Source organism: Bos javanicus, chromosome 14, assembly GCF_032452875.1.
Source record: "Bos javanicus breed banteng chromosome 14, ARS-OSU_banteng_1.0, whole genome shotgun sequence".
In the NCBI taxonomy this organism is placed as follows: Eukaryota; Metazoa; Chordata; class Mammalia; order Artiodactyla; family Bovidae; genus Bos; species Bos javanicus.
In genome coordinates, this window is record NC_083881.1 from 46,930,971 (window position 1) to 47,003,059 (window position 72,089).

The 72,089-nt window shown below is 40.1% G+C and overlaps 1 protein-coding gene across 2 annotated transcripts; it reads right to left on the minus strand.

Moving 5' to 3' along the window:
- Positions 1-21,481: 21,481 nt before the first annotated feature.
- On the minus strand, positions 21,482-40,567 carry MED30 (mediator complex subunit 30). Of its 2 annotated transcripts, XM_061439092.1 has the most exons (5): positions 40,219-40,567; positions 34,470-34,628; positions 32,419-32,520; positions 30,554-30,669; positions 21,482-21,882 (listed from the first exon to the last, which is right to left on the minus strand). In XM_061439092.1, the coding sequence occupies exons 1-5, from the start codon at positions 40,393-40,395 to the stop codon at positions 21,855-21,857; spliced, it is 582 nt and encodes a 193-aa protein (XP_061295076.1). In that variant the 5' UTR covers positions 40,396-40,567; the 3' UTR covers positions 21,482-21,854. The 2 variants fall into 2 exon arrangements, with proteins under 2 accessions (XP_061295076.1, XP_061295077.1); XM_061439093.1 differs by lacking the exon at positions 30,554-30,669 and having other exon boundaries at positions 40,219-40,559.
- Between the last annotated feature and the right edge of the window lie 31,522 nt (positions 40,568-72,089).

Consider the following 72,089-nt stretch of genomic DNA (forward strand, 5'->3'; position numbering starts at 1 on the left):
AGAAACACTGACCCACTATTTAAAGATAGTGGAATGAGCTCCCTGGCTGGGAGAGGGGTCGAGAGATGGACCACCAGGTTGGTACTCGGACTTGTGTTATCCCACTAAGCTCCAGCATGCTTCATCAGCCTCCGGACAAGACTGTGCACTTTCTCCTCACTCGCTTATAGCCTGGCCCTGTGACCTGACCCCTGGGAGAAGGAGAGTTTGGGTTCTGGCCCATCTCACCCTGGAACTTAGGAAAACTGTTTACCCCTTCAACAACTCAGCTTCGTCGTCTGCAAAACGGGTGATGGAAGAATCCCTTCATATCAGGTTGGTGTTTTTAAATTATTTATTGTTGACTACGCTGGGTCTTCGTTGCTGCTCAGACTTTTTCTCTAGTTGCGGTGAGTGAGGGCTACTCTATTGCGGTGCGTGGCTTCTCATTGTGGTAGCTTCTCTCGTTGCAGAGCTCGGGCTCTAGGGCTCGCTGGCTTCAATAGTTGCGGCTCCCGGGCTCTAGAGCATAGGCTCAATAGTTGTGGCACATGGACTTCGTTGCTTTGGGGCTGTGGGATCCTCTCCCATTAGGGACTCAACCTGGGTCTCCTGCATTGGCTGGCAGGCTCTTTACCACTGAGCCACCAGGGAAGCCCAGGTTAGTGTTAAAAAAATGGTGTCCTCTGGAAACCCGTCAAGGACAACTGTCTGAGGGGATGGCCAGAGTGGGAATAGGTTGTGTTTCAGTTTTCCTTACATCCCGCCCGCTGCCACCAGCCCCACCACCGTTGAGAGCAGCTTTTTCTTCTGTGAACTACATGTTTGCACTGCAGGGCAATATTCGGTCCGCAAATGGCATTTCAAGGCTAAGACTGAAAACCCGCCAGTGTCGGCCATCTCTAGCATTGCTTCTGCCTCTTACTTTCTCTTTCTGTTTCTTACGAGGTGACATGAGAGTATGCTGTGCTGAAGACATGGTGGGAAGAGGGCCCGGATAGAAATAAATTGGAAAAATGAGTAAGTGGGGGGTACAGTGGCTTTGGCTGAGGGAACCTGCGGCACGTGCTTGGGAGGAGGCGAGGAAAGGTCTGTCTTGCTGAGGGGTTTGTTCTCCCCCCACCTCCTTCCCAGTGGGGTCTCTCAAATGCAGAATTAATCCCTCCTGCTTCCAATTATGGGCAGAATCCAGTTTGGAGCACCTATTTCTTACTAAGAGTCTGCTATGTAGTCTGTACAAGGACAATGATAAAAATAGGTGCTGTTAATTGCCCTTTTGGGATACACGTTACAGGATTGAGTCACTGCAGGGCTGGTTGCTGTAAATGTCCAGCTCTCTCTCTCTCTTTTTAAATTACATATTTATTTATGTTTGGTTGCACTAGGTCTTCAGTGCTTCACATGGGCTTTCTCTTGTTGCAACCAGTGGGGGCTACGTAGCCTTCGTTGGGGTGCACGGACTTCTCAGTGTGGGGGCTTCTCATGTTGCAGAGCACAGGCTCTAGGGACTGTGGGCTCAGTTAGATGTGCCCAGTGGCGCCCAGGCTTAGTTGCTCCAAGGCATGTGGACTCTTCCCGGACCAGGAATCGAACCCACTTCCTCTGCATTGGCAGGCAAATTCTTACGCACTGTACCACTAGAGAAGTCCTACTGAGCTTTCTTTCTCTCCAGTTGATGGCAGAGGTTCAGATAGTAGCATATTTTTGTTGATCTAATGGGTTTACATTGATGAAATTACTGGCATTCAAAATATGTGGATTCTAGAAGTCTCATAAATATTGTGGAAACCCCTCTTGTATTTGCATAGAGCATAGCAATCCAGGGAACTCAGCAGTCTGAACTCTTCACAGAGGGGCCCGCAGCTTGATTCTGAAACTGTCCTTCGTCTGGCAATTGTTTCTGCGATTGCTTGATTCATCCTCTAAAATTAACAGAATCTCTGCTTCCAGAACACTGCAGCTTTGGTTTATGCAATGGCATGGTCAGAATAAAAGGGCAAAGTTCTGGGAGTTCATCCAGGTTATAGAGCAGGTTGTATACCTCTTTTGTCCCTTTGTCAGCTTTGGTTTAAGGTCTGTTTCTAATAGAACCTGGGAGCAAACTTTTAGGAGCAGAAACATACACGTTTCTGTAAGCAATTTACACATTGCTACTCAAACTGTGATGGATGCAATCAGCAGCATAGTTTTTCCCTGGGAGTTTGTTAAAACTATAGAATCAGATCTACCCCAGACCTACTGAATCAAAATCAGTATTTTAATGAGATCCTGGGCATTCATGCATGTTCTGTTACAGACTTCACCTACCTTGGAGTTTTAGTTGTTGATACCAAAACAGTCCATTAATTGTGAAGCGTGAGATTGGCTTAGGCCAGTTTGGTTTAAGAAAGCAAGGAGAATTCCCAAGGATTTTATGCTGGGATCTTTCTGCAAGGAGCTAGAAAAGAAGAGGGGAAGAGAAGCAGGGATAGAAATAAAGCTTAGCTGAGGTTGCAAACTCACAGGCTTCCATAGACAAGGTCAGTAAGGGAAAGGGAAAGTAAGGGGTCACGGGGGACCACTGAGAACCAGAGAATGCGTGCCTCTTTCAAACACAGCTGCCACTGCTCCGATCTGGATGGTTGCTGCCCTGAAATGTGGGCTCAGTGTTGTCAGACCTTCTGACTTTTTCAAGAGCCTGGAATATACATTTTAATGGAGAATTCCCTGATTTTTATTCAGTGAGGTCCAGTAGACTAAATATAATTCTATCAGCTAATAACAACTGAGTGTACTCAGTTACTCCTTAAAAGGGCTGTGGCAAGTCATTTCTTCTCTCTGTATTTCTATGGGTGCATTCCTTCCATGGGTTATTATTAGAGAACATGTAATTTTCCACATGCATTAGGATAATAACCACATGCTTGGGGGAGAGACCTGAGCCAAAGGCTCTGAGAATATATCCCTGGTTTCAGTTGGAGGTGATACCCCTTGGAAAGCCCATTACCTGCAGTTTTCTAATGGGGTCTCAATTTTCTGATGGTGAATCCAAGGGTTTCACATTACTTAACCATCCAATGCTATGTGAACCGGTTACTAAGCTTTGCAATTTGAGGGCATATACCTGAGTTCAGAGTTGAGGTGTTTGATAGAGTTTTATTTCTCTAGAGACATAGCAGGCATGGGGGGAACAGTGGGAAAGGGTGGGAGGGCTCAGAACCACCAGCTGAATGTAGTGAGCAGCTGCCCTGGGGATGTGCCTCATAAGGGAATCATTTTCAAGATGTTGTCTAAAAGATCCCCTGTATTAAAATAACCTGGAGTGCATTTTTGAAATGCAGACTCCTAGGTCTATAGGAGTAGATAGATGCAGACTCCTGCAACTACAAATCTGCTAAATAAAAATCCAGGGAATGAAGCCATGGAAAATAATCTCACAGATACTCCAGATTATGTGTATGTATATTAAAATTTTAGAGCAATAGCATTTCAGTGAGATAATGCTAAGTGGTGTCTGATTGTTCTTTGTTTCTACTGAGCATAGAGTAAAAAGAGAAGCACTTATCTACTGCGAAAAGAATGAAGGTGTGTTGGAAAGGACAATGGAATTGAAATGCTTGAGTGATAGTATCGTGCCATCGAGAGAGCACCCTGACTTAGATGTACCCGTGTTGCGCAGTAAGCCAGTTCTCCAGGGGGAATAATGCTCTGATTTGTAGTGTCTCCCTAGTTTTGTTGTATAGATACTCCCACCATGGCCAGTGTCTTGCCACCAACATGTCGTCACTGAATGAGAAGTTGGGAGGGAACATGAAGAGCTTGCTTTCATGAGCCTGTGCCAGCTGGCTCTGGCTGACCACAGACAGCTCCTCACAGAGCAGCCCTAGAGGGAAATGGAAGTGCAGGGAACAAATATAAGGCTTCATAAAGGAAAAAAAAATATATATATATATATATATACACACCATATTCCATATTCATGTAGATATAGCACATATATATACACACACATCATATATGTATATTCACATACCATATATATGTATACACACACACACACACCATTTTAAATGGTACATATGGGCTTCCCTGGTGACTTAGACAGTAAAGAATCTGCCTGCGATGCAGGAGACCTGGGTTCAATCCCTGGGTTGGGAAGATCCTCTTCTTATATATGGTATATATATATACATACACCATATAGTAAAACCACATAAAAATTTGCACGAAATCCCAGTGTAGTGCTTCAGATAGCTAGGTTGGACTAGGTGGAAGGCTCCTTTACCTTAACGAAGTTGATATACACACCTGGGCTAGGCTTCCCAAAACGTCCATGTGAGTCACCGGTGGATCTGGCTAAAGAGCAGATTCTGGTCTAGTCGGCTCTGGAACGTGGCCAGAGAGAGTTTGTGTTTCTAACAGGCTCCCAGGTGAGACGGCTGATGCCGGTCCATGGACTGCTTTGAGAATGTCACCTGAGAGTCAAAGCAGGTTAAGTCGTTTTGCTCCTTTTCCTTGAACACTAACCAAAGCCTCAAAGCTTATACTCCAAAAGGGTTGAAAGGCCATACCCTAGTTAGCACCAGAGGAAATGGAGATAAAGAACTCCAAACGTGAGAAAAATTGTCCTGGTATTTGGTCAGCCAGTTCCACAGTGTTCTTCCTCAGGAAGAGAGTAATTGGAATGGGAAGAAAGATTTCTTTTGCCTAGAGACCAAAATCAAAGGGCAGTTCCCTGCTTGTGTGGGTGACTGAAAATGGAGATCAAGAACAAAAGCTGGCTCTGAAATCTGCTTTGCAAGAGATGGCTGCAAACATGATAAATCGATTGCCCACCACAGGCATAATGAATCAGTTGCCTATAGAGGTCATATTAGATTTGGGAGGACCCGGGGCAGCCACTGTGGTTAGGGGTTCTGCCTGATGTCGCTTTTTTATATGTACCACTTTAGTGTTCCTAAGGCATCTTTGAAAGATTAGCACTGGTTTTTGGAGCCAAGAAAACCATTCTTGCTAGTAAAACAATAGGTCTCTCTCTTTTGACGTCCGGACAATAATGGAGTGAGTGTATTTGAGTTTTTCTGGGTATTAAGCATTGTGGTAGTTCACTTAATTTTTTTTCAAATCTCTCACCAATTATGTGGGAAAGAATTACTGTCCATATAGTCAAAGCTATGGTTTTTCCAGTAGTCAGGTATGGATGTGAGAGTTGGACCATAAAGAAGGCTGAGCACCAAAGAGCTGATGCTTTTGAACTGTGGTATTGGAGAAGACTCTTGAGAGTCCCTTGGACAGCAAGGAAATCAAACTAGTCAATCTTAAAGGAAATCAACCCTGAATATTCCCCTGAATATTCATTGGAAGGACTGATGCTGAAGTTCCATCCTTTGGCTGCCTGATGCGAAGAAAGACCTTGATGCTGGGAAAGATTGAAGGCAAAAGGAGAAGCGGGTGACGGAGGATTAGATGTCTGGATGGCATCACCAACTCAATGGATATGAGTTTGAGCAAATTCTGGGGGATAGTGAAGGACAGGGAAGCCTGGCATGCTGCAGTCCATGGAGTCACAAAGAGTCAGACATGACTGAGTGACTGAACAACAACAGATTACTGCCTTAATTCTCGAGTGAGAAATTGAGGCACAGTGAGATCACGCAGTGTGCCTGCTGTCAAGGAACAAGTTTCAGAGCCAGAATTTAAACCCAAGTCTGTTTCTGCATTTTCTGTGTACGTTTGTCCTTTTTGCTTCTTAATTGTAAACTTCTGAGAATAAGGATTATGCCTTCTCTCTTTATTTCATCATGGAATACCCAGATAGGATCGTGTCTGTGTGTGTATCTGTTGTTTATATACACAAAATATCTATACACAATACTGTGTTTCTTGGAGCTCTTGGGGACTGAGAACTGTGCAAATAAAAATCCACATTATTTATCTACTTATATGTTCATATAAATCAATATGTTACAAATAATTCCAAGCTATTTTATGATTATTGCATATAATTTTCAGTATGTCACTGGTAGAATTCACTAATAACGTACAAGAAAATACATGCAGTATGGTATGAGCACATATCTGGACCACTCAGGGAGAAGCCAACAAGCCCAACAGCAGAATAGAGTTGGAAAAGCTCTATGTATCCCAGTGGGTATAAGACTGGAAGACACTTAAAAGCTTAGCATGATCAGATCAAGATGATAGAATGGGAGAACCTGTACTCACTTCCTCCTGCAGACATACCAAAACTAAAACTGTTAATGCATATAGAGTAACTATTTCTGAGAACAACCTGAAGATGAGCAGAACCGATTTTCTATAACGAAGGATAAAAACAAACTGTTGTGGATCACAACAAAATGGAAAATTCTTAAAGAGATGGGAATACCAGACCACCTTACCTTCCTCCTGAGAAATCTGTGTATGCAGGTCAAGAAGCAACAGTTAGAACCAGACATGGAACAATGGACTGGTTCCAAATAGTCAAGGCTGTGTATTGTCACCCTGCTTATTTAACATATATGCAGAGTACATCATGTGAAATGCTGGGCTGGATGAAGCACAAGCTGGAATCAATATTGTTGGGAGAAATGTCAATAACCTTAGATATGCAGATGACACCACCTTTATGGCAGAAAGCAAAGAGGAACTATAAAGCCTCTTGATGAAAGTGAAAGAGAAGAGTGAAAAAACTGGCTTAAAACTCAACATTCAGAAAACAAAGATCATGGCATCTGGTCCCATCACTTCTTGGCAAGTAGATGGGGAAACAGTGGAAGCAGTGACAGACTTTATTTTCTTGGGCTCCAAAATCATTGCAGATGGTGACTGCAGCCACAAAATCAAAAGATGCTTGCTCCTTGGAAGAAAAGCCATGACCAACATAGACAGTATATTAAAAAGCAGAGACATTACTTTGCTGACAAAGGTCTGTCTCGTCAAAGCTATGGTTTTTCCAGTAGTCATGTATGGATGTGAGAGTTGGACCATAAAGAAAGCTGGTCAATGTGGCTTCATATAAACCTCAAACTCAAGTGACACTCGGGAGAGGGAGTTGAATAACCCACGCTCCAGAGGGAGAATCCGAGGTCCACAGCATTACTGGTCTTCTTGACCACCTTTCATTTGTTCAAGAGCAGAGCACTAATGCTTGAAGTTGTGGACTGCTCCCATCTGGGAAAGGGCTTTCCTTCCTTGTGTTTCTGCTTGCCATGGGTTAAGGGGTCTGTGCTTCTTGAAATGAGAGCCAGATCTGTCAAACTCTAAGCTTTGGAAATGTGCAGACACTGTGGATGTTGGTCCAGTTACTATTTTCTGCTTCCTTCCTGGCAAAGCCAGCCTCTGATGACAATGGCTAAAATGTTAGATACCCACTTGCCCAGTATCTCTATGGCTCCAGGTGGTCATGCCCTTCATTCCTGCCAAATAGATTTAAAGAGAAGTATATTAGGAAGTGGGGCTTCCCTGGTGGTTCAATGATAAAGAACCTGCCTGCCAGTGCAGGAGTTGGGGGTTTGATCCTTGGGTCAGGAAGATTCCCTGGAGAAGGAAATGGCATCTGGCTCTAGTATTTTTGCCTGAAAAATTCCATAGACAGAGAAGGCTGGCAGGCTACAGTCCATGGGGTAGCAAAGAGTCATACATGTCTGAATGACTGAGCACACACAAACACACACATACGTGTTAGGGAATTCAGGATAAAATTTTCCTCCCTGATGAAAAATTGTGCTGTGACCAAGGAAGTCCTAAATTCCCTCTGTCTTGCCTGTGGTCTGGCGGTGTAAACGTGTAGTGTCTGGAACTATAGCAGCCATCACAACACCACTGTGAGGCAAGGAGCCTAAAGACTGTGAGCGAACATGTCAGGGGTGGAAGGGAGGAAGGATGAATACAGCCAGGGTCCTTGATGTCATTGTTCATTTGCTGACCCAACCCTGGGACCCAGACTCCTTGTTCTGGAGGGTAACTAAAAGTGTTTTTGTTTAAGCCATTGTTAGATGTTCTGTTGCTTGTTATTCAAAGCATCCTAAGTGACACACAACTTACGTACTCTCTCTGAACCTAAAATTTCTCATCTAAAAAGTGAGGTCAGCACCACCTAGGAGAATTGGGAGTAACTAAATAATTTGGTACATAAGTCATCTGACAAAATGCCACCTCAGAATAGATACTCAGCACATTTTAGCAAATGCAAAGAAAAACTGGGAGTGTGCTGCACTGTATTTGGCCAAATGTGAATGTTGCCACAGCTATTTGATGAACCTTCTCATGTATGGAGTGAACATACAATGATTTTTTTTTTCTTTTGCTTTACATTGGTTTATGTTATTACTCTAGAGAAGAAAATAACAGCCCATTCCAATATTCTTGCCTAGAGAACCCCATGGACAGAGGAGCCTGGCAGGCTATGGTCCATGGGGTCCCAGGAGCCAGACACGACTTAGCAATTAAAGAGAGAGGTAAATATGCATACCCACATTTGCGGTTTTTTCTCCAGCTGTCATTTTCACTGCTTAGTTGGGGAGCAGGCTATTTCTCCTTTGTCTGGGAAGGAAGGGAGATTATCACAGTTGCGTTTAAAGGCTCAGAAAACAGTCTGGATATATACAATAGCTACCCATTTAAGAACTCTTTCTACAGCTGTCTAGGCTGGTTTAAGCCTCATCATATCAGGTTTTCCTGGTAACATTTTCCGAGTTTGTATAAGCTTCCACAGACCAGACTTTACCAGAACCTTGGACAAGATGCTCATTGACCTACTATGCAAACACTGTGAAACCCAGTTTTCCTCCCAGATGGAGCAAATACATTCCCTGGTGAAGCTTCCTCTCTTTTGTTACCCAGCTCTTTGTCCTTTCAGAAGTAGCTGCTCTCACAGACTCCTGGGTGGTTGCTGAAATTGGCTTTATTTTTTGCTTCTTAGAAAGCGATCAACTTTCTATGAAAATCATCTTCCATTGTCAGGCCAACAATGGCTCTTGCAGCCTCTTCTGTGTCTTCAAGTGGAATTCAAAAGGCATCGGTCTCTTCGAATTCTGAAGGGCCAGAAAGCGGCCGAGACTCAGCTCCTGGAGTACCTGATGAAAGTACTCCTGTGTCTTTCTTCCTTCTCAAGGAAGTATACAAAATGGCCCTTTCTCACTGGAAATTTTCAAGAGGGGTGGAGTACACCACTTCTTGTATGTTCCTCTTACCCACTTTTTTTGCAGCACAGTACACTTCAAGATGCAGAGACCCACATCTTTGGTAACAGTGGCTGTGGGCTGGTCTGGCATAGGCTGGTGCTGAATCGGACCAGCTTCCAAGGGAGGCAGCCCTGGGCCCCATACCCATATTTTCCTTGCAGATTGAGGTCATATGGTTGTGTGTGTGTTAGTTGCTCAGTCATGTCCTACTCATTGTGACCCCATGGACTATAGCCTGCTGTCCATGGCATTCACCAGGGAAGACTACTGGAGTGGGTTGTCATACCCTTCTACAAGGGATCTTCCCCACCCAGGGATCAAACCCAGGTTTCCCGCATTGCAGGTAGATTCTTTACCATCTGAGCCGTGAGGGAAGCCCCATATGGTTGTTCTCACCAAATTCAGAACCAGAACATGGCTCAAAACGCATCTTTCATAACTAGTGTGAACTCCTGGAGGCAGATGCTCAGTATAGACGGTTCAAGTCTTACGACTTCTCAATTTCATGATGGAACATGATACACATTCAGTAGAAGCTGTACTTTGACTTCTGATCTCTTCCCTGGCCTAGGGATGTGCAGGGTGATACTCCCTGTGATGCGGGGCCCCTACAGCAAGCCCCAGACCCTAGTCAACCACATGGTCACAAGGGTAGACGGCTGATCCACTGCTGTACCCACTGATCCACTGCTGTACCCACTGCACCGTTCTGTTTGTCACTTTCGGTACAAGTGCTGCTGAAGGCAGTCCACCCTCTACCAGGAGGTAAAACCTCTTCTCACTCAGCTTTTTGTTTTTTTAATTCTGTGGCCAGTCATGGCTTAGAAGAGCATATCAAACACCACCCAGAGTCCTTAGAGCACAGGTCTTACTGATTTCTAGCTAACAGACCTTGCAGAGTGAAGTGCTGTGCTCTGCCAAAGAATTGCGCTCATTTGCTAGATGCATTTGGATTCTCCTTACAGTGAAATGCCTTGAGTATGCCTGGTGGCTTCTGAGCAAGGATGTCGCTGGAGACAGGAAAAGACGGGAAAACAGGAGGAAGAAAGTGCAAAGGATACCTGGGGGCAGGACATAAAAAGGGAAATGTTGTTACTTCTACTTTTTGATAAGGCTTTCTTTTACCTTACCATGACCTACCTGTTCAAATAGTCCTTTTCACTACAGAAGGAGAAAATAAGATATAGAGTAATACATCTCCTTCTGTGAAAGCAAGCCAGATTCCATTCTCATGTTCTAGCGAGTCAGTTCTTAATGCTGGTCCTTCCACTGCAGCTAAGGGAAGATAATGGCCACAGCAGGAATGCTTGACATTTACTAAGCACTTGTGTGAACCAGGCCTGTGCCAAGTGCTGGACAGATATCATCACACCGAGTGTTTATGTGTCTGTCTGTCTGTAAGGGTTCAACCGATTGCTAAGGTCGAGGTCTTCCAGAGGCATTCAGATTATAATACTGCACACCTCAGTCTATGTTTTACTTGTTTTTGCATCTTTTGTCTCATATACTGGTTAAGAATGAGGACCTCAGAGGCAGACTGAGATTTGAATCCAGTTCAAGTACTTTCTAGCTGCATGGCCTAAGGCAAGTGTTTTAATGTCCCTGGGCTTCCATTTCTTGGTTTATAAAGTAGGAGAATTAATAGTTCCTATTTCATGAAGTTGTGTAGATTAAATGAGTTACTACACGGGCCTGGCACACAAAATCTGTTGTTTTCATTGATTCATCCTCCAAGGAAAATAGAGTCATTGCTTTCAGTACTCACCTCCTTTCTAGTATGTGCTTATGGCCCTTGATCTATAAAAAGGGAATAGAGTGTGTCTCACGCGCATGTATGCTCAGTTGCTCAGTTGTGTCTGATTGCAGCCCCATGGACTGTGGTCCTCTAGGCTTCTCTGTCCTTGGGATTCTCGAGGCAAGAATACTGGAGCAGGTTGCCATTTCCTTGACTATGCCAAAGCCTTTGACTGTGTGGATCACAACAAACTGTGGAAAATTCTTAAAGAGCTAGGAATACCAGACCACCTGACCTGCCTCCTGAGAAATCTGTATGCAGGTCAGGAAGAAACAGTTGGAACTGGATACAGAAAAACAGACTGGTTCCAAATTGGGAAAGGAGTATGTCAAGGTTGTATATTGTCACTCTGCTTATATGCAGAGTACATCAAGCAAAACGCTGGGCTGGATGAAGCACAAACTGGAATCAAGATTTCTGGGAGAAATATCAATAACCTCAGATATGCAGATGATACCACCCTTATGGCAGAAATTGAAGAAGAACTAAAGGGCTTCTTGATGAAAGAGGAGAGTGAAAAAGTTGGCTTAAAACTCAACATTCAGAAAACTAATATCATGGCATCTGGTCCCATAACTTCATGGCAAATAGATGGGGAAACAGTGACAGATTTTGTTTTATTGGGCTCCAAAATCACTGCACATGGTGACTGCAGCCATGAAATTAAAAGATGCATGTTCCTTGGAAGAAAAACTTTGACCAACTTAGACAGCATATGAAAAAGCAAAGACATTACTTTGCCAACAAAGTTCCATCTAATCAAGGCTATAGTTTTTCCAGTGGTCATGTATGGATATGAGAAATGGACTATAAAGAAAGCTGAGGCTGAAGAATTGATGCCTTTGAACTGTGATGTTGGAGAAGACTCTTGAGAGTCCCTTGGACTGCAAGGAGATCCAGTCTGTCAATCCTAAAGGAAATCAGTCCTGAATATTCACTGGAAGGACTGATGCTGAAGCTGAAGCTCCAGTACTTTGGCCACCTGATTCGAAGAACTGACTCACTGGAAAAGACCCTGATGCTAGGAAAGATTGAAGGCAGGAGAAGAAGGGGATGACAGAGCATGAGATGGCTGAATGGCATCACTGACTCGATGGACATGAGTTTGAGTAAACTCCAGGAATTGGTGATGGACAGGGAGGCCTGGCATGCTGCAGTCCATGGGGTCGTAAAGAGTCAGACACAATCGAGTGACTGAACTGAACTGAATGACTTAGGGACTTAATATATGTAAAGTATTACCCTCTATATGAAGTATGTAAAGTATTACACTTATATGTTCACAGACTGCCTTCCATAAATGAGTTTGATCTTCTCTTGATGTCATAGTATGGAAACTTACTCTAAGATTTTTGTTTTATCTTTAATTTTATGGGTGCCAATCAATAATACTGGAGTGGGTTGCCATTTCCTTCTCCAGGGGATCTTCCCAACACAGGGATCGAACCCAGGTCTCCCACATTGCAGGCAGACACTTTAACCACTGAGCCACCAGGGAAGCCAATAATGCATTCATTAATGTGTAAATGTACTCATTAATATGTGAATTACTTTGACTTCAAAAGTATTGTTTCTTGCATCAAGTATAATGAAAAAAGAGAAATAACTTTTTAAGGCAATATGTAAAGTTGAAAGGTCATTTCCTAATCAGTAAAAACTTATGAACCAAAATGAACTTTGATTCAGACAAAAGTGAAAGTGTTAGTTGCTCAGTTATGTCTGACCCCATGGACTGTAGCCTACCAGACTCTTCTGTCCATGAGATTTTCCAGGCAAGAATACTGGAAGTGGGTAGCCATTCTCTTCTCCAGAGGATCTTCCCAATCCAGGAATCAAACCCCCAGACTTGACCACTACTAATTGAACATCTGTGATGGTCATAGTACTCTGTTGGATAGAGAAAGAGGGAAAATTAATCCAAACCCCAGAGAGCTTTCCATCTCTCCAGGCAGACAAAGCACACACATGAAGCCGCAACATAAGAGCAGAAGGTAGGGCATGATTGACCTAGAAGTCCACTGAGTTCAGAGATGGTGGAAATCAGTGTGAACGCTGTTAGGGCCAGCAGTGGGTTCCGAGGAGCCTTGAAGAATTATTAAGGATTTAACCAGACAGAAGAAGAGTGTGCAGGGCATCCAGGTTGAGGAAGAGGATAAGCCAATGCTGGATTCACCAGCATGTGACATAGAAAGGCTGGAAGTAGAGCCTTCTGAAAGGGAGCTGTCAGCTGTCTGGGTCTGTCCCAGGAAGGTTAGTGTTTAGAATAAAACAGCCAGGGATTGGAGACTGACGGGACAGAAGTGATAGACAGAAACAGATGGAATCGAAAAAGCTCAGGGTAAGGGGAGGGTTGGGCTTCCCAGGTGGCGCTAGTGGTAAAGAACCTGCCTGCCAATGTAGGAGACCTAAGAGGGACCCAGGGTTCGATCCCTGGGTCAGGAAGATCCCCTGGAGGAGGGCATGGCCATCCACTCCAGTATTCTTGCCTGGAGAATCCCCATGGACAGAGGAGCCTGGAGGACTACAGTCTGTAGGATTGCACGGAGTCAGACACAACTGAAGTGACTTAGCATGCACCAGGGGAAGAGTTAGGGATTTGCTGACAGAGAAAATGACATTGGCAATGCATCTACTTGAGCTTTGCAATTTCCTCAGTGTGAGGAAACTTGAGTGCTGCTTTGTCGGAGGCAGTTGGAGGAAGAACTGGCTGCAGAGAGGGGGAAATAAATGATGATGAATTGCAACCTTTATTCTGAACTGAACTCCACATAGAGATAAGGATATCTGACATCTAGGTATTCCTTTCCCTTCTCTGTGGAGACACAAGACTACACCCTTATTTCATCTTATCCTTGTAAATGGCCAAGTGGATTGTTAAGCGAAGCAGTGGTAGATTTAAAGTATTTAGCTTTTGTAAATATAAACTTTCCAGTTTTTAAAAAACGAAGATCATGGCATCTGGTCCCATCACATCATGGCAAATAGATGGGGAAACAATGGAAACAGTGACTCTAAAATCACTGCAGATGGTGACTGCAGCCATGAAATTAAAAGATGCTTGCTCCTTGGATGAAAAGCTATGACCAACCTAGATAGCATATTAAAAAGTAGAGACATTACCTTGCCGACAGAGGTCCAACTGGTCAAAGCTATGGTTTTTCCAGTAGTCACGTATGGATATGAGAGTTGGACCATAAAGAAAGCTGAGCACTGAAGAGCTGATGCTTTTGAACTGTGGTATTGGAGAAGACTCTTGAGAGTCCCTTGGACTGCAAAGAGATCAAAGCAGTCAGTCCTAAAGGAAATCAGTCCTAAATATTCATTGGAAGGACTGACGCTGAAGCTGAAGCTCCAATACTTTGGCCACGTGATGTGAAAAACTGACTCATTGGAAAAGACCCTGATGATAGGAAAGATTAAATGCAAGAGGAGAAGGGGACGGCAGAAAATGAGATGGTTGGATGGCATTACTGACTCGATGGACATGAGTTTGAGCAAGCTTTGGGAGCTGGTGATGAACAGGGAAGCCTGGCGTGCTGCAGTCCACGGTTTCGCAGAGTTGGACATGACTGAATGACTGAACTGAACTGAAATATAAACTTTTCAGTTTTCCCATCTGTTAAAAATAAGATCCATATAACATACTATTTGTCCCTTGTACAGAGAAGAAAACCAAGTCACAATTAAGCTGAAAAATTTGCCCAAAGGAACAGCTGTGCATGATCAGTCACTCAGTTGCATCTGACTCTTTTGAGACCCTTTGGACGATAGCCCGCCAGGATCCTTCGTCCATGGAATTTTCCAGGCAAGAATACTGGAGTGGGTTGCCATTTTCCTCCTCCAGGGGATCTTCCCAACCCAGGTATTGAACCCATGTCTCCTGAGTCTCCTGCATGGCACGCAGATTCCTCACTTGCTGAGCCATCGGGGAAGCCCAAAGGAACAGCAGGTAAGCAGCAAAGCTGGAATATAGGGAGTTTGTCTTTAAGACTCACTCCCTTGCCAACTCTTCAGCACTCAGTCTCCTAGGGTGAGAATTCTCTAAAAGCTGAGATATTACTCTCATGATCTAGAAGCATGAGACTCTTCACTATCTTCTCCTATCCTCTTCTCCACAAATACAGTGTCTTGTAAACAAGTAAGTAACCCAGAGCTTGTGCAAAAATCCTTCAGAGTTTCAGGGAAAAAAATACATGCTCAAAACAGAAGCTAACAGGTCCAGGAAATGCCTCAAACTTTCTGACCTCACAAGGCCAACAGACTGTATTTCTCCAACCTTGCGTGGATTGACAAGAGCAAGCAACATTTAGGAATCCATCAAAATGAGCAAGGTAATAAACATGCTACAACTCTGTTTTATGCTTTGGTTATTTCTCACCTGGACTACTGTTAGCACCTTGGCAGGTCCTTTTCTTTCATCCATCTTGCTTTTACTGTCTATTCAAAACATAGAAGCGCATTTATTTTTTTTCTCCCCCACCAACTGTAATTCTCAAACCACCCTTTGTGCAGGCAATTACACCAGTTTTCTATTTCATCAGAGAATTCAATTTAAAATTTTAGTGCCAGTGGTTCAAATACTTACTTCATACATAGCTTCAGGTTTGTATGCGGTTAATTACATTTATGTTTCCGTTCACACCTTGCATTCTTTAATTGATTTATTTGTTAGTGATACCATCTGCAGATTTTAAGTACTGAGCTTTCACAAATGACTTTTCTTCCCCTTCCCAAAGCTGTTTGGAAAACTATTTCCCTCACCTTATTGCAATTAAAGCTGAGCTACATTCTTGTTTTCAGAGTGGAACATTTTAAAGGCATTGCCTTCTTGTGTCTTTAAGTTGTTACAAGTCTGGGCATAGATAGTAATTTTTTAACCACAGAGATACTCTTTTCCTGTGGAACCCCTGGGAAGGAGACCTCTAGCTTGAGCTCTGTTATCTGCTCTATAGGCACCAAGAAAATCTAACTCCCTGTACTGTAAAACCAGGCCATTGATTCTTTGGATTGGTTGCTGGGCCTCTAATTTGTAAAGAAGAAATCATCTGAGAAGCCTGGAGTTTGTGTATATGGACAGCTCTCTTCTAGCTTGTATTCTGTAACATTTGAGAAAGGGTCCTTTCTCTCTTGGTATATCCACTTCCTAATCTGGGGCCCAGAGTCTGTAGGTGATCTACAAATGGCTGTTAAATGAATAAATTATAAATCCAGGTTAGTTATTTTATCAGTCTTAAGACATGGCCATGTTCAGCATGAAACGAGGGACAAGAAGTGTTATCTTCCTTTTGTTTTCACTCAGCCTCTCTAATGTCTTGAAATGATTATGACCTGTAAGGATAGAAGATCATGCATCAGCCTGCTTTTCCTTTGCCTCTAAAAGTTGTTGACTTTCTTTCTTCAGTTTTTCCCGTCAGTTTGATTGTGACTGAGTAGAGTGAGGGCTCTTTGCTCCTGACATATGAGAGTGTACAGTCAAAAATACCTTGGTTTCCAACCTAGAACCTATTACACAGAATGAAATAAGTCAAAAAGAGAAAGATAAATACCATATTCTAATGCATACATAATCTAGAAAAATGGTACTGAAGAATTTACTTACAGGGCAGCAATGGAGAAACAGACATAGCAAATAGACGTGTATACTTGGGGAGAGGGGAGGAGAGGGTGAGATGTATAGAAAGTGTAACATGGAAACTTACATTACCATGTGTAACATAGATAGCCAAGGGTAATTTGCTGTATGGCTAAGGAAACTCAAACAGGGGCTGTGTATCAACGTAGAGGAGTGGGATGGGGAGGGAGATGGGAGAGTTCAAAAGGGAGAGGATATATGTATACCTATGGCTGATTCATGTTGAGGTTTGACAGAAAACAACACAATTCTGTAATGCAATTATGCTTCTATAAAAAATAAATTTAAAAAATACCTTGGTATATAGGTGAGTTTTAGGATTTTGTCCTCTTTAAGATCTTTGCTCCAAATATGTAACTGTTACTGGAAAAATCAATCCTTCCAGATTATTTCCATGCTCATAAGTCTACATACAGCAATGCCTCTTACCTTGGCTGAAGGTTGGAATCACTCGGGAGCTTTAAAATACATTGCTGCCTGGATCCCACTCAAGCCATCCTGATTGAATTGGCCTGGGACATGGCTTCTGCACAGGAGTTTTAACATTTTTCCAGTTGATTCTAACGTTCAAGCCAAGGTTGAGAACTACTCATGTAGAGCATTATTTTTAAATACTTGAAAGGCTAGAACTCTAAATATGGCGTGAAACATTTTATATCAATACTGCTATTTTTAAGAATTTTTTTATGTTAAAATACTCATGACTATCACTGAACTGCATAGAAAAAAATGTTTTTCCAATGCACTTGGATATCTTGTCATTAAATATGCATATATTTAGACCCTACCTTAGAGATTCTGATTCAGTAAACTTGTGCTAAGTCCAAAATCAGCATTTTTAAGTGCACCCCGCTTGATTCCTGTGTTCGCTGAGCTTGACGAGGTACTGCTTCAAAAAGGCATAAGTTAAAACAAGGTAGTTCTGGACAACCTTAGGCTCATGCCACTTGGTGATCTTGTGATCCTGTGTCATAGAAGAGTAAGATCTCAAAGTACAGAGAAAATATAGGTTTACTTTTTCCCTTTAAGTTTTGAACTGTTTGGGGAATGCAAATTACATATTGACAACAGTAAGAATTTTCCCCCAAAAATACATGTATGAATGAATCATCAGTACATTCATACATTTAGTGATATAAATGCATTAGTGTACAATTCAACCCTATGTAAAAAGATAAAGATATTAACTTAAATATATTAACTCTACTTCAAATTTTAAAAAAAGATATGAAAAAATTTAAGACTGCTTCCATGTTAAAAATATATATATACATCTGGAATACCTTTCAATTTAGTCTTAAAAAAAACAGTCCTTGGACCACAAATGTTTTAAAGGAATAGGAAAAATTTTAAGGCATCCAGTTATGTTGCACAAATTTAAGAATACTCAGGATAACAAAGTCTTTGAGCTTTAGGACAAAGTACACATTTTAGTTTAAGGCTGAAAGACTCCTCTATCTAGCTTAAACTTCCTTGGGAATTCAAGGAAAAGAAAATGAAGTACTCAAACTGGAACTACATCAAAATGTCAAGTTAACACATTTTGGCTTGTAATGGTGCCAAAGGATCTAATGCCTGAGTGATGAGGGCCTTAGGTTTCCAAATCATTTTAAAGATAATTTCATTACCAGAATGCTGGAGCTTTCATTTTATGTTTTTCTTAGCTCTTTTCTATTTCTATTTTAACCCATGCAAGGCTAGCCAAGACCTGATAAGATCACATTGCAATTTATTGAAAAACTTGCAAAACCAAACAAAAGACTGCAAAGAAAAATATCAACACAGAAAACTACAAATCGAGAAAGAAAATTAACAATTTTCTCACAATAATCAGTGATGCATTTAGTTTTCTCTAAACGTTTGTTAGGTTTTTGAGAGTTGAATACGTTATGTTGTCTGTATTAGAAGTATTAGAACCAAGGAAGAACAGCAGTGGACTGTGGTTGCCATCGTTAGGTTTTTCTTACAAATTTTTCTGATTGGTTCTTTTCCCCCTAGTATGTGTTCCGTGCTCAGTAACTTTTCCATGATTTTCACACCCAATTCTGAGAGAGATGGGCTTATAACCTGGGTGATCTAATCATAGTATCCATGTACATAACAGTTGGTCCAAAGGTTGGCTACATGACCCAGGCTGTGCTCATCAAGGTCCACTGTAGTTCTTAACATAGAGTGGGAGAAGGGGCCCAGACTCTGGGGTCAGGGCATGGAAAAGATGTAATAAGCCAGTGGGAGGCCGTCTTTCCCAACATATGGAGAAAGCTTGTCTACAATAGGAGAGGATGAAGCAGAGAGAGAGTGGAAATTAGGGGTAAGCAAAGAGAATCCTAGGGCATTGATTCTGGGTTCTATTTCTTGAAGCCTTGGTTTCTGCAGCTTTTCTATGCTGCTATGAGTACTTCTCAAGCATCATTTCTTGCTACATGAACTAGTAAGTTCCCTTTTTGGCTTAAGCCATTTTGAATTGGGTTTCGAACATTTGCAACTAAAATCCTAACATAGAATATAATATCTGTATAATTAATATAACTAATCCCACTTATCATTGTACAGACAGGAAAACTGAGATTTACTTGTGCAAGGCCACACATCATGACTGAATTGGCTTTCTGGCTCTTCAGTCTCTGGCATGCTCTCCCTCAAGAAAAAGCTGAAATTTTGTTAGGGGAGTCTGTGTTTTTAATAACCCTCGACACATAAGCAGGGCTTCCCAGGTGGCACTAGTGGTAAAGAACCTGCCTGCCAATGTAGGAGACATAAGAGACATAGGTTTTATTCCTGGCTCAGGAAGATCCCCTGGAGAAGGGCATGGCAACCCACTGCGGCATGCTTGACCAGAGAATCCCATGGACAGAGGAGCCTGGTGGGCTACAGTCCATGGGGTCGCAGAATTGGACATGACTGAAACAACTTAGCACAACACATAACCAGTCTCAAGCAGACTAGTGAGTGACTAGTTTTGAGGACTTTGAGAGCAGAGAATTCAAGGTTCTCAGAATTTGGGGCTCCTGCTCTGTAGCTGAGTAGCTGCATTGATTCTTGGCTCCACAGAGAGGCTAGCTATAGAATCAAGCCCCCAAAGATGCAATTTCCACATTCCCTTCAAGAGCTAAGTTTGTGACACCTTGAATGATCTAAGGAGTTGAGTATGATTTAAAAACAAACAAACAGAAAGCCCCACTTGATTAAAACATTTTTTACAACTGTTTTATAAGTTGTCAGTATCAAAACATTAAATTCCCAGTAGTAATCTGCAATCTACTATGCAAAGAACATACAGTGAAAACCTGTAAGAAAAACCCTTACATGTCCACCTGATGATAGGCTAAATAAACTGTAAAACCCTTAGATACTGCAGACTACTGGGGCAGATTGAATAACTGTCTTCTTGTCATAACCTCATATACCTTTGGGCTTCCCGGGTGGCTCTAGTGGTAAAGAATCCACCTGCCATTGTGGGAGACACAGGTTCAATTCCTGGGTCAGAAAGATCCCCCAGAGGAGAAAATGGCAACCGCCTCCAGCATTCTTGCCTGGAAAATTCCATGGACAGAGGAGCCTGGTGGGCTACAGTCTATGGGGCTGCAGAGAGTCAGACGTGACTGAGCGACTAAGCACGCGCAGCACGCCTATACTTTTACCTTCTGCTTTATAACTGCTGTGCTTTGCACTGTGGGCGGAGTCAGCTCCCCGTGACTAACACCGTGTTTGCTCAGGTGAACTTGTTCTGACGAATGTACAGTTAGGTCTAAAGATGTCTCCATGCTTTGGCTTGTCTTGTGCTTCCGCCACTTGTTAAAGGTGGGCATTTGCATAACTTAACATGAATAGGCAGTATTTGCAAATGCTGAAAAATGCCACAGGTACCTAAGGGTATACACTAAAAAGTAAGCATCTTTACCCTCATCCTCAACCACCCAGGTCCCTCCCCAGAGGAATTTGGTACCCTCAAGAGATTCCAAATATTACCAAGTCAAATAGCGGTATTTATTGAGTCAGAACCAAGGCCAGGGGGTAGGAGCTACTGGATCAGACTGGAAAAAGTCCTTCCTGAGGAAAATCTGACTCTCTTATTTGAGGATGCACTATTTATAATCTGAGAGTCCAGCTGCTTGTAGGCAGACCTATAAAGGACTTATTACTGTAGAACCAACTACAAAAGAAATTTGTCATTTAAACTCTTAAGAATTCACTGTTTCCAAAATTTGCTTAAGGTTACTTTAGGGTATACTTGAAAAATCAGATAGGGGATTGCTTCGTGGCCTAAAGCAGGTAGCAAATAAACACACAGTTGGCGTTTCAACAAAATTTTCTCTCCTTTTAGAGACAGAGCATGCCAAGTAAGAACCACAATAAAAGAAATCTTAATTTTCATCTACTTACAGCAATAGATAAGCTAACTGTTCTTCCATTCTAACTTTCAGTTCAGTCACTCAGTCATGTCCGACTCTTTGCGACCCCATGAATCGCAGCACACCAGGCCTCCCTTTCCATCACCAACTCCCAGAGTTTACTCAAACTCATGTCTATTGAGTCGGTGATGCCATCCAGCCATCTTATACTCTGTCATCCCCTTCTCCTCCTGCCTTCAATCTTTCCCAGCATCAGGGTCTTTTCAAATGCAACAGCTCTTCGCATCAGGTGGCCAAAGTATTAGAGTTTCAGCTTCAACGTCAGTCCTTCCAATGAATATTCAGGACTGATTTCCTTTAGGATTGATTGGTTGGATCTCCTTGCAGTCCAAGGGACTTTACTGGGACTCAAACTAAAATTTTTAAATTGAGCTCAAATGGTAACTTTTATGTTTAATTTGTACCACAGATGGACTGAACTTGATATTTTCATCTGCAAGAATGTTTAAACCTTTAATTTTCTCCTAAACAGGTAATGAAATGAACAAAACAATCAGTGTCAAATTTAGAAATTTATTTACAAAAGTTAATTATTTTTGCTTTTAAAAAACAATTATTCAATTCATGAAGAGTAACCAAAAACAAATCTCATCAAAATGTATTACAACAGTCTTTCACAGAATCAATAGCTTCTTAAAAAACCATCAGTGAATACTTTAATATAAAACCACAGTGTAAAAAATAGAAATTTTAATTCTAGCGACTAGACTGAAAGCCGATAAATAATCTTCTTCAAAGGGAAAAAATACTTGAGGGGAAAAAAAACAGTGTAACATGTGTAAAGCCGCAAATTTAAATATCAGTTTAGTTCCTCATTGCTAACATGGCATTTATATCCCAGATGAGATTTCGTAATTGATCCATAATTTGCTTCAGCTGTTGATTCTTCTGTTTGAGTTTCTGCAGAAACAAAAGAATTTATCAAAAAATGTTTCATGAAGTACAGACCATGAAGATATAAGATTAAAATGTCATTAAGTCAGAACTCTAATGAACCAGACAGAAATTAAGCTAAACACTTCCTTAAGGCAAAGTAGGAATAGGAAATGGCACCCACTCCAGTATTCTTGCCTGGAAAATTCCATGGACAGAGGAGCCTGGTGGGCTACAGTCCATGGGGTCCCAAAGAGTCAGACATGACTGAGGGACTAAGCACGCACTTCCTTAAGGTCTCAATACTTTTCTGGCCGCAAACATCCACTGAAAGGCGTAATAAATTCTAATTCGGCCTACAGAGCCTATGGCTCCAGCCCCCTACCTCCTTTTCCTCCTCCACTCGAACCACCAAAGAAAATAAGCTAAATATTCAATTATAAGACCTAAGCATATAGGTTTCCACAAGGCAGTGTAGCTTAATGGTTAAGAACACAAGCCCTAAAGCCTGGGTTCTCTGGATTTACGCTCAGCTCCTTCACTAGGTAAATATTACTTAATCTCTCTGTGCGTCAGCTTCCACAACACAAAAATGGGGATAATAACTGAACCTATTTCATAAGGGTTGTTATAAAGAGTAAAAGACCTGATTCACATCAAGTGTTAGCAGTGCACCTAGCATACAAGTAAGTGAAAGTGAATGAAAAGTCAAAGTGTTAGTTGCTCAGTCGTGTCGGACTCTTTGAGACCCCATAGACAACAGCCTGCCAGGCTCCTCTGTCCATGTGACTCTCCACCAAGAATACTGGAGTGGGTAGACATAAGCATTCAACAAATGTTATGGTAGGCACAGAGCATAGACTGTCAATAGAGAATGTAAAGTATAATAGAAATGCAATTTATCCTTCAAACATGTGGCAGAAGTCACTGATTTCTCTAAGCACGAAGTGCAATCTACTTCTAATTCTGAAAAGTGAAGACAGGATGCCACAGCCCCGATAGAATCTTCTTCATAACTGAGATTTGCTGGATGCCCTGAATGCACATAGAATGTGTCTGTTATCTCCAGATCTGGCTCTCTAACAGGCCACAGTTTATCAACTTCTTATTAAGCATCTTTTCTTCAAATCGTATGTAGTAAATGTCTGTGTAGATAAAACAAGATCAAAACAGAGAATTTCAAAGTGTTCACTAGTTATTATGATAATCATTACTGTTAAGTGACCTCTTGGAAATATTACGTTTGGAAGTAATATAGTTAGTTAGATAATTTTAAAGACACTACATTAAAATACCTCTAGATTAAGTCATACATGTTCATTATAAGGAGACCTAGAAATCTTAATTTTGATTTATTAAAGAGCAAACTGAGATTAAATAAATTGTTCATATTCTATCTAGAGTCAGGGAACAGGAGGAAAGAAGCCAAAAGGGAGGAGGAAGAAATTCCTATTGGTATTCAACTTCTTGAAAGGCCAAGTTTGGTGAAAGAAGCTTAGTGATCACATTTTCAGTATTCATTAAGAAGTAACTGGAACTAATAAAATTATATTAATGAGTGGTTAAAAAGAGACTTTCAAATCAGTATCAAAACAGAGGTTACAGATGGCTCCCACAATGGTTTCATCAATGGAATAAATGCTACTTTAAAGAACACTCACTTGGAAGTATAAATTCTGATATTAAAAAATTTAGCTTCATTAACTCAAAAAATAAAGATAACTAAAAAACGGTAGGATATTTTCAAGGTAATACTCAACTTTGGGGAACAGTAAAAATTTTTTATTTAAAGAATGCCATATTATAAGGCATTAGGATAGTTTGTCTCAAAGAGACCACTAAGTTTTAAATTAAAAAAAATTAGCATACAACTAAAAAATACCTGGGGCCAAAACACATCATGAAAATATCAACACCAAAGCTGACAGCTATGCTTATTAGTGGTTAAACTGTAAATACATTTTCATGACATGATACAGGATTTAATATATACAATCTTGCCACTGATTGGTTTTAACAGAGGTTGACAGCTGCTATTATCAAAATCCATCAGCTGTGCCTAATTTGTTACATTAACAGGTGAATGTGTAAGTAGAGTACTTAAAAAATGTTTATGCTAAGTAATACTATGTAATTTAATATTCACCCAAAAGCTGTGACAATTGATCAAAGCAGACTGTCCTCTGTATCCATGGTTCTGCATCTTTAGACGCAGTCAGCTGCAGAATGTGCAGTATCGTAGTATTTTATTGAAAAAAATCTGCATGTAAGCGGACCTGCACTATCCAGACCTGTGTTGGTCAAGGTACAACTGTGGTTGAAAAATCAAACCAATTAATTTCGACTTTTAATAGCATCTGTGTAATTATGTAATTAAATTGTTGTTTAGTCGCTCAGTCATGTCTGACTCTCTTGTGACCCCATGGACTACAGCCTGTCCATGGGACTCCCTAGGCAAGAATACTAGAGTGGGTTGCCATTTCCTTCTCCAGGGGATCTTCTCAACCCAGGGACTGAACCCACATCTCCTACATTGGCAGGCAGATTCTTTACCACTAAGCTACCAGGGAAGCCTGTAATTAGATTAGACCAACATTTTGCCATCTGAAGGTGGTTATTTCAAATAAACATTTTTCACAAAAACACTCAGGTATGTGTGCCATTAAGGCAGAAAAATATATCCATGATCATGAGTTTACTCAGTATTTTATAATTTTTCAACTATATTTTAATCTTATATTCCAGAAGGGAGGTACAAAATTTGAATAAGTAGAGGAAAGGAAAAAATAATTAGTGGCACTAATTATACATAAGATAACTTGGTTAATAGGATATGAATTATGTTTAATTCACATTTATGATGCTTTATTTAAGGAATGAGTTAAAAACCTCTTTGGGTCAAAAAATCCACTTTGGTTTTTAGCTGTTAACTTTATTCTCTTTTGCTTTTTTAAGGGGAATTTCAATTTGAGTTAACCAAAACTTAGGCCTCTCCCCTTTAAAAAAAAAAAATATATATATATATATATATTTTTTTTTTCAAACTTTAAACTTTTTAGGATGGACCTACAGAGTGTCATTCAGAGTGAAGTAAGCCTCTCCCTTTTTTTTTTTTTTATTGGTCTGTTTATCACTTAGTTCTTCAGTCTTTCCTCAAATTAGACTAACAGTTTCCAGGAAATAAGAGAGAGCCATGAGGCCAATCAAATGAATACTTCTCCTGCCTCTCAAGAGAAGATACATTCTCTCTAAATTCTCTTTAAAATTTTTTCCAGTGGAAATATAGGGCTAAGCTTTAAATCTGTTTAATTTAAAACATTTAATGGATTCTTTCCTTTTTGTAATAATCTTCAGTTCAATACCATGTTAATGAAACAAGTTTTACCCCAAAGCCAGAAGCACATACAACAGCAAATTCAACAGATTCAAACGGTTTAATCAAAATCAAAAAGCGTTCTCAAATGCCTGAAGTAGAAATGGGAACAGAATTTAAAATATGGGCTTTTATTCCAAAAATAAACCTTCAGAAATACTATTTTGTGTATTGAAATAAACTTACTGCAGATAAACACTGTGGACTAAACACGTATTTCTTTTTTTTCTCAAACCCTAATAAAATGGCAGGAGGGGAATGAAAAGGCTATAAATTCACATGGAGAAAAATGATCAGAAAGGAGACAATAGTAGATGCCAAGTGGCACATTTTAAGGTGGGGCATAGAAGGGGTATAGTAAATGAGAGGAATGGTAAATGAATGGGAGGAAACCACTGTCCCACCCAGAAGGATGCCCCTGAGAATGGCTGATCTCCATGGAGGCAGGTGCCATGGCAAAGTCTGCTGTGAGGCCTGGGGACGGAAGCTGGAGGGGAAGAGCTACAGAAACAAGCAAGAGCCTAGGCTGCTCATTCCTACTCCTCACCAACACGGGACTGAGTCCCCTCTCCAGACTTCCGTACCCACTCCCCCTTTCAGGGAACCAGGTTTGTTTCTTATGAACCGAATAGCTGGGGATTCAGGGATTCAGTGCCACCAGCACAGCAGAAGGCAAGAAGACAAGAGACTATCCCTCTGTGTAGGACACTGGAAGATTCTGAACAGCCCTAAAGAAAAAAATGTCAGTAAAAGATCCTTGGGGATCCTCCAAAGAAAAAAGCCAGCTTGTTTCCAATCTTGCTATGATGAAGGCCAATTCACAAAGCCTATGATTAGTGTCTTAGTGCCTCACTCCCAAATAGAAACGCCTCATGTTTAAGCATCTGATGCTCCACAGATCTTTGATCCTCCATCTACAAAGACAACAAAACGTAATAGACAAACTATGGCACGTGACCTGTTTTTGTAAGGCCTGTGAACTAAGGATGGTTTTTACATCAGAACAAGGCTTTTTGTCTCACAAAGCCTAAAAATATTTATAACTAGGCTCTTTAAAATCTACCAAATGCCATATGAGAAGATTATGGAAGAACACCTTCTAATTCCTGAGGGAAATTAATTTACAACATATAATTTTATATCCAACCAACCAATCATCTGGACAGATACACAAAGACTAAAAACTTAAGTCCCTGCATTTCTCCTGAAGAAGCCACTGATGTATGAACCTTACAAACAAGGGAGGAAATAAACCAAGAAAGAGGAAGATGGAAGACGGAGGAGATAGTAAAATTAACTGAAGAGGTGAAGGAAAGGCCCCAGGACAGTAGTTGAATACCAGGCTTAGTGAGCATTCAATTCAGACCTAGCAAGATGGTCCCAGCAAGAAGGAGGACTCTGGGGGCAGGGTGGAATTGGGGGAACAAACCTATAAGTCATCTGATAATTTGATGCTGGAAAGTTGGAAAACAGTACTGAGCTGCTCCCACAGATCCATAAAGAACTAATCAAAAATTTTCAAAATTACAGAACTATTAACTCTAGGAAAACAAAAAATTGTTCCAGGAAATATAACTCTGGTTTCCTATGTGGTTTAGCAATAAATAGTATCTATGTGCCATAATAATATGAACACAGAATATTTACTGAATCCCAATTATGACATAACCACACTGAAACAACTGGGGGAAGGAAAGAGGTAGGTGGGTCCTAGACAGAGACCATAAAGAGACCTACATCCAAATGTGGAGAAAAACATATCAAATGCTTTGTATCAATTATATCCTTATCTTAAAATTCACAAAATTCTAGCTAGTAAGAGTGTTTTGATTACACACTGTCAAGGAATGACTATATTCTGATTATTTGAAAAGAAAGTGAAAGTGAAGTCGCTCAGTCGTGTCTCTTTGCGGTCCCATGAACTGTAGCCCACCAGACTCCTCCATAGAATAGGCTATTTCAAAACCATATTAGAAAAAGGGAGAAACTTAGAGAAATAGGAAGTGTAATGAAATTTATCTTTAGAGAAATGATCTCATTCTGAAGCTTTTCTCTCCCCTGCCCCACCAAAATATCATAATATCTTCTAGGTTAGAGAACAAACTATATTTAAGTCACACGTAGCATTATGAAATCAAAGTAATCATCACACACAATGGTGTTTCATTTACCTATACATTTCATTCTATAACTAACATCCTTACTACAGAGAAAAATAATAGGATATATCCATTGTGAATTAATATATAAGATTATCAACCTTAACATAAAACACTTAATATATGGATGTCTCATCTCTGGACTACCAAACACCACTTACTCTTCAAGATCTAACTTAAAAGTTTCCCCTCCTAATCCCTAAATTCTTTATGCTTATTACTGTCAAATTTGCTGTAAATATTCTTAATGTATAGTTCACCTCATAAAATTTTCTTAAATGTTATTTTAGAAAAATCTTTTTTTTCTGAGTTTTTATATATATTTTTCTTTTAGTTTTCTAGTATTTTGTTTTACAAGTCTTATTTTCAACTGTGAAATTCATTTTGACACATGGTATAATGTAAAAACTAGCTAAATTTTCCCCAAAGTGTCTATTTTTAAAGACTAATTTTCCACATAATCCCTCTTATGTCATATTAAATTGTCACATATTAATATAATAGTAAAACAGTTTTTCTGAATATTATTTCACTAATCTGTCTGTATAATCATAAGGGATTTGATTTAGGTCATACCTGAATGGTCTAGTGGTTTTCCCTACTTTTCTTCAATTTAAGTCTGAATTTGGCAATAAGGAGTTTGTGATCTGAGCCACAGTCAGCTCCCGGTCTTGTTTTTGCTGACTGAGTAGAGCTTCTACACCTCTGGCCGCCAAGAATGTAATCAATCTGATTTCAGTATCGACCATCTGGTGATGTCCACGTGTAGAGTCTTCTCTTGTGTTGTTGGAAGAAGGTGTTTGCTATGACCAGTGCGTTCTCTTGGCAAAACTCTTAGCCTTTGCCCTGCTTTGTTCTGTACTCCAAGGCCAAATCTGCCTGTTACCCCAGGTATTTCTTGACTTCCCACTTTTGCATTCCAGTCCCCTATAATGAAAAGGACATCTTTTTTGGGTGTTAGTTCTAGAAGGTCTTGTAGGTCTTCATAGAACAGTTCAACTTCAGCTTCTTCAGCATTACTAGTCAGGGCATAGACTTGGATTACTGTGATATCGAATGGTTTGCCTTGGAAATGAAAAGAGATCATTCTGTCGTTTTTGAGATTGCATCCAAGTATTGCATTTTGGACTCCTGTTGACTATGATGGCTACTCCATTTCTTCTAAGGGATTCTTGCCCACAGTAGTAGATATAATGGTCATCTGAGTTAAATTCACCCATTCCAGTCCATTTTAGTTTGCTGATTCCTAAAATGTCGATATTCACTCTTGCCATCTCCTGTTTGACCATTTCCAATTTGCCTTGATTCATGAACCTAACATTCCAGGTTCCTATGCAATATTGCTCTTTACAGCATCGGACCTTGCTTCTATCACCATTCACATCTACAAGTGGATGGTGTTTTTGCTTTGGCTCCATCTCTTCATTCTTTCTGAACTATGGATGGAGGTTCATGACACAGTACAGGAGATAGAGATCAAGACCATCCCCAAGAAAAAGAAATGCAAAAAAGCAAAATGGCTGTCTGAGGAAGCCTTACAAATAGCTATGAAAAGAAGAGAAGCAAAAAGCAAAGGAGAAAAGGAAAGATATACCCATTTGAATACAGAGTTCCAAAAAATACCAAAGAGAGATAAGAAAGCCTTCCTCAGCGATCAATACAAAGAAATAGAGGAAAACAATAGAACGGGAAAGACTAGCGATCCCTTCAAGAAATTTAGATACCAAGGGAACATTTCATGCAGAGATGTGCTCAATAAAGGATATAAATGGTATGGACCTAACAGAAGCAGAAGATATTAAGAAAAGGTTGCAAGAATACACAGAAGAACCATACAAAAGAGATCTTCATGACCCAGATAACCATGATGGTGTGATCACCCACGTAGAGCCAGACATCCTGGAATGTGAAGTCAAGTGGGCCGTAGGAAGCATCACTATGAACAGAGGTAGTGGAGGTGATGGAATTCCAGTTGAGCTATTTCAAATCCTAAATGATGATGCTGTCAAAGTGCTGCACTCAATATGCCAGCAAATTTGGAAAACTCAGCGGTGGCCACAGGACTGGAAAATGTCAGTTTTCATTCCAATGGATGTGAGAGTTGGACTATAAAGAAAGCTGAGCGCCGAAAAATTGATGCTTTTGAACTGTGGTGTTGGGGAAGACTCTTGAGAATCCCTTGGACTGCAAGGAGATCCAACCAGCCCATTCTAAAGGAAATCAGCCCTGAATATTCATTGGAAGGACTGATGTTGAAGCTGAAACTCCCAATACTTTGGCTACCTGATGCGAAGAACTGAATCATTGGAAAAGACCCTGATGCTGGAAAAGATTGAAGGTGGGAGGAGAAGGGGATGACAGAGGATGAGATGGTTGGATGGCATCACCAACTCAATGGATATAAGTTTAAGTGATGGACAGGGAGGCCTGGCATGCTGAAGTCCACAGGGTCACAGAGTCAGACACAACTGAGCGACTGAACTGAATCTGTCTGTTCTTATGCCAGGATTTCACACTTACTGTTTTTATAATATGCTTCATCTAACATTTTAATTTTTGAAGCAAAGAGTCTGTTCGTTTTATTACTCTTACTGGAATTTTTTTTATTATATATATTTGAGTATGCTCTCAAGGAAAAAAGTTCCAATTTTTTATTTGTTTTTTGATTGGTATTGCACTAAAATCTTACTATTTTGTGCAATTTCAAGAGAATTCACATTTGTACTTGGAGTGTTGCTAACACTATTCTGTAAAGCAATTATCCTTGAATTAAAAAAATAAATAAATAACTATGAAATAATCAAGACTGGCATTTTTAGAGTAGTTATTGCCCATGTAAGAATGTCATGTGTTTTTTCAGCTGTTCAAAATTTCTTTATGAGTCTGGCAAAGGGTTTATGAATTCTGTTTATCTTTTCAAAGTACCAGCTTTTAGTTTCATTCATCTTTGCAACTGTTTTCTTTGTCTCTATTTCATTTATTTCTGCTCTGATCTTTGATTTATTTCCTTCTACTAACTTTAGGTTTTATCTGATCTTTCTCTAGTCCTTTTAGGTGTAAGGTTAGGTTCTTTATTTGGGATTTTTCTTGGGAAGGGACAGTTAGGGAGTTCGCGTTAGACATGTATACACTTTTGTATTTAAAATGGATAACAAAAAGGACCTACTGTACAGCACATGGAATTCTGCTCAATGGTATGCGGCAGCCGGAATGGGAGGGCAGTTTGGAGGAGAATGGATACATGTGTAAGTATGGCTGAGTCCCTTTGCTGTTCACCTGAAACTATCATAATATTGTTAATCAGCTATACTCCAATATAACATAAAAAGTTTTACCAAAAAAATCCTTTTATATATACTAAGTTTAGTCTCATATATTATGGAAATACTAACAACTTAATATTTGTTGTTGCAATTGTGAATAGGATCTTATAATCTAACTGGTTTATGACATTATAGGAAAATGGTATAAATCTTTAAGCTCTTTTATCAAATACTTATTGCCTCTACTTGTTAATCAGTGAGCTGCTTTGAGCTTCAGAAGCTTAAGCTATAATGTTATGTACTACCTTAATAAATTTAACAAATTTTTATATAATATTATAACTTCTGTTTCATAAAGTTTGTTTCACTGGCTATAATTTCTAAAATAGCATCAAACACAGTAGTATAAGGCATCTTATTTTCTGCCTGTTTTTAATATGACTGGAGAAGGAAATGGCAACCCACTCCAGTATTCTTGCCTGGAGAATCCCGTGGACAGAGGAGCCTGGTGGGCTGCTGTCCATGGGGTCGCACAGAGTCGGACACGACTGAAGTGACTTAGCAGCAGCAGCAGCAATATGACTAGTTTTGTATTTCATTTCTATGAAAAATGTTGGCTACATATCTGAAATAAAAAGTTTTTTTTTAAAGACTATCACATTAATAATTGTAAGCATTCTTTGAGTCCTCAACATTTGAAGTCTATCAAATGTCTTCTGCTGCTGCTGCTGCTAAAATTTTTTTTCAGTTTAGCCTACAGACCTTATATAAGTAAACTAAGTCTTCCTCCTCTACCTCAGAAAACCCTCTTTGGCTGTGGTAGATTAATTAATGTCCTGATGAATTCTATTAACTAGCATTAGGAATTTCAGGAGTGAGGCAGGAGGTGGGGGCACTTATTTGTAAGTAAAGCACCAAGACTGGTAGTTTTATTTTGTGTGCTATTTGTTAGCCACGCTTCTATCCCAGAATGGACCGACAACATCCCTTATTTCCCTATGCTTCAAGAGAACTATCTGAACATTATCTTCTGAACTTCTGAAAGTAATCAGCATTAAATTCAAGTTAGGAACTTTTGTGGGGTGAAGGGTAGGATGGGGTAGTGCTTTGATAACTCTCAGTTTCTTATTCAGCTTTTGAGACATTCACATCTCCTACTTGTAAAGTATTATCATTTGCTGCTCCTAACATGCTGTAACCTAGAGAGCTACAATTCTGCCTAGAGAAGAAAATGTAAATGGGCTGTGACAGAGCGCCTATGAGGCCTTTCTAAGAGCTTTACTGCCTGAATTCTGTGATCTTCTGACTAACCAGATGGCATTTCTGTTTACCTCTGAGTTTTGAGTTGTAATCTGCTGCTGCTGCTAAGTCGCTTCAGTCGTGTCCGACTCTGTGCGACCCCATAGGCAGCAGCCCATGAGGCTCCCGTCCCTGGGATTCTCCAGGCAAGAATACTGGAGTGGGTTGCCATTTCCTTCTCCAATGCATGAAAGTGAAAAGTGAAAGCCAAGTCGCTCAGTCGTGTCCGACTCTGTGCGACTCCATAGACTGCAGCCCACCAGGCTCTTCTGCCCATGGGATTTTCTAGGCAAGAATACTGGAGTGGGTCGCTAGTGCCTTCTCTGGAGTTGTAATCTAAGTAGGTTAAATTTGCCAAGAAACAACTTCATGTAATTCTATAATTCAAATTATGTTTTTGAGTTATATAGACTCCCTTTTAATTTTTATCAATATTCAGAAATGTAAGACATACAGACTAGCAACTCACTTTATTGACTTCAGCAATTTCTCGCCTCTCTTCACTAGCAAAACGAGGTGGGCCAGCCCGGTCATCTTTTGAGCCATCTTCTTCCACATATGGAATAAGTTGCTGAGAGTGACAGACACAAGTTAAAAGTCAAAGATATGACACACAATTTCCAATTATACTGGCATAGATAATACATCTAATTAAGATAAATTTTTATACTTTTATCTTAACAGTACAAAAATATATTTTAATTCAAGTGATGGCCTAAAATAAAAGCATTAGAAGTATATATCATTTCAATGAGTTCTATACATTTGCTTTTTGGGTTTCTTTTGCAAAACAGTCCTTTTAGCAAAATTAGTTGTCACATGTAATTAAGTAATATCCTACTCAGTCAATCAGCAAATATTTAATTGGCAGACACTGGGTGAGCAGACACTGCAAAAATAATGCCAAATAAGATACAAGTCCTACCCTTAAGTACTTTATGTCCATTCAGCTAGAATAGGCTTCCTTGATCTATACTAGAAAGAAAGGAACTTCATGGACATATATAATTGTGATTTACTTGCTATTGAAGTGTCTATGTAGATTTCTAGATGTCTTATATTTGGGAGAAAGTTTTTTTGTAAGAGAAAAAGTTTATATAGCAATGAAACTTCCAGCAGAATTATAATTAAATATGTATAGATTTGTGATGACATTTGTTTGATGAAACCCCTTGTACAGTCACCAGAGACTTGTCTCTTCCATCTTATATTACCAATGCAGGAATAGGACAGAGGTAAGTAACTAGTATAACCAGTAATCAATCTAGCCAAACTTCTGTGAATTCTTGGGACAAATATAAATTTGCCTACATCCACAACTACTTTCTTCCTTTCCTCTCTCCAAATGCGGACAGTGGTCCTTCATCTCAAATACATTTAGTCTTCATTCCTGTACACTGATTCCTCTGCCCTCCCGACTTCATTATTTATTTCCCCTGACCTCACCTGACTGTTTTCTTCCCTTTTCATCTAAACAAGTTCTCCCATTTGGAAGGGGCGGGGTGGGGGGTGGTGGGGGGGAACCCAAACTCTATCCCTCCTACCACCTACTTCTTCTTTTGTTTTTAGTCTAAGCTTCTTGAAAGATGGATATCCACTTTTTGGCTTCAGTTCCTTACCTCCTGTTTAATCTTCAGCTCACTGTGATCTGACTTCTGCTGCTATCTTTCTACCAAAGCTCTGACCAAATATACCAACAGTCTTCCTCTAGCAAAATCTGCTGGACAGTTTTCATTCCTTATTTTCCTTGACTTTTCTGCAGCCTCTGTCAGAGTCCACTATATTTCTGACCCTCCACATCTGACCACTTTTTTTCAGGCTGTATTGCAGTTTACTCTTTGTCTGTTCACCCCATACATGCTGATCACTCAAATAAGAAAGCACTGACGACATGGAACTGTTCTTTATATAGAGTGAGAGAACATCTAACCCCACTCTCTGCCACCAGCTACCTCTGGTGGCAGAGATTATCACTTGTCAACAGGAAAGGACCACCTATAAAAATAACCGTATACCTGATTAACTAAAATATACCTACGATCCAAGATTAAACTTAAAGAAATATATTTAAAACTAGAGTGATTCTACTAAGATAATTTAATAATGATGAAAATGGTCATAACCTTTTATCCATAAAGAACTTACATGAAAACCACTGTAAAAGTATTTTACAATACTATTAAAATGTCTACTAAGACATCATACACTGACTTAATTAAAATGAGACACTGACAGCAATAATAGAAGTGCCACAGATAATCTCTGATAATCTCCCCCAACAACAAAAATTCACCATCAGCCTGGATGCTAAAGTCTGCAAGAAATTATCAACATGAAAAGACAGTTCTATATATATATATACACACACACATATATCTCACAATTGAATCTTTTCTAGTCAAAAGTGAAACCAGTATGATCAAAATCTGAAAATACTGTGAAAATAGAAGAGAAAAAGGGAAAAAATTACAAATGTCCTAAGACTCTTACATTCACCCTCCCTCGACCACTAAAACTTGCCTCTACTGGAATGGGATCCATCCCTCCGCAGTTTTCATTGCATTTATCATAGACCAATCTCAGCTTCCTGAAGAGAATAGAAAGTTGGCGAAGGTGATCCTGTAGTTTTGCTAACCGGTCTTGGTATGTTCCAGTATGGTAAGTGACACCATTTGGCAGCTTCTCGGACAAAAACCCAGAAACAAAAAGTAATGAAAATCAAGATTTTCTTTAAGCAAAGCTAACGAACAGAAACAATCTTTGAGCAATGCATAAAAGCAAGCTGTTCCTCACAATGAATCAAGTGCAACTTTAAGAATTTAACAGTAATACATGCTCATTTATTAATTAGCTCCTTAGCATACTGTCAAGCAGTTCTACCAAACTTTGTGATAAGCCTTTCTGATCAGTTGAAATGCTTTCTGCCTCTAACTTTTGATTATATTTATACCATAGCTTTGTATTATAACTAAAAAGAATACACAATTTTAATATCACTTAAGATAATGTAAAAGCAGCAGGGTGCTGAACTCAACCAGGAGCTGAATTCATACAACTCAAAATACAATTTTAAGAAAAAGAAGAAGGAAAAAAATGAAGATAGGACTTTTCAGTAGAAGAAAAAGAAGAGTATGCTGCCGTTGTTGCAAAAATAATCTCAAGATACCTTAACTATTATAATTAAGATGTTCTGGGCATGCATTAAAACATAAAGCTGTCACCAAAAGTTTTACTTTAAAAGAAATCAATAGCAGGCGATATATAGTAACAAATCAATCTGTACTTGAATATTATTAATAAATTATTGCAAATAACTGCTATGATCATAACTCTGTCTTGGATGCTTATATATTTTTAATTCAGGAATTTTACCAAAAGAAGCCAAAATACATACTGAAATGACAAAAATCACAGATAAATGGAAAAACTACTACTTACTTACAACTAAATGCATATTTTGTGCAGTGCTGAAACTTACAAAATCTTCCTCTCTGTGTACATCTTTACAATATTTTATTCCCACAATTTGATCTGTGAAATTATCCTAAAACTAGAATTAACAAAGTTTGTACAATGGTTTCTAGTATACAATTTCATTAAAATCACTAATTCATACACTTAGGGATTACAAAGTGACTTAAAATCAAAACTCCAAATAATGTTTAAAGCTAGAAGATCAATCCAGTCTTTTCTAAACCTCACTTCATCCTTTTTTTCTTTCCTAAACAGCTGAGGTAGGAATCAAAAAAAGCCTGATACAGTGTTCAGAGAAGAAAGAAAATAAGAGCCACTATTGTTCCAAGTAGGTAAAACCATAAGCACAGAGGGGGAAAAAAAAAAGACCAAAGGTGTATACGTAATTATACATATACAGTTATTAAAAGGTGTGAGTCAAGTTGCTCAGTCGTGTCCGACTCTTTGCGGCCCCATGGACTGTAGCCTACCAGGCTCCTCCCTCCATGGGATTCTCCAGGCAAGAGTACTGGAGTGGGTTGCCATTTCCTTCTCCAATTAAAAGGTGTAATAGTTCATAAAAGATTTAACAGGAAGATAGGCTTAATAATTGATTTTCTTCTTTTATCTCACTTCTAAATTTCCTGTAATGTTATGGTTTACAATTTAAGGAGATGGATCTTTTAAAATTCTTTGAAATTAGTTTTTATAATATTAGGATTTTGGGAAATTTTCAAGCATTAAAACATTCTGAAGATGATATCTCAAAGAAAAGGGTTAAAGTATCAAAGACTGAATTAGTGAAAACAGTTTAAAGGACAAAAGCATTGAGAGTTCACCCTCCACAATACTATGTGGGATTTCTCATGATCTTTCAATTTATGAAGTTTCAAAAAATTAAAAAATAAGAAAAAATTTTCAAAGGGTCACTGCTTTCTTGTTTGGGTGACAATAAGAAATATAATAATTACACTTTACATACAGAAGCAGGCTATACCTTTCTTATGGTACTACATTTTTTGTACCTACATTGTAGGTACTACATACTTTGCCTATATTTTGTATTTAATAAAGACTAAAGATACTCATGATGTACTCTGCATATAAGTTAAATAAGCAGGGTGACAATATACAGCCTTGACATACTCCTTTTCTTATTTGGGACCAGTCTGTTGTTCCATGTCCAGTTCTAACTGTTGCTTCCTGACCTGCATACAGGTTTCTCAAGAGGCAGGTCAGGTGGTCTGGTATTCCCATCTCTTTCAGAATTGTCCACAGTTTATTGTGATCCACACAGTCAAAGGCTTTGGCATAGTCAATAAAGCAGAAATAGATGTTTTTCTGGAACTCTCTTGTGTTTTCCATGATCCAGTGGATGTTGGCAATTTGATCTCTGGTTCCTCTGCCTTTTCTAAAACCAGCTTGAACATCTGGAAGTTCACGGTTCACGTATTGCTGAAGCCTGGCTTGGAGAATTTTGAGCATTATTTTACTAGCTTGTGAGATGAGTGCAATTGTGCGGTAGTTTGAGCATTCTTTGGCATTGCCTTTCTTTGGAATTGGAATGAAAACTGACCTTTTCCAGTCCTGTGGCCACTGCTGAGTTTTGTGCTGGGCTTGAAGACGCACAAGCTGGAATCAAGATTGCCAGGAGAAATATTAATAACCACAGATATTCAGATGACACCACCCTTATGGCAGAAAGTGAAGAGGAGCTAAAGAGCCTCTTGATGAAAGTTAAAGAGGAGAGTCACAAGGTTGGCTTAAAGCTCAACATTCAGAAAACTAAGATCATGGCATCTGGTCCCATCACTTCATGGGAAGTAGATGGGGAAACAGTGGAAACAGTGTCAGACTTTATTTTTGGGGGCTCCAAAATCACTGTAGATGGAGATTGCAACCATGAAATTAAAAGACGCTTACTCTTTGGAAGGAAAGTTATGACCAACCTAGACAGCATATTAAAAAGCAGAGACATTACTTTGCCAACGAAGGTCCATCTAGTCAAGGCTATGGTTTTTCCAGTGGTCATGTATGGATGTAAGAGTTGGACTGTGAAGAAAGCTGAGCACCAAAGAATTGATGCTTTTGAACTGTGGTGTTGGAGAAGACTCTTGCGAGTCCCTTGGACTGCAAGGAGATCCAACCAGTCGATTCTGAAGGAGATCAGCCCTGGGATTTCTTTACAAGGAATGATGCTAAAGCTGAAACTCCAGTACTTTGGCCACCTCATGCAAAGAGTTGACTCATTGGAAAAGACTCTGATGCTGGGAAGGATTGGGGGCAAGAGGAGAAGGGGACGACAGAGGATGAGATGGCTGGATGGCATCACTGATTCCATGGACGTCTCAGTGAACTCCGGGAGTTGGTGATGGACAGGGAGGCCTGGCATGCTGCGATTCATGGGGTCGCAAAGAGTCGGACACGACTGAGCGACTGATCTGATCTGATCTGATCCTTCTGGATTAATAATATAGAAGGTAATTTAAAAAATTTGAAATTAAAAATGTATTAACAAATAGTTTATATGTAGTCTTGTTTGTACCACTTCTCCTCCCAGCTTTCTATAAATTAAGGAGCACACTGTTGCTTAATTTACAGCCAATTATGATATGGCCCAAAGGTTCTTAGTGAGTTAAAACACAGAATTCACAAGCACAAAGAAAAAGTTATTGTAGTCCTTACAAATTGGTTTTGAATATATGTCCACATGTAATCTAGTTATTGATAGTATCTTTTGAAAGAGTTCAGTTCTTTCACTGTCAGTCATGGATGTGTATTAGATCTCTGTTAATAATACAAACTGTTGATAGCAAGTTAGTATAATAAAAAGGTTAGTAGAAAAAGCTACCAGTCATATATGATGTTGAGTAAATTCTTCAAGTCTCAGTTTCCTTAATTGTAAAATAGAGATAAAAATACTTCTTAGAACTGTTCTTACAACAATGTTCCTAAGGAAAGTATTTGATAAATGTTAGCTAGTAGCTCTACTAGTCCAATACAGCAGCTTAAAAATAAATATTTGCTAAATTCTAAGAGATCATTTAATCTATTTTAATCATCTTACATTTTAATCTATATATTTTTAAAACAATTGCCAAAGATTTCATATCTCCTCTTGGATTCCCTTTTTATCTCACAGTGGCTTATTAACAGGGTCTTAAAATATTTCCATACAGTTGTATTACTTCTAGAATCAATAGGAAAAACACCCCAACCATTGTATTTAAAAAGGCAATAAAACAATCTTTAGTGCAGCTGAAATAAGAGTTCGAAAGTTCTAAGAGTCTGAGGACCTGGTTTCAAATTTACCCTACACTGACTATCACCTCTGTCACTTCACCTCTCAGAATAGAGAGGTGAACCCATAGAATCCTCATCCATAAAACAAGAATGATATCCACATCACACACTAGTAAGATAAGCCTTAAACATGGGTTAGTAAAACATTAAAATGGTGCTGGACTGACATGATATCCAAACGCAAAAAAAAAAAAAAACAGATCTATATCTATCAGTATTTTAAAAAAGTAACTCCATGTGGATCATAGACCTAAATGTAAAACCTAAGACTATAAAACTTCAGAAGAAAACATAAGAAATCTTTGGGTTAGGCAAAGACTTCTTAGGTATGGTACCAAAACCCAAAATCTGTAAAAGGACAAATCAATAAATTGGATTCCATTAAAGTTTAAAATATCTGTTCTTCAAAAGACAATGTGAAGAGAATAAAAAGACATGCCACAGACTGGGAGAAAGTACTGATGAAACAGAAAGACATACAATTCCAAAAAAAAAAAAAAAAACCAAGGAAAAAGACAGTAACAACTACTGGCAAGGATGAGGAAACTTTTGGAAAAGTTTCTTAGAATAGTAATCAATCATTTCCCTCATAACCCAGCAATTCCACGCCTAGGCATCTACCTACTCAAGAGAAATGAAACATATGTTCACACAAACATTTGTAGCTGAACACTCAGAAGTGTTATTTATAATAGCTCCAAAGTGGATACAGACCAAATGGCCATCAACAGATACACTAATTGTGATATATTCATACAATAGAATACTGTTCAGCAATGAAAAGGAATGACCTATTGATATTTGTTGAGTGAAAGAAGCCAGATCCGCATCCCCCCTTTTCCCGCCCCCAATCATAGTGTATGATTTCATGTGTAGGAAACTCTAGAAAATGCCAACTAGCTATGATGCCAGAAATCAAAAGAGAGACTGCCTGTGGACGGAAAGCCAGAAGTAAATTTAAAAGGGGCACGAGAATGTGCTCACTTCTCCACAGAGGGAACTGTGGGGTGATGGACGTTGGTTTCACAAGTACACATGCGTCAAAACTTTGAATAAATGCATTGTATTGGGAATCAGTTATACCAAAATAAAGCTGTTTAGCAAAAATGGTTAGCAGAATCTGAATTCAACTCCTTGAACCATCACAAAGTATTCTGTGGAAAAATATGAGATTAAAATAACCCAAAGAGCGTGGAGGAGTGAGGCCCACCTCTACCTTGAAAGATACAAGAGTTCACCTAGAGCCTACAGAACCTGGTCGAATCTAGAAAATGCGGCTTCATCCTTTTCAGAAATCCGGTCTGGAAAACATCACCTTCACATCTTGGGGACAGACACTTTATCGGGGAACACTTCTGAATGTCAATGGGGGCGACTCCATACTCGTGGATTGCCCAGGGCAGCCGCATCGACGCCGAGGGACCCCAGGTAACAAACAAGCTGCTCCTTCCCTCGCAGAAGCACCTCGCTTTCTCCAAGCACGCCCCGGAGAGGGGCCCGCCCTCCTTCCCACCTGCATGTTCCTCAGGAGCTGGAAGATCTCCATGGTGCGGTACACGATGTCTTGGACCGTTTCCTGCCCGATTCTGCAGAGCGATGCAGTGTTGACCTCTCGGGCCGCCTGCTGGGCCTGGGGCCCGGCGAAGGGCCCGGGCGCCATCCCCGACGCCGCCAGCGGAGGGGTGGACATGGCGTGGCAGCGGCGTCAGGTCAGCAGGGCTGGAGGATAGGTGTCGGGGATGTCCCCCGACGCTGCTCGACCTCAGGCCTCGGCGTAAGCAGGAGCTTGTGAGACTCGAGCGGTCTGATTTCAAAACAGCGGCCGCGACTTCCGCCACGGTGACGTGAAGCGCCGTCAGACGTCACAGGGCCCGCCCACTCGGCTGGTCCCTGGGAACTTGCGGTTCAAGGACGGCTGGATTGGACTGGACGCGCGGGGGGTCGGATCGGACATGTTGAGCAGCCAATCACCGGGTGAACTCCAGACAGAGGGGGCGGTGCGCGGGGTGGAAGACAGGTGGGCTTTCCCACAGTTCGTTTCCCAGTCTCAGCCAGTGGTTAAAATTCTTAATAGAACTCTGAATTCGTGTTAATTTCCTTGCTGATTATTGCCTTGTCACGAGCCTACGAAGTTTGTAGTATTACTTTCCTTTCACAGCTAGAAGGCAGACTCAGAGGGGCTAGTTCGACATGTTTCGTCACAAACAACTTGCAACTGAAAACCTGAAATTTGAGTTTTTGATAGTCCAAGCTTTACTGTGACGTGACACTAATTTCCCATTTGTTGTTGTTTCCTGCTAAAAAGTCCGTTTATTTGACAAGCTTTCCTGATCACAGAAAGTATAAAATTAACACTTCTGTCTTTCATGGCACACAATTCCTCCACTTCCTTCTCTTTTCTGACTTTGGCACTATGTTATATATAATTTTCAGTCTGTCTTCTTTCTGACTTATCCTTGCCTTATTCACACAGACCAGATATCCTGGACTAAAATTCAAAGTTAGCACTGCCCAACTGTGGACAAATCACATCAGCTTCCATGTAAAAGCGTGGGAGTAACCATCAGTTCAGTCCAGTCTCTCAGTTGTGTCAGACGCTTTGAAACCACATGGACTGTGGCCAGACTTTCCTGTCCATCACCAACTTATGGAGCTTGCTCAGACTCATGTCCATCCAGTCGGTGATGCCATCCAACCATCTCATCCTCTGTTGCCTCCTCCTCCTCCTGCCTTCAACCTTTCGCAGCGTCAGGGTCTTTTCCAGTGAGTCAGTTCTTCGCGTCAGGTGGCCAAAGTATTGGAGCTTCAGCTTCGGCATCAGTCCTTCCAATAAATATTCAGGGCTGATTTCTTTTAGGACAGAATGGTTGGATCTCCTTGCAGTCCAAGAGACTCTTAAAGAGTCTTCTCCAGCACCATAGTTCAAAAGCATCAATTCTTCGGTGCTCAGCTTTCCTTATAGTCCAACTCTCACATCCATACATAATTACTGAAAAAACCATAGCTTTGACTACGTGGACCTTTGTTGGCAAAGTAATGTCTCTGCTTTTTAATACGCTGTCTAAGTTGTTCATGGGCTTCCCTAGTAGCTCAGATGGTAAAGCATCCACCTGTAATGCAGGAGACCAGGGTTCAATCCCTGGGTCAGGAAGATCCCCTGGAGAAGGAAATGGCAACCCACTCCAGTATTCTTGCTTGGAGAATCCCACGGACAGAGGAGCCTGGTGGGCTACAATCTATAGGGTCGTAAAGAGTCAGACACGACTGAGCAACTAACACACACACAAGTTGTTCATAGCTTTTCTTCCAAGGAGCAAGTGTCTTTTAATTTCATGGCTGCAGTCACCATCTGCAGTGATTTTGGAGCCCAAGAAAATAAAGTCTGTCACTGTTTTCATTGTTTCCCCATCTATTTGCATGAAGTGATGGGACCAGATGCCATGATCTTCGTTTTTTTGATGTTGAGTTTTAAGCCAACTTTTTCACTCTCCTTTTTCACTTTCAAGCAAGTTTTTTTTCATTCTTCTTTGCTTTCTGCCATAAGGATGGTGTCATCTGCATATCTGAGATTATTGATATTTCTCCTGGCAATCTTGATTCCAGCTTGTGCTTCACCTAGCCGGGCATTTTGCATGATGGGAAACCTTTGGGATTCTTGATAGTATTAAGTGAGATTCTGAATATAAAGTACTTATAGTTCAAAGCATAAGTATTCAATAAATGTGTTCACATGTGTAACAGTGAGAAGAAATAGGTAAAGTGAGAAGTAAGGAATAAAGTTGTCCCAGGACAGAGGCGATAGGAATACTAAGAGACAGAAACAGGAAAAGAAGACCATAATAACAAAGTTGACAATAGCCTGAGAGATTGAAGGAAAATCAAGATTATATCATACCATGGAAGCCACAGGAAGCACAGGTTAGGAAAGGAGCTCTTGGTGAACAGTGTCGAATACTACTGTAAAAGGAGGTATCTTAATTTAAAGAATAGGAATGCTGCTGCTGCTGGAATATTAAGTGGAAAATTCTTGCCTGACATAGTGTAGAAAAAATGGTGAAGTGAGACAGCAACTATGTGTTCAATCCAGGAGCTATGCTGCCTTTTTCCTTTGCAACATAATGTCTGATTTTAATAGACATCAGGGTGAATATATGTCTCAGTTTTCATTACATGTTGGCAAGGCTGTTTTACTTGGTCATAGCCAGTGGGTTAGAAGCATGGGTGACATGTGAGGCTATTGGCAGTTATGTCTAAAAGAAGGGAACCATCTGAAGAGCATGATAACCAATGAAACAAACAGGCAACCTGTGGAATGGGAGAAAATATTTTGCAAACCATAATATTCACATAAGGGGCTAATATCCAAAATATATAGGAACTTATACCACTAAATAGCAAAAGGACAAATAATTCATTTAAAAATTTGACAGAGGCTCTCAATAGATATTTTTCTAAAGAAGACGTAAAAATGGCCAAAGAGTCCATGGAAAAAATCAAATCAAAATCATCAGAGAAATGCAAATCAAAATCACAAGGAGATATCACCTCACACCTATTAAAATGGCTATTATCAAAGATAAGAGATAAGAGTTGGCTATAATGTAGAGAAAAGGGAACCTTTGTGCACTGGTGGTAGAAATGTGAATTGGAACAGCCACTGTGGAAAAGAGTATGGAGGTTCCTCAAAAACTTAAAAATAAAACTACCATATTATATAGCAATCACACTCCTGAGTATATATCAAGAAGAATTGAAATGAGGATTTCAAAGAGATATCTACATTCCCATGTTCATTGCAGCATTATTCACAATAGCAGAAATGTAGAAATGACCCAAATAGTCATCAACAAATGAATGGATAAAGAAAATGTGGTGCGTGCATGTATTTCAACCTTTAAAAAGAAGCAAATTCCATCCCTTGTGATAACAAGGATAGACCTACAAGACGTTATGCTACGTTAATTAAGTCAGTCACAGAAGATCAAATGCAGCCATGATTTATGTTATATGAGGCGTCTAAAATAGTTAAATGTATAGAAGTAGATAATAGAATGGGAGAAGGAAATGGCAACCCACTCCAGTGTTCTTGCCTGGAGAATCTCAGGGACATGGGAGCCTGGTGGGCTGCTGTCTCTGGGTTTGCACAGAGTCAGACACGACTGAAGTGACTTAGCATAGCATAGCATACCAGGGAATGGAGACAGAGGTTTATGGGGAGTTGTTCTAATGGATAAAGGTTAATTATGCAAGATGAGAAAGTTCCAGAGATGTGATGTACAATATAATCTGTATAGTTAATAAGATACTGTATACTTAAAAATGTGTTAAGAGGGTTAATCTCATATTGTATCCTTAACACACACACACACACACACAACCCCAAAGGGACACAAGGAAATTGCTGGAGGTAAAAAAAAAAAAAAAAAAGAAATTGCTGGAGGTGATGAATATATGTATTACCTTGATTGTGATGATGGTAAAATGAGTATATACCTATTTCCAAACTCACCAAATTGTGTACATTAATTGTGTGCAGTTCTTTGTATACCAGTTATTCTTCAATAAAGCTTGAGGGGTGGACAAAAAGAAGAGAGCCTCCAATTTCTCCTTCCAACTGGAATTCAGACATTGTGGCTACAGCTCAAATGAGCTCTTATTTGGGGACATTTTTGGTCACATGCAGCTGAATCTAATTCTAGCTGCTGAAGTGGCAACTTTGGAATTAGACCTGAGCTCCATTTAGTTCTTCTTGATTCCAACGTAGTTTCTCCTAGTATTATGATTTACCGCCTCTCCTTTAAATGATCCAAAAAAACAGACCAGAGCCCCTTTTGACCTGGTCCACCATCCCCAATGGTGCCACGAGCTCTTGTGTACTTTCAAGAGTGGAGTTAGCTTTGCTTCTGTTCCCACAGAAAGTGCTCACCTCTGCACTTTCTAGAACCTGGGCATGCTCAATTGTTCAGTCATGTCCAACTCTTTGAGACCCCATGGACTATAGTTTGCCAGGCTCTTCTGTCTGTGGAATTTTCCAGGCAAGAATCCTGGAATGGGTTGCCATTTCCTCCCCCAGAGGATCTTCTTGACTGAGGGACTGAATGCCCATCTCCATCTCCTCCATTGGCAGGTGAATTCTTTACCATTGAGCCACCTGGGAAACCTAGCACCTAGGAGATGAACGATCCTGGGATGTTTTGTGGAGTTAGGATACTGTGCTAGTTAAATCAAAGGTTGTAAGTCACTGCTGTTAGTCTGAACCTAAAAGCCAATATTTGAGAGTACACTGACTGGAAAGCAGTGGACACTCAGGGTAGGGAAGAGAGAAACATAGATTATGGAAAGATATAATGAAAGGAAAACCCCTCTCAAGTCAGCACAATGGAAACCAGATTTGCTTTGTCTTTACATAGTTTAGTGGGCTTAAGCTGGTCTATCGGCCAAGGCAATGGCATCCCACTCCAGTACTGTTACCTAGAAAATCCCATGGACGGAGGAGCCTGGTAGGCTGCAGTCCACAGGGTCACTAACAGTCAGACACGACTGAGCGACTTCACTTTCACTTTTCACTTTCATGCATTGGAGAAGGAAATGGCAACCTACTCCAGTGTTCTTGCCTGGAGAATCCCAGGGACGGGGAGCCTGGTGGGCTGCCATCTATGGGGTCGCACAGAGTCGGACACCAGTGAAGGGACCTAGCAGCAGCAAGCTGGTCTATAATCTGTTTCACTCATAAACTCTAACACTTTTCATGAACTCACACATGCCATAGAAAAGCTTCAAACTAACCTAGGGACATTTGGAAATTTTACCACATAGGACCTAACAAAGCAAAGGATTGGGTGTAAACCATCATTGACATGACCTTGGCCTGCCAGTAGTGATGTTGAAATGCCCATTTGTGCACAATTTATTCATGACTAATAGACTATATTTTTCACTTCAGCCACTCATGTCAAGAATATTCCCTCTGGATATAGAGTTATTGAATTTAAACAAACACTTATTGGGCACCTGTAATTGGTCCAACTAACAAGCATTTAGGTTGATTTAGACTATTGCCTACACATAATTAGTATTCCAATTTAACAAACTATGCTAACTGGTCCCTGAAGATTCATTAGTAAAGGTTTTCTTTGCTTCACAAATGCTCAGAATTCCATACTTAAGAAATGCATGAATTAAATCACCACTTCACACCAAAGAATGGTTCCTCCCCCAAGTTTAGAGAACTTGTGTGCCCTGGTCAACTGTTTTGGGTATTTAAGCACTTAATGTCTCTTTTTTCCCTACGTGTCACATATATTGCCATCCAAAGTCTGCTATTCAGACACATTTAGCAGGGATCAGGAGATGTTTTTAAATACCAGTAGTGACAGCATGAGGCTTTAAATAAGCAAACATGGTTTGGTGGAAAGGCTCAAGTTGTATATGAATTGGCCTATTGTTTGTGGTGGGTTGTCTCACAATTACATAAGCTGATAATGGTTGATAGTTATTCTTTTGTTGTGCTTGAAGTCAGTATTCTCCTTCTTTTTGAGTTGTATGACCATCAAACAAACTAGCAAAAACTTATTATAAGGGCTTTGTGATCATTGATACTTCAAGGTGAGTTGTAAGTGAAACAGAATACAGTGAATAATTCACCTGTCAGAATTTTCAGTACCCTTGTCTGCTACGACTTCTTTTAAAGTTTGTTTGTTTCAAACTTTTTCATGGAGTACTGGATGGAAAGCCTTCTGCATTACTGTTAATGCCTAAAGCGTGATCTTCAGATTCCTTAGGATATTAGAATGATTGGGTGTGATCATTCACCTAGAGCCAGACATCCTGGAATGTGAAGTCAAGTGGGCCTTAGAAAGCATCACTATGAATATAGCTAGTGGAGGTGATGAAATTCCAGTGGAGCTATTTCAAATCCTGAAAGATGATGCTGTGAAAGTGCTGCACTCAATATGCCAGCAAATTTGGAAAACTCAGCAGTGGCCACAGGACTGGAAAAGGTCAGTTTTCATTCCAATTCCAAAGAAAGGCAATGCCAAAGAATGCTCCAACTACCGCACAGTTGCACTCATCTCACATGCTAGTAAAGTAATGCTCAAAATTCTCCAAGCCAGGCTTCAGCAAATATGTGAACCGTGAACTTCCAGATGTTCAAGCTGGTTATAGAAAAGGCAGAGGAACCAGAGATCAAATTGCCAACATCTGCTGGATCATCAAAAAAGCAAGAGAGTTCCAGAAAAACATCTATTTCTGCTTTATTGACCATGCCAAAGCCTTTGACTATGTGGATCACAATAAACTGTGGAAAATTCTGGAAGAGATGGGGATACCAGAGCATCTGACCTGCCTCTTGAGAAACCTGTATGCAGGTCAGGAAGCAACAGTTAGAACTGGACATGGAACAACAGACTGGTTCCAAATAGGGAGAGGAGTACGTCAAGGCTGTATATTGTTACCTGCTTATTTAACTTACATGAAGAGTACATCATGAGAAACGCTGGGCTGGAAGAAGCACAAGCTGGAATCAAGATTGCCAGGAGAAATGTCAGTCACCTCAGATATGCAGATGACACCACCCTTATGGCAGAAAGTGAAGAGAAACTAAAAAGCCTCTTGATGAAGGTGAAAGAGGAGAGTGAAAAAGTTGGCTTAAAACTCAACATTCAGAAAACGAAGATCATGGCATCTGGTCCCATCACTTCACGGGAAATAGATGAAACAGTGGAAACAGTATCAGACTTTATTTTTGGGGGCTTCAAAATCACTGCAGATGGTGATTGCAGCCATGAAATTAAAAGACGCTTACTCCTGGGAAGGAAGGTTATGACCAACCTAGATAGCATATTAAAAAGCAGAGACATTACTTTACCAACAGAGGTCTGTCTAGTCAAGGCTATGGTTTTTCCTGTGGTCATGTATGGATGTGAGAGTTGGACTGTGAAGAAAGCTGAGTGCCAAAGAATTGATGCTTTTGAACTGTGATGTTGGAGAAGACTCTTGAGAGTCCCTTGGACTGCAAGGAGATCCAACCAGTCCATTCTGAAGGAGATCAGTCCTAGGATTTCTTTGGAAGGAATGATACTAAAGCTGAAACTCCAATACTTTGGCCACCTCATGCGAAGAGTTGACTCATTGGAAAAGACTCTGATGCTGGGAGGGATTGGGGGCAGGAGGAGAAGGGGACGACAGAGGATGAGATGGCTGGATGGCATCGCTGACTCGATGGACGTGAGTCTCAGTGAACTCCGGGAGTTGGTGATAGACAGGGAGCCCTGGCGTGCTGCAATTCATGGGGTTGCAAAGAGTCAGACACGACTGAGTGACTGAACTGAACTGAAGTGTTTAAAAATGTCAGTATTGGCTGCATTCACGCTGCCCCAATCTACTGCTTCAGTATCTAAGGGGATGCCTGGGAAACTCTTTCAAATTACACCTTTTTTGTCTCTCTTTCTTACCCTAGCCCCTCAATTCCATTTGTATTTTGATATAATTTATTTCCCCACCTCTCACCTTAGCTTATTGAAAACTTCTGATCTGAAAAACAGATTCCTTCATCGATTGCTTTAGAGAGAATCATCTTACAACCAATTTTGTTTAGTTAGGGTAATAATGTAAAGTGAAAATACCTGTATTTTAAAATGTTAACACATATTCTGAGAGGTAAAACTATTAAGGTATGGTAAGCCAATGCATTTCTCTTAGGAGAACATCATGTACAGATTGAATTTTGAGCAGATTTTTGAGAGAGGAGTAACAGATAATGGTGTGGCCGAGGAGCGGGGAGGCATCTCGTGTTTTGGCAAAGGATGAAACAGACAAATCAGGGGTGAGGAATTGAAAATGTTCAGGAGAGCAATAATGTTGGGAGAAAGTACTGACTGGTCACTGGCCAAGTTTTCAGAAAGAACCAATTTGACAAACAGCTCCTACTTTCACTCACTTTTTCCCAAGGTCAGGGAGGTGAATGAGTGATGAGACTGGATCTAGGATCAATTAATCAGTCTCCCCTCCCCCTACCTTCTTTCTCTTCCTTTGGCTAGCCTCCACAGTGCCTTATTCTCACCTCGCCCTCAGGCGCTGTCCCTACCCTGCCTGGGACTGGTTGGCAATTCCAGAGAAAGGCAAAGGAAAACCATATTCTATAACCTAGCTGATACTCCAGGAGAAGGCTAATATTTTGCCTTTATTCCTTTGAATTTTCTGTACCTACTTCTCATTGTATTTGTTCTGCTGGGTTAAAAGAAAGGCAATATTATGTCCTTTAAATCTCAACGCCTGGTCTAATTGCAAAGAAAGTAGAGAATTAAGATAAATCTACTTATTTATCTCCCTGAAACTCCGCTTTCACTATGTTAGTCTCTGTTTATCTCCTTCATATGATTCCAATCATCTCCATAAAAAGTCTCAGTTTCTCTGACTTCTCAAGGCCTCCCATTTTTTACTTCTACTTTGCATAAGCAATGTTATTTCTCACTGTGTGGAGTGGATCAGTCATGGTCCTTGCCATCCTCAGGGCCCTTTCTAAGGGAAACTGTTCTTCCTACTTAGGTGGCAGTCTTAGGTATCCATTTCCATACCATATGACTCCTGGTCCCAGCTGAAGATTAGGGATAGGCATGTGACCCAAGGGCAACCAGTGTGTACGCTGACCAGCAGTATGTCACCTGACTTTGTACAAAAAGCTCTGCTCAAACCAGGATGAAAGTAATAAACTGGGATGATCAGGAAGTGTTTCTCACGACTTTGAAGGGGAAAGAAAGAGTGAATCAGGCAGTAATCTAAGGGAACAGGGTAGTTGGGAGCTAGACAAGAAATGAACTCAAAGAGAAGCAGAGACTGACAGAGGCTGGTAGTGTTGGAAGGGACGACTGGAAGAAGCTTGCATTTCAGGACCATGAGACCTCATGCACCATCTTTCTACCATAATTCATTTGACCTCAGAGGATGTGCTTTTCCACACAAGTTGCTCACAAATTTGCACAGAAGCTCTGGACTCCTGAACATGCCTGATGGGGTCCTGCATGCTCTGTTTATGTCCTACCTTTTCTTAGCTCTTGCCTCTTTTGCACCCATGCACTGAGCATTGTCACATTGTCCTTGAAGCTTTTCGAAGGCGCCAAGTTCTTTCCAACCTCGGAGTTTTCCTACAGGTTCTTTCCATGCTGTGAATTACTTTTCCCCACCTCACTCATTCCCAACACTTATTTCCCTCCTGGCTTCCTCTTCATTTAAATTCCAAGTGAAATGTTACTCCCTTGTACTTTCCCAAGTGAAATGTGATCTCTGTCTTATTCTGAGCACTTCCTGTTCCATCCTTTCATAGCACCAGTCATCGTTTGCAATGATATCTTTACTTGCACATTTATTTATTTGATGACTACTCCTTCCAAGTCTAGAAGCTACATGTGGAATAAGGAGAAGGGATATTTCTTCACCACTGTGTTCTTTGCATTTAGCTCAATGCCTAGGACATTGTAGATTTTTAATAGCCATTAAATGAATGAATGAATGAAATATATTAAATGATTTCCCCACTTTGGCTCAATCCTAACTACCTTTCTTAATTCAGATGTCAGATCCTTCACTCCTTTCTCTATCTCAGTGCTTCTTTTTTCTCCCATCTTTTAATTACGTTTATAGTTCAATCACTAAAAGTGTATTTGACATATATTATTATATCATTCGTTATTCCTTAATTGTTTTATGCATGCTTGGTTAATTTATCCACTGATTAAAGCAGGGATTGTGACACATGCCATGGATCCCCTCCTTCCTCAAAGTGCCTAGCACAGTACTAGACATGTTATGAAAATTTAATAAATACTTGGCAGCCTGAATCAAGTCCCTTTCCGTGATTGCACCAAAACACAGATATGAGATGCTATGCAGTTCTAGAGACTTACACTGAAGTCTCACGTGTTAGGAAAAAGTTCATCAGGATAAGAAAGTGATAAGAAAGTGAAAGTGAAGTTGCTCAGTCATGTCCGACTCTTTGCGACCCCTGGACTGTAGCCCATCAGGCTCCTCCGTCCATGGGATTCTCCAGGCAAGAATACTGGAGTGGGTTGCCATTTCCTTTTCCAGGAAATCTTCCCAACCCAGGGATTGAACCTGGGTCTCCCGCATTGCAGGCAGACGCTTTAACCTCTGAGCCACCAGGGAAAGGCCCACAGATGAAGATCTGGAATAAGCCCTGGGGAGGTTTTAAAGTCCATCTAAAAACATAGTCCTAATGTGTTTTTCAATTAAAACTTAGCCAACTAAGACCTGCTTTATGCTTTGAATACTAATAATCAGATTCATTGGTTCCCTTTGCATGAGCAAAGTCATAAGTGGGGAGAAAACCCTGTTTATTCATCTCAAATTAGACTTTAACATTTCCTAGCATAAGATTCAAAAGTATTGCTTTTAGTTCTACTTTTTGGACCTAGCTACCTTAATTTAAAAAATCTTATCTTTATCTCACCTCCATACCTAGATTATAAAAATCTTTGAAAGCAGGCACCGTATCTTCTTTCTTTTCAAAGAAATGGTTTTTATTAATTTAGTTTTACATGCAATAAAGCTGCACATATTTCAAGTGTACAGTTTGAGTTTTGACATATGTTTATGGAGAAGGCAATGGCACCCCACTCCAGTACTCTTGCCCAGAAAATCCCATGGACGGAGGAGCCTGGAAGGGTGCAGTCCATGGAGTCGCTGAGGGTCAGACACGACTGAGTGACTTCACTTTCACTTTTCACTTTCATGCATTGGAGAAGGAAATGGCAACCCACTCCAGTGTTCTTGCCTGGAGAATCCCAGGGACGGGGGAGCCTGTTGGGCTGCCGTCTATGGGGTCACACAGAGTCAGACACGACTGAAGTGACTTAGCAGTAGCAGTACACCGAATAACTACCACAGTCAAGATGCTGAACTTTCTTAAAATTTTATTTATTTCTTTCTGGCTGTGCTGGCTCTTTGTTACTGCTCAGGCTTTTCTCTAGTTGTGGCGAGTGGGGGCTCCTCTCCAGCTGCAGGGCACAAGCTTCTTACTGTGGTGGTGTCTTTTGTTGCAGAGCCCCGGCTCTAGGGTACGTGGGCTCCAGTAGTTGGCAGCTCACAGGCTTAGCTGGTCTGGGGCCTGAGGGATCTTCCTAGACCAGGGATCGGAACTGTGTCCACTACATTGGCGGGTGGATTATTAACCACTGGGCCAGCAGGGAACCCCAAGACACGGAACATTTCTAACACCTCCAAACTTTCAATGTGATGTTTTCCCTCGTGCCTCACTGTGTGTCCCTTATGTTATGAAATCACTTACCTATTTCTATTATTATAGATAAATGTTCATTTTATAGACTTTTATAAAAGTGTAAACATCAGTATGTGCACTTTATTGCCTGGATTTTTTTCATTGAGTATAATAATTTTGAGTCATTACCTGTTGATGCAAATATTAGTGAGTGGTACCTTTTGACTGCTGAGTACTATTCCACTGCATGGTCATACCATATTTTGTTTATCTCTTCACTCCTGATGGATATTTGGGTTATTTCCACTTTTAGAATATTACAAATGAAGCTGCTATGAACATCTGTAAACATGTTTTCGTATAGAATCAGGTTATAGATGGTGGATTCACTGGCTTATAGATAGTGCTTGTTTAAATTTTAACAAATCCACTAAACTGTTTTCTAAAGCGTTTGTACAATTTGACATTCCCACCAACACTTTCTGAGGTGAGATCACCCCCAGCACTTGGTGTTGCCAGTGTTTTTAATTCTAATTGTTATGAAAAGTATTTAATTTATGTATATCATTGTTTATTTTTTTCTCATGATGAGGAACATTTTTTTTCCATGTGCTTATTATCCATGTCTATCTTTTATGACGTGTCTGTCAAATCTTTTTCACATTTGTAAACTGGCACGTTGTTTGAGTTCTTTTTAAATTCTGGATTCAAGTTCTTTGATATAACTTTCAAATTTTAGCTTCTTGTGGAATTTCAGGTCACTGAGAATTTGTATTTTTCTGCTTCTTTGTGTTTTGGGGTATTTTGGATTCTACCATGGGCATTCTGAAAGTTTTGTTGTATAGACTCTGGGTTCTATTATATTCCTCTGAGAAACTTTGTTGATGTTTCCTTTTTTTACCATCAAGTAATTTGGTACAGCATAAGCTATAACTCTTTTCTTACTTTCTGTGGGCAGTCATCTAAATTTTAGTTCAATTCTTTAGGCCTTTGCTGTATTGTTTTAAATCTGTCCCACATATGCTTGGTTAAAGTGTCAACATGAACCTTTTAAAAAAGTTTTCATGCATAGGATTAGAGATTTACCTAATCCTCTGGGATTCTCTTTCCACCATCCAGTGTTGGCTGCTGTACAGGCTCTTTCCTTGGTTCTTCTTTCAAGGAAGATGGTGGGCCTTCTCTTATAGTTTTAGCTTCTTGAGTTTCAATAAACTCTGTTCAGTTCAGTTCAGTTCAGTCGCTCAGTCGTGTCTGACTCTTTGCGACCCCATGAATCACAGCACACCAGGCCTCCCTGTCTATCACCAACTCCTGGAGTTCACCCAGACTCACATCCATTGAGTTGGTGATGCCATCCAGCCATCTCATCCTCTGTCGTCCCCTTCTCCTCCTGCCCCCAATCCCTCCCGGCATCAGAGTCTTTTCCAATGAGTCAACTTTTCGCATGAGGTGGCCAAAGTACTGGAGTTTCAGCTTTAGCATCATTCCTTCCAAAGAAATCCCAGGGCTGATCTCCTTCAGAAGAGACTGGTTGGATCTCCTTGCAGTCCAAAGAACTTTCAAGAGTCTTCTCCAACATCACAGTTCAAAAGTATCAATTCTTCGGTGCTCAGCCTTCTTCACAGTCCAACTCTCACATCCATACATGACCACAGGAAAAACCATAGCCTTGACTAGATGAACCTTTGTTGGCAAAGTAATGTCTCTGCTTTTGAATATGCTGTCTAGGTTGGTCATAACTTTCCTTCCAAGGAGTAAACTCTGTTACTGCAGCCCAAGTCTGGGGCAAAACCATAGGAAAATGCAGAACTTACCCCATGCTTGTTGCTGCTCCACATTTCTATACTTCCCTCCATAATCTGCCTGCTTTTGTTTACTCTTCGGAATCTTCAGGTTTATTTTTTTTTCCAGAGTCTATAATTGTTACAAGGGGGAAGATTAGTCTAAAAGGGGGTTATGCCCCCATAACTGAAGGGAACTCCATTATATTCTTATCCCTTATCTGTTATCTTATCCCTTGCTCCATCTCTGTAAAGCTATGGCAGGAGCTTAGAGATCAGGTCTCCATTTTTCTTTCTGCTTCTTCATGAATACACATAGCCAAGACAATTGAAAAGACATACAGGATTCAAACAGAAGTTGGGAGGTTCGGGATGTTGTTAAGGGAGAGAGCAGAAGTGTCAAATTTTTCTAAGCATTGCAGAATAGATATTTTGGTTCTTAAAGTCTCAATTAGTGGACTATATCCACTTTTTTCCTGCTTGTTTATACTACCTACCAGTGTTGAGTTTCTACTGTGTGCCAGTAGAAATTGTGCTTTATATACATTATCTTTAATTCGTACGTCTACAACAACTAAAGATTTTTTTTTTTTTCAACTCTGTCTCCTCACATTAGGGAATAGGTCTCAGGAAAGTTAAACACACTGTGCAATAGTCACATAGTTCCTTGTGCTTAGTCACTCAGTCGTGTCTGACTCTTTGTGATCCCACGGACTATAGCCCGCCAGGCTCCTCTGTCCATGGGGATTCTTCAGGCAAGAATACTGGAGTGGATTGCCATGCTCTCCTCCAGGGGATCTTCCCAACCCAGGGATCAAACCCAGGTCTCCCTCTTGCAGGCATATTCTTTACAATCTGAGCCATCAAGGAAACCCAAGAATACTAGAGGGGTAGCCTATCCCTTTTCCAGGGGAACTTCCCGATCCAGGAATTGAACCAGGGTCTCTTGCATTGCAGGTGGATTCTTTACCAGCTGAGTTACCCTTGAAGCCCTTGGAGCACAAATCCTCTTCTTTCTATTATGAAGCCCTATCCCATTCCCCTCATCACTCTACTTTTCAAGCTTGGATTCAGTGTTAGTGTCTTTGCCTCTCCATAATATTTTGACATGGGCATCATTTCTTTTGTTGACTTAGAGAGCTGTTAATTTCTCCCAGAGGAGTTACCATCTCTGCAACGTATGCTCAGATCTAAACAAAAATTGGGAACTGAAAAAAAGTCTGTATTTGTGTTACAAAGGGAAGGCCAGTCTCATTCCCGCCCCCCCTTTTTTTTTTTTCCTTTTCCCTTTTTTATCAAAAAGTGTGCTTCAGGTATTTGCTCACACAAGCCTTCAATAAATGCTTGCTGAAATGAATTGAGTCCTTGGGAAAGTGTTTAGGAAGATCAAGCAAATCACTGAAATAACCATGACAGTTCAAAATCATATACAACTTAAGATCTATTAGCACTTTCAATTGTACCTTAACACATACATTGTAGCAACTTGAAACTCATTAGCAGCTTGTTTTCTGACTTGTATGATCAGTGTTTGCTTTCTACTTACAAGATTTTTCTCCTTGCTCTGCTTCACAAAAGAAGAGATGAGAGCTAATGGATCAGTTCAGTTCAGTTCAGTTGCTCAGTCGTGTCCGACTCTTTGCGACCCAACCCCATGAATTGCAGTACACCAGACCTCCCTGTCCATCACCAACTCCCAGAGTTCACTCAAACTCACGTCCATCGAGTCAGTGATGCCATCCAGCCATCTCATCCTCTGTCGTCCCCTTCTCCTCCTGCCCCCAATCCCTCCCAGCATCAGAGTCTTTTCCAATGAGTCAACTCTTCGCATGAGGTGGCCAAAGTACTGGAGTTTCAGCTTTAGCATCATTCCTTCCAAAGAAATCCTAGGACTGATCTCCTTCAGAATGGACTGGTTGGATCTCCTTGCAGTCCAAGGGACTCTCAAGAGTCTTCTCCAACACCACAGTTCAAAAGCATCAGTTCTTCGGCGCTCAGCTTTCTTCACAGTCCAACTCTCACATCCATACATGACTACTGGAAAAACCATAGCCTTCACTAGATGGAGCTTTGTTGGCAAAGTAATGTATCTGCTTTTGAATATAAACATACCCAAATCAGGGAAGTTTTATGCATTCTTAAGAAGCTTCTTAACATTTTTTAACATCTTTCAGAGTTAAAAACATAGGGGCTTAAGTCCATGAGTTCTTTTCTTTACATAATATTATCATTCTGGTTATTTCTGAAAAAGCTACAGATTTTTCTTTCTATGACTCATTCAGTGTTTATTTAACAAACTTTTATTGAGCACATGACTTGTGCCTGACACTGTTCTAAGCCCTGGAGCTAATGAAATGAAGAAAATAAATAAAAATCCTGGCCCACCTGAGCTTACCTTCTAGTTGGGGGAAGAGACAGTAAACTGTTGTTGTTCAGTTGCTAAGTCGTGTCCAACTCTTTGTGACCCCATGGACTGCAACACATCAGGCCCCTCTGTCCTCGACTATCTCCTGGAGTTTGCTCAGATTCCCTATGGATGGATGTCCCTATCCAACCATCTCATCCTCTGCTGCCCCCTTCTCCTTTGGCCTTCAATCTTTCCCAACATCAGGGTCTTTTCCAATGAATTGTCTCTTTGCATCAGGTGGCCAAAGTATAGGAGCTTTAGTTTCAGCATCAGTCCTTCCAATGAATATTCATGGTTGACTTCCTGAATACACTAAGACATTAATAAAATGACAGACAAAAAAAGTGAAATATATACTATGTCAATGGTGGAGAAAACCAAATCAGAGAAAGGAGATAGACAATGTTGTTTAATTAAACTAGCCAGAGAAGACATCACATAGTAGATAATCTTTGGTGACCTGAAGGAGATAAGGAGTCAGGCTCTGATGTATTGAGTATTAACTTTTCAGCTTGAGAGTGACAGCTTGTCATCTCTCTTGCCTGACCAATGGTTTGAGGGCCTTGAGCAGGGAGGTACTGAGAAGGGAGCTGCCTGGCATGTTCAAGACCCAGCAAGTAGGTCTGTAGGGCTAGCACATTGCAAACATTGGCAGGTGGAAAGAGGTTGGCATATCATTCAGTTCAGTTCAGTCACTAAGTCATGTCCAACTCATTGAGACGCCATGGACTGTAGCATGCCAGGATTCCCGGTCCATCACCAACTTCCAAAGCTTGCGCAAACTCTTGTCCATCGAGTCAGTGATACCATCCAACCATCTCATCCTCTGTTGTCCCCTTCTCCTCCTGCCTTCAATCTTTCCCAGCATCAGGGTCTTTTCCAATTAGTCAGTTCTTCACATCAGGTGGCCAAAGTATTGGAGCTTCAGTGTCAGTCCTTCCAATGAATATTCAGGGCTGATTTCCTTTAGGATTGACTGGTTTGATCTCCTTGCAGTCCAAGAGACTCTCAAGAGTCTACTCCAACACCACAGTTCAAAAGCAGCAATTCTTTGGTGCTCAGCTTTCTTTGTAGTCCAACTCTCTTGAAGAAAGTAGGGGAAACCACTAGGCCATTTGGGTATGACCTAAATAAAATGGCTTACAATTGTATAGTGGAATTGACAAATAGATTCCAGAGATTAGATCTGATAGAGTGCTTGAAGAACTATGGATGGAGGTTCATGACATTACAGGAGGCAGGGATCAAGACCATCCGAAGAAAAAGAAAGGCAAAAAGGCAAGATGGTTGCCTGAGGAGGCCTTACAAATAGTTCAGAAAAGAAGAGAAGCTAAAGGCAGAGGAGAAAAGGAAAGATATACCCATTTGAATGCAGAGTTCCAAAGAATAGCAAGGAGAGATAAGAAAACCTTCCTCAGTGATCAGTGCAAAGAAATAGAGGAAGATAATAGGATGGGAAAGACTACTAGAGATCTCTTCAAGAAAATTAGAGATACCAAGGGAACATTTCATGCAAAGATGGGCACAATAAAGGACAGAAATGGCATGGGCCTAACAGAAGCAGAAGATATTAAGAAGAGGTGGCAAGAATACACAGAAGAGCTGTACAAAAAGATCTTCATGACCCAGATAATCACAATGGTGTGATCACTCACCTAGAGCCAGACATCCTGGAATGCAAAGTCAAGTGTGCCTTGGGAAGCATCATCATGAACAAAGCTAGACGTGGAATTCCAGTTCATATAGCATATAAGGCACTTATTCTAGAAAGAAATGGGGGTGCAGAGCTGGTTTGAACAGAGGAGGGATGGTCTGACTTTTATTTGAGCAGGATTTCTCTGAATAGAATAGACTATAGGAGACCCCGGAGAAGGCAATGGCACCCCACTCCAGTACTCTTGCCTGGAAAATCCCATGGACGGAGGGGCCTGGTGCGCTGCAGTCCATGGGGTCGCTAAGAGTTGGACACAACTGAGCGACTTCACTTTCACTTTTCACTTTCATGCATTGGAGAAGGAAATGGCAACCCACTCCAGTGTTCTTGCCTGGAGAATCCCAGGGACGGGGAGCCTGTTGGGCTGCCGTCTATGGGGTCGCACAGAGTCGGACACTACCGAAGTGACTTAGCAGCAGCAGTAGCAGCAGCATAGGAGACCCAGATTGGGGAGGGTAGGGCATAACAGACAAACAACAGTGCAGACAGCTAAAATAATTCAGAGGCAGCCCATCTTGAAAAATATTTCACACAATGCACGTTGGGATGAAGGTGCATTCCACTCTCATTGACAGTTTTTTTTTTTTTTTTATTAATTTTTATTGGAGTATAGTTGCTTTACAATGTTGAGTTATTTTCTACTGTGAAGCAAAGTGGATCAGATTGGGACTGACATCTACACACTACGATATATAAAGTAGATAACTAATAAGAATCTGCTGCTGCTGCTGCTGCTGCATTGCTTCAGTCGTGTCCGACTCTGTGCAACCCCATAGATGACAGCCCACCAGGCTCCCCCGTCCCTGGGATTCTCCAGGCAAGAACACTGGAGTGCATTGCCATTTCCTTCTCCAGTGCATGAAAGTGAAAAGTGAAAGTGAAGTCGCTCAGTCGTGTCTGACTCCTAGCGACCCCATGAACTACAGCCCACCACACTCCTCCATCCATGGGATTTTCCAGGCAAAAGTACTGGAGTGTGGTGCCATTGCCTTCTCTGAATAAGAACCTACTGTATAGCATAGGGAACTCTTCTCAATATTCTGTAATGACCTATATGAGAAAAGAATTAAAGAGTGGAGATATATATATAATTGATTATCTTTGTTGTACAGCAGAAATATAACATTGTAAATCAACTTACTCCAATAAAAATTAAAAAAAAAAATGGTTCAGAGGCAGGATCTGAAAGGTTGGACCAGGGTAGTGATAGGGGCAGAGGAGAGGAGTGGTCACACTCTGGATTTGTTTTGAAGGGAGAGCCAGAAGGAACTGCTGAGTGTAAGGAGAGCAAAAGAGAGGTCAGGAATGCATCCAGAGCTGTGGCTAGAGCACCAGGACTGATGTGGTCATCAGTAACTCAGAGAGAGAAGGCCTTGAGAAGAGTACATTCTGGAAAAATAAGAGGATAGTTTTAACCTGTAATGTATGAAATGTCCATCAGACATCCAAATAGTTAGACACAAGCATGCAGAGGTTAGGAGAGAGGTGGGCCTAAAGTTATGGTGGTGACAGTTTTCAGAATATAGATGATGTTTAATACCACAAGGATGATTAAGATTGCTGCCGATTTCTGGAGTGCTGTAAAATTAAGAGATCCAAGAGATGAGGAATGATAAGGACAATAGGCTGAGAAGGTGAGGACAGTGATACAGGTGGCAAACAAGGAGAGTGTCCTGAAACCCAGATTAAGAGAGTATTTCAAGCAAGTGAGCAATCAGTGAGTCAGATGCTCCTCACGGGTCAAATAAGGTGAGGAACAACAACACAGAGGCCATCAGAGATCATGATCACGTTAAAACAGTTTAATTTGAGTGAAGACTGGTTGCGAAATATTATAGAGGTAATTGAAAGAGAGGAACTGTTGCTGGTGAATATAGAGAATGTTTTCCAGGAATTTTCCTCTAAAAGAAAGAGAAATAGAGGGTACCTGGAGGAAGCTGGAGGGTCAAGAGATTTTTTTTTAATTTCATAAGATGGGAGAAATTACAATATGGTTATATGTCCCTAGAAATGATCGAACAAAGAGAAAGAAATGATGGTGCAGCAGAAAGTGGGGGAAATTACTGCCAAATTCTAGGAGCGTGTGCTAGAAATGATAGAAAAAAGAGAAAGAAATGATGGTGCAGCAGCAAGTGGGGAAAGAAAGGGGATGGAATCTAGTGCATGAGTAAAAGAGTTGGCCTTGGATGAGAGTTCATCCAAGAGTAAAGAGGAGAGAGGAGGGAAGACTGAGTGTCTTGGCAGAGATACAGGCGCATGTGGAATTTTCATTCTCATTGCCAAAACTTTAGTTGGTAAGAGGAAGATTAAAAAATTTTAAACTGTGTTGGCATGTAACATAAAGGCATAGTAAATATTAATAATTTTTAATTGAGAAAAATCAAAGCTGGAAGATGTCAGCTTCTCAGGTCTTTCATTTTTCAAGATGATAAACCAAGACCAAGACATTAACAAGCTAGTTGGTGCTTGAATTGGTTTCATCTCATAATCCTGTGCTTAGCTCATGATGATGTTTTACTTTGTTACCTAAAAAAGGTACCTACCATCTGCATTGGTAAATGCAACATTTTAAATGGAGTATCTGTTTGTGAAAAAAAAATTTACATCAATAAGAAATACATATACCAAGTAAGTACATAGTATTAGGAAATCCTAAATTATAGTCTTTTATATTATTTCACCCAGCCATCACAACAACCATGAATTATGCATTATTGTTACCAATTTTGCAGATAAAATTAGCATCTCAAAGCAGTTAGCTGACTTGGGTAAGAATTCACAGCCACAGGTAGCAGAATCAGATCTGAAATCCAGGTTTTCTGACTCAAAACCTATATATTCTCTAATATATTTTGTTATTTTTGGTAATGAGATCTCAATTCATATTCTTGAGCTATCCAAAAGTTTCTATTATCTTTAATGTCTTCTATTAAGATAGGAAAATAAAGTCAAATGGAGTTAAAATGAATGTGCTAACACTTGAGGGAGTCGTTTCAGTTGTATGAAGATACAGCTTGTCCAGAACTCCCCTTTTCCCCATGATAAATGAAACGTGGAAACATGAAAGAGAACTGATGTTTAGAAGGCGACAAATGAAAATAAAACTTTTGGGGAGTGGATTTAACTTAAAACTGAAACAAACACACTTAAAAGTTACTGATGCTTTGTAGAATGGGAACATTTTTAATATTTCTTAGACCTTGAAGTCACTGGTGGAAAGAAAATCTGATATTTGAGAGACGTGATAAAAGAGATGATTCCAGTGTATGTAGCTTGCAACCCAAGAAGCTGAAAAATCCAAATATTTCAGAATCAAAGTTTTTGCATTAGTTTTATGCCTGATACCCACGATCCAGCTAATGTGAGCAGAAGCTGGCTTTCTCAGGACTGCTGAAGTAGAAAGTTGATTGGAAAACATTGCCCTACTTCCTCTCATTTAACCTTGAGACACATGCTATCTATCCCTGGGTCAGTTTATCTCAGTCTGGATGCTAGACTGTTCCTCTGGATCTTTTGTAGAATTTTTGTGGTCTTTTGGGCCAGTCAGTTATCTCTGTGATTGAAACTGAGGTTTTGCCATCTTATTGATAGGAATGTATCTCCTAACGACTTTCTCATCTTAAACTTTTGGTAGCTCTTTACTGTGGTGAAATGTTTTTGTCAAGAAGTAATAAAATAATGACAATTTATGGGGTATTTACCAGATGGTAGTCATTTTACAGAACACTTTAAAAAATGTTTTAAAGTGTAAAAACCCTTTAAAGAAAAGGTTCATTTTCTTCTACCAGTGATCTTATGTAAGTAGTATTTTTATCCTTCTTATTCTACACATGAGTAATGTGAAGTTTAGAGAAGTTACATGACTTGTCCAGGGTCCTACGGCTAGTCAACATTGCTTATTTAACTCTGGGTATTCTTTCATGAAGGGAGGACTTAGGGGAGAGGCTTCGAACTGCTTTGCTTTTGTGAGAGAGGCCTGGAGAGAAAGGTGGAAAGAGATAACAAGTTGACAATACAGTCTTTCTAGTAGTTTATGGTCTCCTCGCTGGAAATCTCTGTAGTCCTCAGAAAGGCAGTTATTATGGGACCATCAGCTGGGAGATGCACCAAGAAAGGTTTGACTTTCCCTTGTATACTCCAATCTGCAAGGTGAGAATCCCTGTTCTAATTGAGTGTGGACTTCAAACTCAGGTTGGTATTATAGTCAATGCTTTAATGGAAATGAAGACTAGACAAAAGAAGTTAGAAGTCAATTGAGAGAGTACATTGACATATATACACTACGATGTGTAAGGTAGCTAGCATTTTGGGACAGAATACACAAACTTACCACCAAAACTAAACAGCTGTAGCACATATTTTTTCAAGAACAGATTGATGAGGAAAAAAGTCTTAAATACTGTATTGTTAAAATAAGCACACACACACACACACACACACACAAATCCCAGAGCTATTTTGGTAAATAATTTGATTTTTAAAAGACCCCCAGTCATGGCACTGTGCAATTACAATTTTAATAAGTAACTACAAACTTTAATTAACTAGCTGTGAAATGCAAACTGTCTAAGCTACATAGGCATTATGTGTTAAACATGACTTCAGAATGAAACAAGCTAATTTAATTCTAGTAATCAAGTTAATACATAAGAGATTCATTGAGTATTGCCTTTTCCTACATTCTATTAATGGTTTGTGTAAAACTCAGCCGCATAAAATGTAAAATTGCCTCAAAATTGCAGGCTACATATCTAATTGAATCAAGAGAAAATAAATATCAATAAAAGGCTGACTCGTGGAAACAATATCCACTATTCAAATATGGTTGCTTGGTATGTGTTTTGCTTATGCACTTTCTTCTTCATATTCACTTTGATATCTGTGTTTTTCTTGGAAGTCCAGAATTTATATCTTGGGGATAATATATGAACAGTGGAGAATCTGAATTTAATGACTTACTACATCAGAAAATCTTTTTTCTTTTAGAACGTCATACACACCTACATATACACGCACATACACATATGTGCTATGTGTGCATGCTCAGTCATGCCCAACTCTTTGTGACCCCATGGATTGCAGCTCATCAAACTCCTCTGACCTTGGGATTTCCCAGGCAAGAATACAGGAGTGGGTTGCCATTTCTTTCTTCAGGGGATCTTCCAAAACCAAGGATCAAACCTGTGCCTCCTACTTTGGCAGGCGGATTCTTTACCACTGCTCCACTATATAAATACTTTAGTGTAACTCATTGTGACACCAGATTTATTAATAGTCAATAAATATTTGTGAAACTGAACTTGATCTTGCATGTCTCCATCCAAATGATAATTGTGCTATATTTCCTACCCCTTTCATTGTGTATGAAGTAAAGCCTATCCATACTGTATCTACCAAATCTTACAGGCTATTGACAACTCAACATATCCAGGAGAAATTCACCCTCTTTTGAACCATAGATGGTTCATGTCATCAACATCTGCCTAATCATGCAAGCCAGGAATTTGAAAGTCATCTTTTCTTTGCTCTCTTTCAATCATCCCTGTCCATCCATTTCTGTCAGCTTTGTCGCTACTCCATATATGACCACTGCCTTATTTTAGTGCACCATATTTTTATTTTTTATTTTTATTTTTTTTAGTGCACCATATTTTTATCCAGGCTTCCACAGCATGCTCCTAAATGGCCTCCGTGACTTCTTTTGCCCCTATCATCCTACACCCTGTTACTAGAGTTATTTTTCTAAGATACAGTTTTCATCCTTTCCCTTTTGGAAATTTTTTCAAGTAAAGTGTGTGTTAGTTGCTCAGTCATGTCTGACTCTTTACAACTCCATGGACTGGTATAGCCTGCCAGGCTCCTCTGTCCATGGAATTCTCCAGGCAAGAAGACTCGAGTGGGTAGCCATTTCCTTCTCCAGGGGATCTTCTGATGCAGGGATTGAATTCCCATCTCCTGCATTGCAGACAAATTCTTTACTGTCTGAGCACACAGGAAAGCCCAAAAGAAAGTATTAGTCACTCTCTCAAGTATAAGATGGAGTCAAAATTCTTCAGCACAACAGTTCAGAAGTCTGTCTCTTTCAGCCCCATCTATGGTCTCTTTCTCCAGCACTTACTTCAAGCTCACTGAAATTCTTAAGTTCCAGAAACATGCTATAAACATCTCTACATCTATTCTTTTACTCATACTGTTTTCTCTGGCTGGTAAATTTCTTTTTTCCAGTCTTGGTTTAAACATTATTTATTGTTCACTCGCTCAGTCATGTCGAACTCTTTGTGACCCCATGGACTGTAGCACACCAGGTTTCTCCTTCACCATTTCCCAGAGTTTGCTCAAACTCATGTCCATTGAATCAGTGAGACCATCCAACCATCTCGTCCTCTGTTGTCCTCTTTTCCTTCTGCCCTCAATCTTTCCCAACATCAGGGTCTTTTCCAATGAGTCAGCTCTTCCCATCAGGTGGCTAAATTATTGGAGCTTCAGCATCGGTCCTTCCAATGAATATTCAGGACTGATTTCCTTTAGGATTGGCTGGTTTGATCTCCTTGCAATCTAAGGGACTCTCAAGAGTCTTCTCCAATACTGCAGTTTAAAAGCATCGATTTTTTGGCGCTCACCCTTCTTCATGGTCCAACTCTCATATACGTACACAACTACTGGAAAAACCAAAGCTTTGATCATACTGACCTTTGTTGGCAAAGTAATGTCTCTGCTTTTTAATATGCTGTCTAGGTTTGTTATAGTTTTCCTTCCAAGGAGCAAGCGTCTTTTAATTTCATGGCTGCAGTCACTGTCCATAGTGATTTTGGAGCCCAAGAAGATAAAGTCAACATTATTTACTTCTAATGAATAAAGTGTGGCACAAGTAATGCATTACCTTCCAAGACTTGGTGATACAAAGCTTTGGTTGTTGTCTTGGTGCTCAGCTTCTCTTGCTCTCTCACTTGCTTTCTCTGAGGGAAGCCAGCTGTCAGGTTGTGAGTTACCCATGTAACTCGGAATTGAGCATGGCTTCTGTCTGTAAAGAAGTGAGGCCTTGGGTCCAAGAGCCTGTGAGGAGCCAAATCCTATCAACAAGTATGTAAGGGAGCTTGGAAAAAGATATTTTCCCAGCAGTAGAAAAACAATATACTCTCTTTGATATCATGGTATCACTATATCACATTGCCCTTTGAGGAAGATTTATTTGAGGTCTCCTTCCAAGGGTTACCCAGGTACTATGCTAGGCAGTAATTCAAAAATCAAAAAGGATAGGTTTCTTCTTCTTCCTCTTCTTTCTAAAGCTGCTTCCTGTCTGCCTGCAGGCAAGCTCAGGTCTTCCCTGTCCTATACAAGTAAAAATGAAAACCCTGAAAACTCTTGCCTCAACACTCATCTCTTCATCTACTTTTCAACTGCATGATGAATCCTTAGAACAAAAAGACTGCCAGTGTGATATGGACACAGTAATAAAGGGAATAATACATGAGGTGGGGCCAGAGGAGAAGGTTATTAAGACTCACATAGAGCAATATAGGTTATGATGCAAAACTTGAAAGTGAAAGTGAAGTTGCTCAGTCATGTCCGACTCTGTGACCCCATGGACAGTAGCCCACCAGGCTTCTCCCTCCATGGGATTCTCCAGGCAAGAGTACTGGAGTGGGTTGCCATTTCCTTCTCCAGGGGATCTTCCCGACCCAGGGATCTAACCCCGGTCTCCTGAATTCCAGGCAGATGCTTTAACCTCTGAGCCACCAGGTAATACTGTGAGAAGATAGCATCATTAGTGGTAACCAAATGGCAGTTTTATCTATTAGGCATTATAACCTTAGTGGCTAGACTAGTATATGAGCTTGTCAATAGCTTTTTTAAGATCTGGAAAAAAATTCAGAAGGTTTCTAAAAATTTCAGAAACCTCTCAAAAAATTTTTAGAGAAGCTGTATTTAGCAAGTGACATGGGTGTGATTTTATATGTTTGAAATGATATTGGGTGGGAGCCTCTAAACTTTAGAAACTAAGGAGGTCTCTTAATAGCTGTAGATCAGCTTTCAAATACCTAAAAAGAGCAAAGTATCTCAGGGGACAAGAATGAATCAAAAAGTGAATAACATATATGTATATAAGTATCTGTGAATAATATCCTGTAGTCCTCTGAGATAGTAAAAATGTATGCATATACATAATATTGGATATTAAATATCAGATATTAAATATACATTTCAGGCAGCTGTCATTTTTTATTTGTATATAAGATGCATGCAGTCAAGACTTCAGTTACAATATATACATCACTAATATATAATCCTTCCCCTTGAGTAAGGATCGAGTTTATTTTCAATGTCATAACAAGATATATCCGGCAGTTCTTAAAACTAGACCCAATAAATATTTACTTGATATTTTCCTTGACAAGTATCTGAGAATTTATTTTCTAGTTGACTAGCAAACTGGGCTACTTTTTCCCTTTGTTAATTTTTGCATCATATTTATTAGATACATACAAAAACATGTTCTTATGCACAAATACACACAAACATACATATAAACACACAATTATAATGATCAGGCATCTCACATCGCCAAAGAAAATTGAAGTGAGTTTTTGCTTTTTCTTTATGTTTTAATATAACCTGGAACCCTGCCAGCCACATCAGAATTGGATACCATCTGTGAAATTAATTTGAAATTCACTAGGTTTAATTTGCTTGCCTCTAAATCAGCCATGGCATCCTTCCAAATTTATTTTTCCAAGTTTAGACTTTAATTTTATTCTGAGATCCTTCTCCTGAGTGTATTTTGGTCCCTTTCACTAGAGAACTCTCCGTTTTCACCTTAACCATTTATATTTCCTGTCTTCCTAGTAGTTGAGTCAGTAGTTTGTGTCTCAAACTAAGCCTTAGTAAAGTTAAAAAGGAACCATGTTCTTTAGTTCCATAATTCCCAAGTCATTAAAAATTTTAGTTTTTTTAGTTGCTGGTTTCTACACATGTTCAGGCTTCCCCAGTGGCTCAGTGGTAAAGAATCTGCCTGCAATGCAGGCAATGTGGGTTTGATCCCTGGGTCAGGAAGATCCCCTGGAGAAGGAAATGGCAACCCACTCCAGTATCATTGCCTGGAAAATGCCATAGAGAGAGGAGCCTGGTGGGCTACAGTCCATAGCATCACAAAGAGTCGTACATAACTGAAGCGACTGAGCATGTGCCCACTCTACAAATGTTCAGCTTGATTTGGAAGTTGTGCATGGCAGGGAAGATAATGAAGGGTGAAAAAAAATCAACGCAGCCATTTTTAACCTTTTTAGCCCAGGAAATCCTTTGGCATAATTTTAAGGTCCCAGGGAATTCCTGTATAAAATTATTATATCTATAGCTGTCAGTAAATTAGTTGAGTCAGTGAGTTGTAGATATAGGAAACCATTAATAATCCTCAACACTTTTTTGAGCGTAGAAACGTGCTTTTCTCCAGGTCAGTTTATTTGACCAGCGTTTGAGGTATTCTTTTTGTACGGTTCTCCCTTCTCACGTTCTAATACTAGTCAGTAGTGAAGGTGCAGTAAACATCAGTTCTTTTGGCTCTTAAATTCTTGCTTGATTTTTTTTTTAACTTCATCCAAGTAGGCTTGACTAATTTCTACCACTGAGTTGCTGAGGATCTATTGTATAAGGCAGATGACATGTAGAGAGTAGTTTTACTTCCTACTTAAAACTGAAAATATCTTTGTTGCCAAACTTTCCTAAAAACCTCTAGTAGGTAAGCTCAGTTAAGCTTTTTTGAAATTATTTTTTCTTTCTTTTTAATATTAAACAAACTCATAAGGCAAAGATAATAAATTTCTGTAAAATAATTGACTTGAGCCAGAAGAAGAGTTTAATTTGTTGAAAGGTAGGCTTGGTAGATTCAATAAAAACCCGAATAGATTTTTTAACATGTCATTCATATATGAAAATTGTTGGCAAGTATTATTAATACATTGACTTATTGTACTAACAGTGAAACCTTTACAGCTTCTGATGCTACATATGTCCTCATATTTTACCCACTTGAACATAACATCCTGGCATTATTAGGTTCTTAACTTTTATGGGCAGTACATTCTACCACTGAATAACTTGGCTCCTGCTCCTTTTCATTGGGAAAAATTATATCTCTATATTTCTATAGACATTGATTTTTTTTAACAAAAGCATTGGCATTCCGTTGTAGCGCCAAACTTTATGTACGTGTGTGTATGTCTATTTCACTAATGCAGTGAAATGACTCACAAGATTATAAATCTTCATCAGTAGACATAGACTGTTTATAAACCAGAGAGTAGAATCCTTATCTTTCACCTCATACCTACCTTGGAAACTTAACCACATTACATCATCAGACATGTTTTTAAACCCAAACATTAATAATATATAAAATATAAAGGTATATAGAAAGCCAAATGAGAAAATCACCCAATACGTAAAAACTTTATAACAAAATTGCATTAGAAGTTACACAATTCATATTCTGCAACATTCACAATAGTAAAGTGGCAGGAGGTGGCTAGGCCATAAGATATGAAAATTCCTTCTTAAAGATAGAAATTTCTCATAAGTTGGTTGGTGACACATGATGGGAGGTTAGGGGAAATAAGCTGACACCATCAGTCTCCTGTCCTCTTTGCGCTTTAGTGCAGTTAAGTGTTCACCAATTATCAGCAACCTCCTTTATCCCACATCAAAAACTGAAAATTGACTCAAACAGATGAACTCACAATCCTACTGAACTCTCTTTCAGGATTGACAGACCTCTGTCAAAATACCTAACAGGGCCATTCAGTCAATACTTATCTCTGCGAACACTAACACTAAATGGCCCAACACGTTTAAAAGATACAGTGTTTTTTTTTCCTTTCCAATTACAATCTCTGTTGTAGAACCCTTAACTACAGGGAATCCTTCTGAGAAATACTGTTTTACAATTGAACAATCCCACCTCTCCCTCCTTCCCTACTTTGACTAAGAAGTCAAAGATTCTTTTGTGCATCTACTGAAGATACACATATTTTTCTGGTGATCTAGAGCTTGACCTATGACCCAATGTATTTCTGTGAGTGGATACAAGTGTGGCCAATGTGGAGATGCACTACTCAGTTCTTTCAAGATACAATTCCCAGCCCAGCTGACAGTCTGCAGTGCCATGCATCCTCCTCATACACTGCAGTATTTGAGCCAGAGTCGTTATTCTCAGGTCAGTCCCTGGCCAGTGACCAAGCAGGGTGATGGAATGAGGTGTTAGCCATTTCCACCCAGTGACAGGTTCCTCCAACGAACAGTCTTTGTTCCAGAGTTCTCCTTTGGACTAGCAGAGACTTGTGACTTCTATATCACAGTCTAATACCAACTGCCCCCATCTAACCCAGCTTCCTTCCTTTTCCTTTTATAGGAGTTAGTCTCTAAAAAACAGCTAACATTCCAAAGTCCATCTCAGCCTTTCCCTCCTAGAGGATCCAACATAGCACAGTTGGTACCAGGAGTGGCTGAATAAACAGGCGTGTAAAATGGTGCTTTGGAAATGGACCATTCACTGATTGGCTGGTAATGAGGATCTTATCCCTCACAGATACCCACTAATACAAGGTAGTGGCCTAATTGTTAAAACGTTTACCCGTGGGGAGCAGGAAGTTGAGCTGGGATGGGACGTGTACTGACCAGGGCAATAGATCAGAGTTTGACATGTACCAAGAAATAATAAAGATCAAGACAATGGAAATGGATGGTTATTACTATGTTGCATTGAATATCTTTGCTAACTTATAAACAAACTTTCATCTTATGCAACAAAAGCTGATGGTTGAGTTCAAGATTTGATACAGTGGCTGAACTCCGAAGATGAGTGAAGGTTCAAATGAGGCAGACCTGTTATGTCAAAGTCAAGACAAGTTGAGAAATCCTAGGACCCTGGTTGGACTTTTGGCCTAAAGATTTGATTTCCCAGACTGATCTGGTCTTCTGGCCTTGAAGAAGTTACCCACTCCTTCCCTTAAGAACTAGCAAGTCCTGCCCCAACTCCCACCAAACTGGAAGACTAGACAAGAGGTTTTCCACAATAGAAGCAGCTTTGACTGCTTTCCTGATTCCAGGTCCTTAACCAGGGTTAAATAGCAGCATAACTCAGCCAGGGATGAAATGCATCTGATAAAGAAAAATAGAGCTATACTCCCAAGGAGCTTTAAGACCAGCCATCATAGACAAGAAGGGGCTGGGGTGGACCTTTTCTTTCTTTTTTTTAAAAAAGTAAAACTAGGAACATTTAAAATAAGAATTATGAACTTAATTATAAATAATGTTAATGACAAGAACACTTAAGGACAAAAGGTAGGAAAAGATAAAATTAAAAAAAAAAAACTTAAAAAAATATTCACATTACAAACCCAAGGTATACATGGCAATGGATCCATCCACTCCCACTTTAAAAGTACTATAATCTGAAATATAAATATAATTGTTCTTGTCCCTTTCAAAGAAAAAAATTTTCCCCAATGTCCCCATTCAGTCATAGCCTTGAGTGTGTTCTGGAGGCTAAGGGTGCTTGAACAAAGCAGTTCAAATATAAGATTGGTAATTGGAGAGTTTATTGACTTGGGGACACTTGTTTGGGGTACAGGATTTAACCTTGTAACAACAGCCCCAGAGGATGGTGCAAACTTGTGGCTAGGATGGCTTCTACAGCCTAGATAAGGCAATGACTCATATTGAGTGAGGTTGAAATGCTTAACATTGCCTAGTAAAATACACTAGAGAAAGGAATTAAAAGACTGAGTGAAGTAGACAAGCTGGAATGCGTATATTATGTGAGGCAAGAAGAATCAGCATAGAGGACTATGGTCCATGGACAGGTCCCCAAATCAAACTTTCACCTAGGTGGTCAGGAATTCACTGGTGAGAAGAATATTAACATCACTGTGGAGTCCAGTGTTGGCTGTCTTCTGTAAACCAGAGCTGAAGGCAGAAGAAGCTGTCATTGAAATTGGCTCACTAATAGCAATGCAGATATTTGAGATCCAATATAATGGTGTCCAGTCTTACATTTAAGTTTTTAATCCATTTACAGTTTAGTTTTATGTATGGTGTTAGGAAGTGTTCTAATTTCATGCTTTTACATGTCGCTGTCCAGTTTTCCCAGTATCACTTATTGAAGAGAAAGTCTTTTCTCCATTGAATATTCTTGCCTCTTTTGTCATAGATTAGGTGACTATGTGAAAAGTGAAAGTGAAAGTTGCTCAGTTATGTCTAACTCTTTGGGACTCCATGGACTACACAAGTCCATGGAATTCTCCAGGCCAGAATACTGGAGTGGGTAGCCTTTCCTTTCTCTAGGAAATCTTCCCAACCCAGGGATTGAACCCAGTGTGGATTTATCCCTGGGTTTTCTATCCTATTCCATTGATCTATATTTCTGTTTTTGTGTCAATACCATACTGTCTTGATCACTGCAGTTTTGTAGTATAGTCTGAAGTCAGGAAGCCTGATTCCTCCAGCTCCAGTTTTATTTCTCAAGATTGCTTTGGCTATTTGGGGTCTTTGTGTTTCCATCCAACCTGTCTGTCATCCAGTGTGAAGTAAGTTAGAAAGAGACAAAAAGATATCATATATTAACACGTATATGTGGAATCTAGAAAAATGGTACAGATGAACCTATTTGTAGGACAGGAATAAAGATGCAGAGGTAGAGAATAGATGTGCGGACATGAGGGCCAGGGGACAGGGAGGTGGCATGAACTGGGAGACTGGGATTGACATATATACATTTGATTTGGTTCAGTTCAGTCTCTCAGTCGTGTCTGACTCTTTGTGACCCCGTGAATTGCAGCACGCCAGGCCTCCCTGTCCATCACCAACTCCCAGAGTTCACTCAGACTCACGTCCGTCGAGTCAGTGATGCCATTCCAACCATCTCATCCTCTGTCATCCCCTTCTCCTCCTGCCCCCAATCCCTCCCAGCATCAGAGTCTTTTCCAATGATACCATGTGCAAAACAGATAAACTAGTACAAACCTGCTATATAGCACAGGGAGCTCAGCTCTGTGCTCTGTGGTGACCTAGATGGGTGGGATGGGCGATGGGAATGGGAAGAAGGTCCAAGAGAGAAGCGATATATGTATACATATAGTGATTCACTTTGATGTACAGCAGAAACCAACACAACATTGTAAAGCAACCATACCCCAATTAAAAAAAGGGAATATATTCATTTTATTGTAGGCAATAGGGAGTCATTAATTTTTAGGTT

What these genes read in the sequence shown, in the direction of transcription:
- MED30 (XM_061439092.1), bottom strand. Translation starts at nt 40,395, where the DNA reads ATGTCCACCCCTCCGCTGGCGGCGTCGGGGATGGCGCCCGGGCCCTTC. An exon ending in TGGATCCCATTCCAGTAGAG is followed by an intron (nt 32,521 to 34,469) that starts GCAAGTTTTAGT and finishes TGTCACTCTCAG; the next exon opens with CAACTTATTCCATATGTGGA. An exon ending in AAATTGCTGAAGTCAATAAA is followed by an intron (nt 30,670 to 32,418) that starts GTGAGTTGCTAG and finishes ATATTATGATAG; the next exon opens with TTTCAGGTGAACAGCAAAGG.